The 72,089-nt window shown below is 36.7% G+C and overlaps 1 protein-coding gene across 1 annotated transcript; it reads left to right on the top strand.

Annotated features, from left to right (window-relative positions):
• The first annotated feature begins 7,777 nt into the window (after positions 1-7,777).
• Positions 7,778-53,103, top strand: OLFM3 (olfactomedin 3). The gene is made up of 6 exons (XM_049616714.1): positions 7,778-7,924; positions 18,192-18,338; positions 25,559-25,714; positions 30,944-31,163; positions 50,009-50,115; positions 51,203-53,103. Exons 1-6 carry the CDS (start codon positions 7,796-7,798, stop codon positions 51,878-51,880), a joined length of 1,437 nt encoding a protein of 478 aa, XP_049472671.1. The 5' UTR covers positions 7,778-7,795; the 3' UTR covers positions 51,881-53,103.
• Positions 53,104-72,089: the final 18,986 nt, after the last annotated feature.

Raw genomic sequence — 72,089 nt, forward strand, 5'->3', positions numbered from 1 at the left:
GGAAAAAAAACACGTTTGCCCTGAACATATTCCTCCCCCACACATCCATTTTTTTCTCCTTTGAAGTAGCAACAACAGCTGCCAACCACGATCCCCCGGGCTTATAGAGCATCAGTCGGCTTCACAGATGAAGGCAAAGATGAAAAGACAGAAATCCCTCCTTTAAAGAACTTTGCTAATGTTTTTCACTCTAAATTCATTCTTTCATTAGTGAACACTTTTAAGACAACTCTGAAAGCTCAAGGCAAGAGTAGCAAAACACTGAATTCTAGGAGCTACAGGTGGTCCCTAACTGATTGCCAAGGGCCAGATGAAGGGGAGTTAGGTGAATGGACACTCAGGTCTCCATCTTCTGTAACTCATTTTATTTAAACACATCCTTTCCAAACTTACGATCTCTTCCACCTTCCCTAGGTTATTAAAGACAAACTTCATTAGCCAAAGGCAAGAGGAAGAGAAGACCACTTCCACATTTATTTAGGGTTCCAGTGATTTGAGCCCTTTAGCAAGAGGAGACCTAACAGGAGTTAGAGACTCTATTTCTTGGCTTAGACCCAAAGTGTGTGCATTCTAAATCTGAAATTGGGAAAGAAAAAGCATTCCTAACTATAAGCATAAAGTTTCAGTATTTTACAAAATTGTTTTAGTCACATAGACATCCATCACTCACATAAAAACACATGCAAAATGTGTGTATTACACAGATTTGTTTTGCAATAAAATAGGCTCTATTTTAACTTCACACTGAAAATGATCTTTTAAAACCAAGGGCAAGTCAGGAAGAAAACAGTAACATTTTCATTTAGTCATTCATTTAATAAATACTTATTGAGAACCTACTATATTCTGTACTGTCCTAAGCACTGAGAATGCCCCAGTGAACAAAATGGGCAATGTTCCTTCCTTCCCGAATCTTCATTTCTAGTGGAGAATACAAATAATAAAGAAGATGAATATAAATAAAATATATTGGGAATCTAACTTGTAGTAAGTTCTAACAAGGAAAAAAAAATAATCAAAAGACATTAGAAGTAACCAGATAAAAAGAATAGAAACTTGAGATGGCGTGGTCAGCAAAGACCTTATGAAAAGGTGATCTTTGAAATGAAACAAAAAGGGCTAGAGAGATTGGATTTCACCAGAGAAGAGCAAGTCCAAAGGTCTTGAGTTGGAGGATTATCTTGTATCTCAGAGAAAAACACCCAGAAGAGCAGAGTAGCTCCAGTAAAGTTAACAAAGGGAAGAGTTGTAGAAACAAAATCAGAGATAAGAGGAAACCAGATTATGTACAACCTTACAGTTCAAGCTAAACATTTTGACTTTTACCATGAGCTAGATAGGAATCTATCAAAGAGTTTTAAGCAGAGGGATAACATAATCAGACATATTTTAATAGAATCACTCTGGTTCGGGGAGTTAAAAATGGACTGATGTAGTACAAGGTCAATAACCAGTGGCTTCTATAATCAACTAAATGAGAGATAATGGGGACTTGGAGCAGTATGGTGGCAGTGAGCATGGTGTAAAATGCTGGATATATTTTGAAAGTAGAGCCTAGAAGATTTGTTGATGGAACTGGTAAGAGATGTAGGGGAAAAAAAATAAGGTTAAGTTTGAAACCTTTCTGGTCTGACCAACTGAACCACAGAGTTCAAATGGGAAGACTATAGGAATATCAGCATGCATCTGCTTTGTTTTGCTGTTTTGCTTTGTTTTTTGTTTTTTTTGGCTTTTTTTTTTTTTTTTTGGCTTTGTTTTGTTTGCTGGAGATGGGGAAGGAGCTCATTTTTTAACATGTTCAATTTAAGATGTCTATTAAACATCCCGGTGGAGATGTCAAGTAGATAATTGGATATACAGGTCTGAATTGATAGAAGAGGTCTGCTAGGAAGAAATGAATTTGGGAGTCATTAGCATATAGATGAGGAAGAATCAACAAAGAGATTGAGAAAGATAGGTCAGAGAGTAGGAGGAAAACTAGGCGAGTGTGGTATCCTTGAAACCAAGTGAAGAAATTACTTCAAGGAAGAGAAAGTACGAGTCTAATGAATGCTGCTCATCGGTCAAGAAAGTTGAGGTCTAAGACTTGATGGCTAGATGTGGGATCATTTAGCAATATGGGATTATTGGTAGCCTTGATAAAAGTAGTATCAGTGGAATGCAGAAGTACAGACAAAAATTTGATTAAAATGAAAGAAATTGAATGGTGATTATAGACAACTCTTTCAAGGGGTATGCTGGTAAAGATGTGAGAAACAGGAATAAATGGATAGAAGTAGGATCAAGAAAGTACTGTTTGTATATAAAATAAGGGATATAAGGAAGTGGTCCATTAAAGAGGGAAGACTTCTTGATGTCAGAAAGAATTAAGAAAGCTGTCTTTGAGTAGGCCAGATGAATGTGATCTAGGGCAGTCTACTCAAAGGGTAGTCCAAAAATGGCAGCATGAGCATCAACTGGTAGACCATTAGAAATGCCAATTGTTTGGTCCTATGCTAGAGCCAAATAAGTAAGTATCTCAGAGAAAAACACCCAGGGTCTCAGGTGGGACCTAAGGACCTGTCTTCACAAGCTTTCCAGGTTATTCTCACACATGACAGTATGAAAGGTATTGATCTAGTGCAAAGGGGAGGGATCAATCTTACCTAGGAACACAGACAATTTATCTCTAACAGGAGGAAAGGTGGTGTATGTGGGCATAGGTGAGGTAGCTAAGCAGATATGGTAGTGGGACCTTATGGAAATTCTAATTACTCTGACTTCTCCATGAAGGAGGAAGCAAGATTATTGGTCCCTTTTTTCCTGCTTTGAGTTGGACTATTAGTTCCAGAGACACAGGGTGACTTTGTGTTGCATAGCAGAGTTGTATTAATCTCCTCATACACTCCAAGTCCAAACCAGCTAATCCTTGCAAAGATATGCTTCCCACCTTTTCAGGGCCTGATGTTCCTTAAACTGATCCACACTTTCTGCCCCTGCCTCAATCATGCCGTTTCTCACCAAAAATAAGGTTGCCATTTGCAGAGCATCTGCCATGCTACAGGCACTTTCAAATATATTCTCTCCTTTAGTCTTTCAATATATTCTCATTCTCTCATTCAGTCCTTCCACATAGGTTCATTTATCCATTGTTTTACACATGAGAAGGTGTAGACTCATAAATGAAACTGTTTACTTACCTAAACACTTACTACATACCATGACATCCGGGGCATATAGCATCACCAAAGTTATTTCAACACAAGCACTCTATTTTCCTCAATTTTATGCCACTCTTCCTACTTTTCCTACTTAGGTTGCTAACAGGAATCCATTTTGTTTTTTCCAGAGGTCACTTTGGTTTAAGTGTTCTTTTAACCAACCAATGCATCTTTCAGTATTCTACTCAATTGTTACTCTCTCTTCCCCTCCCTCACCTCCTCCTGCCATTTCCCTTCTCTTTTCCCCTTCCTCCTCCTCCTTCATCAATTTCTTTACTCACTACTGTATCTTTACAACTGCATCTAATATGTCATTTTCCTCTCTTAAACCATCCACAAAGTTTAAATATTTTAAACTACAAAAATAAAGTACAAGTAGTCTATTGTTTCTTAAAGTTTCTACTGTTAAACATGTAATATCAGCCACTTTCTCATTTTGCCTAAAGTCAAACTTTTTGGTTTTCTATCATGTTTTATGTGGCCATCAGGTCTTTTCACATGTTTACTTTTTCAGGTCTGCCTAAGCTGGGTTCCCCAAAAACCCACACACAACCACCAAATAGCCCCCAAAGTAGAAAGCGTGTTGAGCATTAAAGCACTGTTAAACATTTGTGCTCCAAATCAAGGAAAAAAATTCTAATGACAGAATATGCCAATATTATTTAAGCTTACCTATAAATCTTCCTTGGTCAATATTTGCTTTTTAATTATTATGTAAGTTTATCATGAAATATCCTCTAGGTAATAAAAAGACAGGGTAACATAAAAAATCTAATGAATAAATATATTAATCAATATTTAGCAGCAGTCCATGAGCAGTAATGCACTGTTGTAGGTTTTATCATTATTGACCTACACTGAAACTCTGAAAGGAAAGTAGGTGTGTAGTCAGGTCACATTTTCTGTTAGGTTACTAAATTTAGAAATATCTTCACCATTTACTAGTGACAGAACTTTTTTTTTTATTACTTTTCAAGAAAAGTATATAGGATATCATATATAGGTAATTAAATCTAGACATTATCTAAATGTCTAAATAAAATTGTTGGTAGTTTAGGACAACGTGTTCCTAAATTAACCATTTTTATCATCTACGTAGGACACGTTATTTTTACCAGGCCCTTGTGGTCTAGTGAAATTAACTCTTTTCTGAACTCCATGTGTAGGTATATTACCAACCAGGGATTCTCTCTACCATAGGCAACTCATATCCAGTATGTGACAATGAACTCTATCTTCTCCCCAAGTCATACTTCTGCTGTATTTCTTTTTTACATTTATTTGAGAGACAGAGAGAGAGCACAAGCGCAGGAGGGACAGAGAGAAAGGGTGACACAGGATCTGAAGCAGGATCCAGGCTCTGAGCTGTCAGCACAGAGCCCGACGTGAGGCTCAAACTCACAAACCTTGAGATCATGACCTGAGCCAAGGACGCTTAACAGACTGAGCTGCCCAGGCACCCCTACTTGTATTTCTTATCCTGCTGAAGAGTATTCACCGCCTAAACCCCAATTCTGAATGAAATTCCTCCAGGTAAATTCCTCTCCCTCTTCCATCTATTCAATCTCTAAGTGGTGTCAATTCTACCTTGAATCTTTACAAAATCCATCCTTTTGAACTCCACTAAATTTCTTATTCCAGGACCTCATCCTCTTGCCTAAAATATGAGAATATGCCCCTAAGTGACCTTCCTGTCTCTGATATGCTTTGCTGTTCCTGCAACACCCATTTGTCTATCGTGCATCATAAAAATGTCAAAGCAATAATAATTTGAGATGGAAATCTCAATGACTAATGACTTCACTTCTTTGCTTAAAATTCTTGAAGTACAGAGAAGATAACTCACAAACATCTTTGGACGACCCTGAAGGTCTGGGAGCTGGTCACTGCTAACATTTCCAGACTCACTCTTGCTACTTGTTCCATCACCCCTTTCACACTATTCTTATGGAACTTCTGTAACTGTGGAGTCTCTTTCCCTTAAAATAGGTTGTGACATGGAAAAATCACTTCCCCCATCTGCAAACTAGAACTCAACTTCCAAAATGGAAATTATAATGATAATCACTTCACTAGATTATGAGAGCATAGCAAACTATTTAGTTCTTTACAAAGAGTAGCTATTTTTATTTCCCACAACTAATAATCACTGTAACTTAAGCATTTTTATTTCAATGTGTACCATTTAAACCTGTTCTAAAAACAACACATTATAGATTTGATGTTGTCGATTAACACCATTGAATCATAAATTTTCACTATTGTTCTGTTTCCATTCCTTAATTACTTGCATCTATGGGGAATTACAAGAAGCATTCCATTTGTTTTGTGTTTTCTTTATTCCTTTTTGAAAAAAAATGTTTGAGAGAGAGTGCACGTGTGCACTGGTGTGCAAACAGGGAAGAACCAGAGAGAGAGAGAGGGAGAGAGAGAGTCCCGAGCAGGCTCCACTCTGTCAGCGCCTGACACAGGGCACAATCTCATGAACTGTGAGATCATGACCTGAGCAGCAATCAAGAGTCAAATGCTTAACCAACTGAGCTATCCAGGTGCCCCTCTTCCTTTCTTAAAAATTTGCAAATAAGAGCACTGGTTCCCCCAATATTCAATCCTATATTCTCCTAAAGATGCTATTATTTTGTTGGCTCATAGTTCATTAATAACTGTAATTACCATCTGCTATGTTGCATCTTAAGTTACCCAGCAATCGCATGTATTAGTTTTCAATTTTGGAAATTAAGCTCTTGAAAAGACACTTCCTCTCCTAAATCAGGTAGAGTTCCAGGTGTATTTTTCTAATAATTACATTTGTAAGTCCACTTTGCTTTTTGTTATTGCCACATTCTAATACTAATGTAAAATTTCAGTCCTCTGTATGAATACCCTATTCAAGGCTAAGTGTAATATATAAACTAATTTACTTTTATCCTTGTTGATTTCTCATATGATAGGATTTTTGAAAGACACAAGTAACTAATATTTGGTTTTCTAGGCCTGTGGTTAAAATATGAGTCAACTAATATCATTTGGATATATTTTGAAGGAAAAAAAAAAGAGCCTAGATTCCTAGTAATAGAAGCAAGGAAGATTTGAAAAGTGTCTCAGTATTTATCTTAGTTTAAAGCTCTTTTTGAGAATAAAGGGCATACACACCTGTGTAAATATGTATCTCTTTCAATTTTATTAGACATTTTCTTTATTTCTCCTGCCAAAACTGCTTATGAAAAATATATATCTTTGGCTGAGAATTCCAGCTACAAACAATTCCAGAATTCTCCTAAGGAATCAAAATAATATGTTTCCTTCTTATAACAGGTTCCTTTTCATTTAATTTTCATTCATTTTTCCCTTCATGCCTCTCTCTACATTTTTTATTTTAAAACACATACAAGACAAAGGTCTCTGATTTATTCCATTCAGGACCTGAGATTTATATATGGGCAATTCGTAGTATTTGTAAAATAATAATAATAATAATAATAATAATAATAAAACTACCCCTAAGGCCCAAATTTAATATACACATTTGCCAATGGAACTCTAATAAACAGATCATTGAATTTTAAAGCTGGAATGGGCCTTGGAGAGCAAGGAGTCCAAACTCAAAAACTGTAAGCCAAAGAATCTAAGTCACTGGCCAGTCACTCAACTAACCAGAGGAGAATAGGACTAGACCCGCAGACTCTGAATCCATGTTCGGTGATCTTTTTTAATAAGTCACAGGTTCTCTCATGACACAGACTTCTGGTATCTGTCTTTCATTCCTCATAAGGTAAAAATAGAGTTAACTGTGTTTGTCCTGTGTCTGAGCAACTAGGAAGCACCCATTCTTAAAAGCAAAACTGGGAACATATGAAATTTCCATAACAGAAGCTTTCCTCTAAGTCTGCATTTTCTGTCTATTCACAAGTAAGCTGCCTAGGGTAATGTTCTCTATAGGCAGTAGCTATTAATCTTTGACCTTTTTTTTTTAATTAAGAGGCAACAAAGCTAATTTTAGGTTACTGCTAAAAACAAAACCAAAAAAAAACAAAAAACAAAAAAAACAAAACCTCTTACTCTCAATAACTGATCATCTTGGAAATTGCAGACTTTGTTTTCATGCTCTGCCTAAAAGTACTCTGTCTATGCTGGGAGAAATCTGTAGATACCAAGCCTGATATTTGAAATGTGCACTTTGGCAGACCTCCATCTAAAGGTGTATTTTTTATGAAGGATAAAGAGCAGCTGATTATACTCACAAAAACCCCAGAGGAAACAGACTCTGTTGATGGTAACTGCCTACAGTGGAGCAGGAAGAGCTCAAGTTTCCCTCTCCCTCCAACCTTTGCTCTCATAATTACCAACCAAGCCCTACCAACAATATTTCATTTGATGAACCAGCAAAGTGCCCGGAAAGAAAGGAAAAGGAAGCGCAGGGCACTTCCCACGAGGGTGGGGGAAAGAGGTTCTGTGAGCTTTCCCTACTGATTAGAGCTGGGAAAGTTGATCTCTTTTCATGCTGTAGATGAGGCGTGCTGCAGTCACGCCTCCCGCTGCCAGCCCAGCACCAGGATCTTAATCAGTCACTATGAAAACTCATTAGCTCCACAGCAATGAGTCCTCCACTGCTGAAGCTTGGCGCTGTGCTTAGTACCATGGCAATGATCTCAAACTGGATGTCCCAAACTCTCCCATCCTTGGTAGGACTGAACACCACGAAGATGTCGACGCCAGATACCTTAGTAAGTCACTCCAGTGGGTTTGGCCATCTTGGGAAGTAAGTGCATTAAATCAGTGGGCTTGATTCTGTAAACTGCAAAGGCTGAGATTATGCTTCTCTATTTACAGGGCAGCTTCAGTGATACAATATTTATGTGCTAACTTTAGTCATGGATATTTCTTTGTGAACACTTTAAAGTTACACCAAAAAAATAAATGGACTGAGAAATTAGCTGTGAAAGGAAATATTAGACTCATTAAATTCTCAAGAATGATAAGCTTTAATTTAACTATATTAATCTGAAGTTTGGAAGGATTCTTTAAGAAATATGTTTTGTTTTTTATTATTTTACTTCTTTTAATGTCTGTAAAATTCCCCTAATAGAATACATTCTATCTAATCTAATTTTACTATAGCAGTCTCTTTCCTTGGAATTCAATTCTTGTGACTGTTTGCAATGCCTTTAGTCTGAGAAATCAACTTCTTTTAAACACGAATAAAAAACCTCAGCAATTTAAAGCCTGCCAAAAAGACTTTAAGAGAGCTAAGAAACACAAGCAATATATAACTCACTTGATAAGATCATCTCCCTTTTTTTTTTTTTTTTATCAAGACCTCCTATCATAAGTCTAGCTCCTATAGTCTTTGTTTACCTAAAATTAGTGTCTTTTTAACCCTTCCCACAATATAACAAAGTCTTTTCTGGTAATTTGAACCATGGTTTACTTAGCAATACTCTAAAACCTTTCCAACAAAAGGTTTTTCAGACAGAAGTTACAAATTCAAACAGAAGGAATATCCTTGGAAAAAAATTTCCCTGCTATCAAATAAAGGATGCAGAAAATAGTATTTGGAGCTCTTTCTCTTTTTATTTTTATCTATTTTTACTACTGGATTATTAGTCAGTACTAAAAACTCAGATACTAAAATAATGGTAACCCTACATTTTCAAGAGTTATTTGCAATTATTACTAATAACTAATCTATCAATGTGCAATTAACTGAGGAGAGTCAAATCAAATTAATTATATAATTTACTAGATTCACCCAGTGCTTAGGGTACCAGCAGAGCACATATGAGGCACACTTTGACCCACTTTTATGTTTACCTCCCTTAGGTCACTTATGTCACCTCAGCACCTCTATGGTTGAGTTTCCCCTCCTTACCTGTATGATGTATGTATGGCAGGAGGAATGTAAAAAGATTTCTAGTTACAAAGAAAGCATGATAGGTCATCAATAAACAATTATAAAATCAATTTACATTATATAATATATACTGTGCCCAATTTTCTCAATGTTCAAGAACCTTACAGTTCTCAGCACCTTAGTTGAATTAATTCTTTCAGAAAATGAATCTAAGAAATTCATAAATGAGTCCTATTCCAAACTTGGTACCTTGGTTCTGATATGTATATTTTTTTGTGTATAATGGACACTGGTTTTGTTATTTCCTATTGTTGTTAATGGGGGAGAATCAAATTTCTAACAATATACATGATTCTTTTAGGACTTCTAGTTATCATGTAAGGTTACAGTAATTCAGTTTCTTTACTTCCTGATTAGTAATCTGGTGTTTGAAAAATGTAAAGCATTGCTATAGTCTGGTTCTGATACAATCAAATTTTCCTTTGAGTGCCAAAAAAAGAAAAAAAAATCAGAAAAGTTTATACTCTTCACTAAAAATAAGAAACCAGCTTGCAAACTTTTTTTTAAATGCTTTATAGCAGTAGCATACTTTATAGAACAATGGTCTATGACATTTCCTTACCTTAATTATTGAAGATAATTGCTCATACCTTACAATTCCCATGGTGAAAAATGAATGAATCTGTATTTCCTAGATTAAGATCATAAAATGTTAATGCTGGAAAGGATTTCTGAAACCATCCAGGCCAGTTATCATCACATTATTTTTGGCAGCAGTGTCTTTTTTCCCCCCAGAATTAAATGTAATATATGCTGAACAAGTATTTGTTGAGCAAACCTGAAGTGGAAATCCAATTTGTAAAGCAGGTCATGGGTCAAATAATAAAGGATGGGGGGAGGCATTTATTGGGCTTCTACCATCGGCTCCTTCCCCACACTATCAATCCCTTGCCCTAGATGAGATTCCTCCAGAGAAATCTTATAGCATTCAAAAGCTGAACTGGAAGTATAAATGAGCTAATCCAATAGCCTCATGCCGCAAGTAGGAAGAATGACCCAAAATGTGGGACTGAACAGATTTCCCCCAGCTGGTGAATGACAGAGGCATGGGTGGACGCAAGTCACCTGGCCACAGTCCTGTTCAGAGAAATGGTCTCCTTCTTCATGAGTCCCTGCCCCTCCTGGCCCTGGTGTCACAGTAGGCTCTTTCTGCTCTGCTCAGGTGGTTTCCCATAATCCTGGACTCCACCTCCCTTAGACAGAATGGTTAACGGTACCCATCATCGTAGGTTTGGTTAGGATGTCCTGCACCTTTCAACATTCTTGATCTATGTTCTCACTTTATACAGTCTGAATGGGATGAGCCTGCAATTGTGTAAACATAAAAAAAAAAAAGATGTCTTAAAATTTGTTTTGTGGGTGCTTATGGGATGTGGAGATGGTAAAAAGTAGAGATTTACACAAATATCAAATCTTTAGAAGGGTAGTTTCAAAAAAGCTGGAAAAAAAAGTGGGTTTTAATAATTAAATGCAATTAAATCTGTTTATAGCAAGTGTCTCTGAAATAGTGTCCATTTGATGGTCTCAAAAGCTCAGAGGTTTTTAAATTTCCAGGATGTTTTTGTTAATAAGTAGTTAAATACAGCTCCTTATTAAAGGAATATGCTCCCTCTTGTTTTTGTTAGAATCTTGAAACATTTCTTTATTCTCCTCTGTAGCCCCGTTTGCTTTCTTCTTTCCTTTCTTTTTTCCTTCCAATTTATCACTGGGCCCATCAGCCTTTGGAGAAGCTGGTGTCTGCAGAGGTGAAAAAGCTCAGGCTCCCTCTGGCACTTCTCTCTGATGCAGAGAACTGGCCCTTGAGGCTGAGCTTCTGAGAAATCCACCTCCCCCCCACTGCTGTGGACTCCACACCACGAAGAACCTGGAAAAGAGCAATTAGGCCAGCAGAGGACATTCAGCAGACACCAGCTGTCCCCAGTCAGCTGTGCTCCTGTGGTGACAAGAGGCCTCAAAGGGAACCTGTGGGCAGAAGTGATTTGTTTTGCCACAGTTTCAAACATCCAGCTGACTTTTCTTCATAAATAACCACTTTAATGAGTTAGTCAGTTTTAAGTTCTTTAAAATGAGTAGAATACCCTGATGCAAACTCCCTATACTTTTCTAAATATCTTATTCTCAGCTCACTGTCCTTTTTCAGTCTGAAGACACCAGACTTCTGTATTTTACAGACTGCTTTTCTTCCTCAAATCCTTAGGCAATATCCCTTTTGTGAAAGGACAACTAAACAAATTAAAGAGTGGGAGATGGATGAGAGAACAGAACTGCAAATCTTGAGAGCCACAGCGAAAGAGATAATTGCCTTTTTGGACAAGAACTGTGACATGGGCTTATTTATTGAGTAGATTTATTCTTGTTTAAGTACTTAAAGCACAAATAGGGCCAAGAGGGGAAAATTACAAAGATAGACATTTAGGTCAAGCCCCTCGGGTTTCCCCCAGTAGAAGGGGCTGCCTAGAGAGCAGCAAAATTCTTACCATGCAGAGCTCGAATGGAACTACGGTAACAGACAGAAGCATGAGAGTGGAAAGACACAGGACCAGATACAACCTCTGAGTCTTTCCCAGCTCTAAGTCTCTTTATTCCAGAACATGAGGTGTCCAACCAACCTAAACTTTTATCTTTGTTTTTTGTTTGTCGAGTTTTTGTTGTTGTTGCTTTAATGGTTACTTTTCTTAGAGGCTTGAGGTTTCTTTGAGTGAAGAATATGCATTTATTTTTAAGAAAATACCACTTTATTGGGGAGCACTGATACTGTTTCAGATTGAAGTTTGCCTGAAAATAGACCAGTCATGCAGACAAATAATGTTAGCTAAGACTTGGTTTTGCCAATGGGCCAGGCACTATTTCAAGTGATTTACAAGTATTAACGCATTTAATCTTTATAACAGCCCCACCAGATAGTAATAAAACCTATCTTCATTTCCCTAAGGGACGCTGAAGCACAGGAAGTTTGAGTGGTGGAGCCATGAACCGAACTCAGGTAGTCCTGCACCAAACAAAACTGGGCACAGCCCTGGGGACAGCCTCTAGGACAAGCCCCAGAAGGAGGGGCAGCATGCTGAGTGACCTTTCACTGGTCACCACCTCTTAACCAGCTTGTTCTCCAGGATTACCAGACCATTAGTGGTTTTCCAAGGGTTCAGGGAGGAGTCTTCCCATTTTTTATTCTATTTTGTTATACTTCTTGTTATAAAGACAGCTTTTAAAGAGGTGAAAATCACGACTCTCCTACAGAAGAATCTGCATTTCTGATTTCAGTTCCAACTAGTCTCATATGAGAAATAGGAAGAAAACTGCTGCTATGCAGTGACATCTTTATTAACACATCCTCCAGAGCACAGCTTCTTTCAGCGTGGTCTGTCAACATCTCTCATTCCTTTCCTCACATTTCTCCTCTCTTCACAACGAAAGCCATTAGCATGCTAAGCCACATTTCACTCGGAGACCAAACCTATCCTCAGACAAAAATTTATAAGGGGTTTCATCACTTAGGCATCTCCACTCTAAATTGAATAGTGTCTAACAAATGGATTTTTTTGCTGCTTTATTTTCCCTTACCTTACACACCACTCTCAGTAAGTAGATTCCTTATTCTTTTTTTTTTTTTTTGCCTCAGTCTGTACTTTTATGAAATGTCTAGAAACTCAAGATAAAACATAAGACTAGCAATGTTCCACTAGCTGATTTGGTTCTCTTAAAAGGATCAGAATTCTGTCCCTTGCCTGCCTCTCCACCTGGACCCTAAGAAATGATTGCAGGGTCCGCCACAGGAATATCCAGTTGGGTTTTGCTGAGCTGTTACTGCTAACAACTCCTCCAGGTGCTAATTGCTACTTATTTCCATACTGTTTAGATAATGCCCTTCACCTGCCGGGGTGCATTTCCTCCAAAGCAAATTTTCTGGCTATTGGTAAATGGACATAGACTATCTGACTCATTCATCTGTACAGGATGAGAGTAAAGAGCTCTGGGCTGAAAGTGGAAGAAAACTGGTTTGAGTCCTATACATGACATTTACTAAATGGAGGACTTGAAAAAAATTGCTTATGTTGAGTTTCAGCTTCCTCATAAGATAGTGTGTATATCTAAGAGTAGTTGATTGAAAAAAAAAAAAAGTGAGACTAATACAAAGGGAAGGATTTTAAAAACATAAAAACAAGTTGAAATGCAAGATGTTTGTATTTATTTGTACATTTACCTCAGTCCTTAGGATCTTTCTTTTCTGCTACAAAGACCCAGGAGTTTTGGGAGAACTCTCACCCAGTAGCTTTATATTTATAAAGCATGGCTTGGTAATTAAATTATAAGCAAAGAATCCAGACTTGAAATCCAATTGTTAAAATTATCATTTTAATTCTCCTATTTAGAACATTCTTAAATATTTCATGAGTTCTGCAATATTAAAAACTGCTAAATAGTTCATTTAGTTCTTCTAATTAACACAAAAGGTTCAAAGAGAGCTGCATCAGTAACCACTGTGATTAGCAATGCTTTGGATAGCAATAAACCACATGCACCCTCCAGGTCCAAGTACTGGTCTTCATAGCAGTTCAGAAAATGCTTCCAGGGGCGCCTGGGTGGCGCAGTCGGTTAAGCGTCCGACTTCAGCCAGGTCACGATCTCGCGGTCCGTGAGTTCGAGCCCCGCGTCAGGCTCTGGGCTGATGGCTCGGAGCCTGGAGCCTGTTTCCGATTCTGTGTCTCCCTCTCTCTCTGCCCCTCCCCCGTTCATGCTCTGTCTCTCTCTGTCCCAAAAATAAATAAAAAACGTTGAAAAAAAAATTTAAAAAAAAAGAAAATGCTTCCAGGGTTATCTTTATCATTTATAAAAGGGAATTTCAGACCACTGGTGGGCAGGGTGGTGGTTAAACTTTCAGTCTCTGACATCAAAGTACAAATCCCAGCTCTGATTATCCCCTGCATGACCTTGAACAAGTTCCTTACTGTCTCGGTTTCCTCAACTCTAAAACGGGCAGTGTAACATAACCTCATCTGTAAAGTTGTAATATTCAAAGGCAACAGTACATGCAAACTTCCAAGTAATGGCTCGAGCTCCATAAATGTTTGCTATTACTATTACGGGAGTTTTACAGACACTGGTATAATTGCTATTACAAGTTAAAATGGGAGGTCTTTTTCCATTGGTATCCAAAAGCTGTCCAAATATTTCCTTCCACCTGAGGTCTTGGTTGGTTTTATTTTGAGCCTCTTTTCAATGCCAGTATGGATGCCCTAAAAGAGAGCACCAGAGATACTCATAAAACTTCCTTTATTTATCACTGACCCTGACACAGAGGTCTCTATCAAAACCCATAGGACTGTCAGGCACTCATCTTTTATATTAGCTTTTTTCTCTTTTGAGTTACCTTTGTCTTGCCAAAGAGGTAACTTGTTATAGTTGGGATCAAACTAACTCTGTAGTAGATAAGGTCAGGGCTCTTTTCACTGATTCTTACAAGAAGACAATTGGAAGTACAAACAAGGCTGGAGTCCACTTTTATCAAGCTGACACTTCAGGGAGAATGCTAAATGAACATCAAACCCTCTTCACCTTTCCTGTTTCCCTCATTCCAGAAAGCAACTGACACCTTGCCCTGTCATGATAAGCTCCTCACTAGTTAGCCAAACACTTGGCAAGTGAACACCAATATTAATGCTGCCAGGTTTAATAATCAGTGTTTGCACTGCTGTTAAAGAGATAATATTATAATTGGGTGACCCCTAGTCCTTTATCCAAAAGCTAAATTTATCCTGGTAACAAGACTTAATTTTCTTACATGTTGGAGATTTGTGTCCAATGTTAGGTGAAACCTAGGTGAAACTATAGGACCCATGTCTAGATATATTAATCCCATACCATTATGTAGCTTAAACCTTTCATTTTATCACTGAAACTACTCTGCTAAACTATTCCCATCTCCATTCTGTAATCTCTGCATTTTTCTTCCTTAATATGAAAAGGATAATATGATAATCTTTAAGATGCTTTCTGATTCTGATAATAACTCTAGGTACCTATTTCTATCCTAACTGGATATTCAGGCATACATGTTAGAAGGAGTAGGAGAATGAAAAAGAAATGGTCATGAATCCAATGCTTCAGAAATAAAAGGCAGCATAGGACACTTCCATGAATTATATGAAAAGGGAGATTAAAAAGAGCACTGGCACCAACTGCTTCTCATTATAGATCAAGGACAAGGACTATGACACCTTTATGAGTTTCCTGAGTTTATAACATATAGCTTCCCCAGTATTTGTTCATGATTGTTGTTGGAAGGCGTATCAGCACCCTGTAGTGATTATTGCCAAAGCCCTTGAAAAGAAAAAGAGCTGTGTGTTGGTGGATGGTATGCAATGACCTGGGACAGAATAAGTTGGAGATTATATCTGTTCTGGTGTGAACTCCAGAGACAGAAGATCTCACAGACCATAGCAGATCTGTGGAGAGGGAAGTCAGCTTGGTTTAGTCCTTTAAAGGGTTTGCTTTAACCTGGTAAAACACTCCAGTCTATGGGCAAATATCCAAGCCCAGTACACTGAGCATTTTCCAAGACAGTCCTCTGCTGGCCTCCCTTCACCTCTTGGTTCCTAGCCTCATCTCAGCTCCCAGCCCTCAGGCTTTCTCTCACCCTCCTCAGCCTCACACCTCCAACCTGATTCATGAAATACCTTATTTTCTAAACTAAATTCATCTCTTTCTTCTCCTGATCATACAAGAAATACCTATCTGCTGAATCCCTGGAAAACATAGAAGGACAGAGAGAAAGGCTGACAAATTTCAGATCCCAGCTGTAGAAGCAAGCCAGAGCTTAGCTAGGAAAAGGCCCATTGATTTATCTGATTATTTCCACAGGAAAAACAAATTTGGATCAAACTGGATGGTTTGTCTACAACATCTGTTAGGTAGTTTTTTCAATATCCATGATTGACCCTTGAAAACAGTTATCTGGATGTTCAGCATCATACTGATATGGCCATAGCATAATTAAAAGCAAGACTCTAGAGCTGCACCGTCCAATGAAGAGGCTACATGTAGCTATTGAGCATTTAAGATGTGGCTAATTCAAATTGAAGTCATAAGTATAAAATGCACAATTTCGAAGATAGTAATTTTAATTTTTCTAATAGGCTTAAAAAAGTAAAAATTACTTTATTTCCATTGGACAGTCCTTCTCTGGAACATACTGCCTGGCTTCATACAAGCTAACTGTTCCCAAGCATGTTAACCCATTTCCTCTTCTGTGAAATGGAAATAATAATTCCTGCTTCTTAGGGTGCTTCACTGTACTGCTGCATCATCAAGTCAATGCATGTGAGTTGTCCCTTGGAATAGAGCCTGACCTTGAATAAACAACATTCTTCAGCCTAGGCAATCCCCAAAGAGAAACTTAACTGAAAGCCAAGCCACTAATAATCTTAGCAGCTGGAGGAATGAATGAGTGCCTCTCTGGGCAGTACATCATGGCATCCACAATGACTTCTCCTTATACAATGGAGAGTGTATGTTTAGCAGCACCTGGGTGGCTCAATCGGTTAAGCATCTGACTCTTGATTTCAGCTCAGGTCATGATCTCATGGTTCATGACATCAAGCTGACAGCACAGAGTCTGCCTGAAATTCTCTCTCTTCCTCTCTCTCTCTCTCTGTTCCTCCCCATCTCTCTCTCTCAAACACTTAAACTCTTCCTGAAAAGTAACTAGATAAAAAAGAGGAAACTTATCTTTGTATCTGACTTAATATGATAGAAAATATCTAATATGTCTAGCAGATGAATATAAACTAAGCGTTGAAATAAGACATACGAAAGGCAAATAGCAATACTAGACAATACACATGAAATGCCTAATGAATAACACAGAATAGGTAGAAACCATAAGGGTTTAGTAAGCTGAATGTTTATGAAAGAGGTATTCCAATAAGGAGAAACAAAATGAGTAGCATATAAAGAAATGAATCAAGGTAACATACTTTCAGGACACACATGGACCAATTTGTTGGAAAGAAGTTTCCTATATAGGAAGATACAGGAGGTAAAACTAGAAATGTAAATAGGAGGCAGACTTTAAGCCGCCTCATTCCTAGATGGGAAGGTCACTTTAAGCTACAGTTCTAGGGAGGTAGGGTGATAAGTACACAGAAGTAATTTGGGAAGATGGATTTTGCAGACCATGTCAAAATACTCTTTAACCTCTCTGGGACTCTGCATCCTTTGCAAAACCATGCTGATCTAATCATTTTACCCTGTATTCTTACATGCTACTTTTCCAACTTTATTAATAATTGGCTCTTCAACGCATGGGAAGTGCCCTGGGATAGGACTTTGCTTCAGAATATCACAAGTGAATAATCAGAAATGTGTATGTATGTGTATATACATATATATATGTGTATATATATACACACATATATATCTGTATATACAGATATATACATACATACACACACACACACTACTATTATTTACTGTTGAGAAAGACAAGCTAACAGATCTTATGTAGAGAGACTGGTGATATGTGATTAAGTGGTTATCAGATGCTTCTAAATTGCACTGCCATGTCCAAATACGACAAAAAGCATTAGGAAATGTTGTAGGGTCAATAAATAGTTACTAATATAGCCCATTGAAAGAAAAATTGGGGGTGCCTGGGTAGCTCAGTGGGTTAACTCTTGATTTCAGCTCAGGTCATGAACTCATCGTTGTGAGACTGAGCCCTACATCAGGCTCCGTGATGAGTGTGGAGTCTGCTTGGGATAGTCTCATTCTCTCTCTCTCTCTCTCTCTCTCTCTCTCTCTCTCTCTCTCTCTCTCCCCTCTCTTCCTCATGCACACACGCTCTCTCTCAAAAATAAATATTTTAAAGAAAAGAAAAACTATCCTGGGGACAGATAAGGAAGGTGTAACTGAATGAAGTTATGCTGCCTATAGAAGTTGTAGAAGTTGTTTAATCTTTCTTTTTAAAGAATAAAAACAGAAACTTTATCAAAGAGGATCCTTTGTTTAAAATGTTACAAATCCACATTCTCTTTATCCTGTAATGGGGGTCTGTGTTGTGTGTTTGCTATTGGTTTCCTCAGACCCAGATTAGTCCCAAAGAAGGGTGGCAAGTGTACAGTTCAGCACAAGACCCTGATGGACGATGCATTTGCACAGTGGTGGCTCCAGAACAAAACCTGTGTTCCAGGGATGCCAAAAGCAGACAGCTTCGCCAACTTCTGGAAAAGGTACGTGTCCTGTCCTCCATTTTTTTTTTTTTTTAATCTACCGTTCCTTGAAAAGGAAATGCAGGAAAGCAGGCAATAATGAGGAAGGTCCTTCCAATTTTTGTCCCCCTTTCTCAAACTTTTTTTTCCTTCCTTGAAAGGAGTACCTCAAGATTCCTGCTCTACTGTTTATTTTTATTACTTTTTATTTTTCTGTCTTACCTTCTTAAGACTGGATATCTATCATATGCCTTAATATCCAGTTGGTCTCTTCTTAAGGGGAAAAAAAGGCAAAAAGTCTTATTCCTATGCCAGAAATTTATCCTCAATTCCCAGGATCACACTAGGCTGTTTGAGCTCATGCATTTGAATCACATTAACAACCTTGCAAGGAAGTTAAAATAATGGAATGCAATATGCAAGCTATCTGAACAGATAATGAATAATTTCAAGTATTTATCATCATTCTCTAAGTCATTCCTTTGAACATTAAGCTCTTCAATTTCATTCAACAGCAATCTCTCCATATAATTTACTTAAGCCGATCCATAACAATCAAATGCAGAATGCCCTTGATTTATTCTTTTTTACAGATAAAAGTCAGCTCATGAAACATTATTTATGTTTAGTTTGAGGAGGAAAAAAAAACAATGAATGGTTCTTTCAATTATTCTCATTCAGAATTTCAGTGTGTTGGGCTCTGAATATAGTAGGACAGCTGGGTGGCCAGACTGATGGTAAGACGGCAACATGTGGGAATTTTAAGTACCTTCAGGGATAATAAGATAAATTAGGTAGTATGTGCTTTTAGAGAACATCATGCTCAACCATTCACTCACTGCAATATCATTTCTATGATCATTCATACAATGATGGCATTGAATAAAAACTTTTTAAGGAAAGTTAAGAGAAGCCAGAAAAATGAAAGCATCAAATTTGTTAATATAGACATGCCTACTTTATGCAATTTCAAGCTTAGCAACAATAACTTTCTTCTACTACCATATAATGAAAATAAATTTCCTCCATGTACATTATTTGGAAGTCTATTGATGCTCTAAAATTTTAAAAAAGCTTTTTTCTTGTTTTTATAAAATGACTAGTCCTGTTTTCCCTCCCCCTCTCCTCAGAGCTATCATCAATCTATCGATTCTCTCTTCTTATGTCTCTTTTTATAAGATCCTATCTTCCCTGCTCCTTCAATATCTGCCCCCCAGACAAAAGCAAATGTCATTTTCATTCAAGTTAACGACTCTAGCTAATATGCCTCTCAGCTATTAGAAATCATGACAAATGAACTGTGATTTTTCTTGGGTATACCTTACCAATCTTGGTTTTCTTTATTTCTATGAAAAAAACTCCAAATATATAGTTTAATATTGTTTGGTTACTAGGGATATTACATTAGTAAAAAGATTTAATCTTTTAAATCCAATTTTGCTTTTCTATTAAATTTGCTTTTCTATTAAATATTTCCCCTCAAATTATAGACTTTCTGATCCTATATTCTTTTTCTGTGCAAAAGCACCTTTTTTCTATATCAACTATGGTGAGGAACATTCTTAGATACTCTATCCTTATTTTTGTTATTGTTTTTCAATATAGCATTACATATCCATACCTCCCCCCATACAGATTCAGACATCTCTTCTGAACCTGTTGGGAAAAAAAAAAAACAAAACAGATTTCTTCTGAAATCAGCTGAGAAAGTTCAAATAAAGCGTTAGAAGGTGGATAATACCCTCTACAGGTCCAAAGTGAAATGTACTCCAGAACTATGATAAAACCGGGAATTAGTGTAGGATGAAGAAGGCAAAAAAATACAACCAAGGAGGTTGACCACAAGCCATCACTGATATGACCACCCCATCTAATATGCAATGTGTTTAATGATTTAAAGAAATTCTAGAAAAATCACACCTTTAAAAAGTCATTGTATGTAATTAACAAAAAAACCCACAAAATTTATTAACAAAATCTAGGTCTCTACAAGTTATGTTTATTAAACTTACCATTTGAGAGTATTATAGGAGGGAATAGTAAAGGGAATAGTATATAGGAGGGAATAGTAATAGTAAATTATGTACATTACTTGGAGTGGGCTGAAGAAGGGAGTAGCACTGATTTGCTGCAATGACCCAAAAAAAAAAAAAAAAAAAAAAAACCATCTGAAATAAACACTCCTTATTCAGACTGAGCCAGTTTTTCTTATTGACTTCTCTATAGTTTCACAAATATCCAAGGCACCGGATGGAAAACCGGAGCAGGAGTTTAGGCCGCCCACTCACCATTAACCAAAGAACTAATTTAGGCACATAATAAGGAAATGTTTTTAAAGATTTATTTATTTATTTATTTTGAGAGAAAGCATGCACATGAGAGAAAGAGAATCCCAAGCCGACTCTGCACTGTCAGCGCAGAGCCCAATGCAGGGCTTGAACTCACAAACTGAACCGTGAGATCATGACCTGAGCTGAAATCGAGTCGGACACTTAACCAACTGAACCACCCAGGTGCCCCTAAGGAAATGTTTTTAACAATATTGATAACAGTATTTCCCATATCTATATCCACTCCATTCAATCCTCACAGCTGAGGAACCTGCCCTTGTAAGTTTACGTAAAAAGAAACTGCTTTTTGAGGTTAAAGAACCTACCAATGTCACTCAACCAGTGTATTATGGGGCTTTACCAGATCAGTTCTGTGTTTTCTCAACACCATGCTAGTGTCATCCAGACTGTCACAGGTGGTACCCATACTAATTTAAGCAATGTTCTGTCAAATATTTTTAACCATATCTACATTACTTAATATTTAAAGAATTACAATTGTTTTCCCAATATTTCAGGTCTTAATATGCCCAAACTACAACTGTTCATTTAAAAAAATGTTTGTTAGCAGGGCACAGGTGGCTCCATCGGTTAAGCATCTGACTCTCGATTTCTGCTCAGGTCATCTCACATTTCATGATTTCAAGCCCCATGTGTGGCTCTGTGCTGTCAGCTTGGGATTCTTTCTCTGCCCCTCCTTTGTGCTCTCACTCTCTCTCTCTCAAAACAAATTAACATTTTTTTTAAAAGCCTGTTAGTTGGGGCACCTAGGTGGCTCAGTCGGTTAAGCATCCAACTTTGGCTGAGGTCCTGCTCTCGTGGTTCACAGGTTCGAAGCCCGCACTGGGCTCTGTGCTGACAGCTCAGAGCCTGGAGCCTGCTTTGGATTCTGTGTCTCCCTCTCTCTCTGCCCCTCCCCCACTCATGCTGGGTGTGTCTGTCTGTCTGTCTCTCTCTCAAAAATAAATAAAAACGGGGCGCCTGGGTGGCGCAGTCGGTTAAGCGTCCGACTTCGGCCAGGTCACGATCTCGCGATCCGTGAGTTCGAGCCCCGCATCAGGCTCTGGGCTGATGGCTCGGAGCCTGGAGCCTGTTTCCGATTCTGTGTCTCCCTCTCTCTCTGCCCCTCCCCCGTTCATGCTCTGTCTCTCTCTGTCCCAAAAATAAATAAAAAACGTTGAAAAAAAAATTTAAAAAAAAAATAAATAAATAAAAACATTAAATGAATTTTTTTTTAAATAATTAAAAAGTTTGTTAGCTGTGTAGCTTCTCTGTACAGTTGAAGATGTCCTGCATGTCTAGGACAGTATCTCCCAAAGTGTGATTTTTGGAATAGGATACCAGTGACACCCTCCTAGTAAAATGATTTTAAGAAACTCTATTCATGATACTTCACTCTTGAAGATTTCTACCACACAGTTTAATACTAAAGGTTCTGTGAAGACCTACAGCAAAGAATTTCTATTTAGTTTTGTTAACGTCAAGGCTATCCAAACATACTGAACCATAGTCTTTTTTTTTCCCCCCGAGTAACCGCAAACTTAATTATGAATTAGAGTGAAAATTTAAGTTAATTTGTTAAGTTCAGAGAGGCCTCAAACATTTTATTTATACAAAGATCCAAGATAATTAGTTTAAAAAATTATTAATGAAGGGAGACAATGAGCTTGCTGAACGATGTAGAGAAGGGTCTAAGCACAGGGACACATATGAAAAACTAAACTGTAAAACATCAGAGATAAACAGAGTCAAAGAGGAACCACAGCAGATGGGTGTCCTTTCTACAAGTGCAACTATAGGGATCTAGTATCGGGTATCATCAGGAAATTGATCCTGGGGGTGGGAGGGTCTCTGTAAACAGTGGAAAACTAAACATTCCTAGGTATAGTCATCAGACAAAGCAAAAGACAGCCCAGACCCAAATCCTCTCCAATTAGACAGCTCCATCTCTATCCATTATCCCAAATGCAGCTCTTATAATTATGCATATTTCTACAAATATAGAAGGCCACAATTCTCCCAGTGCGTTTGCCACAACACAAATAAGTTGAAAATTAATAGGGCAGAGGCAAGATAAGAGAGGCTGTTTTAATTTTATACAGAATATTTCACTTGCCTATCATTTTCTACTTGTATGGACTCTGCCCAACCCACGGCATTCCTAGGAAAGTTATCAGTCATGCCAGTGATGGGCAGCTTCAGAGATGAATGCCATATTCAAATGTGTAGATGGTTTCTTTAATACAAATGGCTTTTCTTCATTCATACTTAACTGTAATGAAGTTCAAAATTATTTTGAAAGCGTTACATTTATCCAAGATGCAGTTACATCTCCAGGTTTCAATGCTGTCTCAGTAATTTTGTGCTCCACTGAAGATTTAAAAGAATGAAGCTTTCTAAGTACGAATGATAGCAAATTAAGAAATATTTGGGAGTCACATACTGCTACAGTGTCACAGTGACAGAAGGAAGGAACTTTCCTTAAAATACTAGTAACTGGGGTGCCTGGGTGGCTCAGTTGGTTAAGTGTCCAACTCTTGATTTGGGCTCAGGTCATGATCTCATGGATCGTGAGTTCGAGTTCTGGCATCGGGTTCTACACTCAGAGTGTGGTACCTGCGTGGGATTCTCCCTCTCTCTCCACCCCAACCCCCACTCATGAGCTCTCACGCACTGTGCATGCTCTTTCTCTCAAATAAATTTAAAAAATACTAATTACTTATTACAAGTATTGGAAGCATAAGATAATTTTAACCAACAGGTATTTATTGAACAATTATTCTGTGCCTGGTTCTGTGTAGGGTGTTGGGAATAAAAAGTATGAATAAGATGCAGCTTGTAACCTTTGGAGCTCACAGAAGGGCAGTCACTTCTGTGCTCCCACCCAACATATATTACACAATTAATTTTAATATAAGCTAGACTATCATATGTCTTGAGAAGACAGGATTTATAAAGGGCAGGACTATGGATCAAAACAGCAGAAAAAAAAACAGGAAAAGATAACCTTCTTTAAAAAGAAAAATAGAGGAAGTATGCAAGCCACGGCAGCAGAATGCTCTGCCTTCTTGGAATGTTCCAAGCTGAGGAATGTACCAACAATGGGCTCTTCATAGCTAGCTAGTCCACTGAGCTTTGTGACATACCTGATGACAAAAATTTGTGTCTGAATAAATCACTCCTTCCTTATTTTCAACTCACAATTGTTGCAATGAAAAAAATTTTTTACTTATTGCATAATACATATTTAAAAATAAACAGAATAGAATAATGCATAAAAATCTATGAAACAAAGTAAAATTCATCTCAAAGTCCACCACAATTTTTTTTGGTGCTTTCATGTTTCCATTTCATGAAAATAAAACATATAATTCTAGGCAGATTTATGTATATTCTGTTTAACAGGGACTCCTTTCTACAATATTTATTACTTCTCCTCTTACCCACATTTCACAGAAAACTAACAACCCAGGGGTGCCTGGGTGACTCAGTCAGTTAAGCATTCAACTCTTGATTTCAGCGCAGGTCATGATCTCACGGTTCGTGAGATCTAACCCTGCATTGGGCTCTGCACCGTAACAGTGTGGAGATTCTTTCTGTGTGCCTTCCCTGCTCACTCACTCTCTAACTAAATAACATTAAAAAAGGAAAACAACCCAGTATGTATTCTTCTAATCTTTAATACCTTTCTCCACCATGATTTTTTGCTTATATGCCCCATTTTCTTTTTTTTTATTATATGAATTTTTTTGTCAAATTAGTTTCCATACAACACACAGTGCTCATCCCAAAAGATGCCCTCTTCAATACCCATCACTTACCGCCCCATTTTCTTTTATGTGTATGTTACACACACACACACACACACACACACACACACACACACACACAAGCTCTTCTCACTTTTCTCATGGAAATTTCTCCATGTTGAGCAAAATTTAATAAACACAGGAATCACTTGGGGATTCTGATAAAATGCAGATTCTGACTCAGTAGCTGTGGCATAGGCCCCAAAATTGTATATTTTTAAGTTTCCCAAGTGATGTCAAACTTGCTCTGTACACAATACTTTGAGTACCAAGATATAAAAATCTAGCCTATCCTTTAAAATAGCGTATTTATACTCCATTCCACAATTCATCTAACAGCTCTCCAACTATTAGAGGTTTTCACTTTGTTTTGAGGTTTTTGCTGACACAAAAATTAGAGCATGTTTCTTTCCTCATTTTTATAGGTCATCCATTTCCTACTTCTACATAGCCTAGGGCCCAATAAACCTAACAAGGTACCATCAGCTTAATCTGTGTTTACTGCCTACCTACCAACCATTTGACCGAGCTGCTATTTTCCAGGTCTCTTAAACAGTACGCTCTCCAAGCTTGGAGGCGTCCCAGCATTGCCACCATGTTTCTCGGTCAATTCAATCTCACCGTTGGGAGAACTTAGGATGTCAAAGAAACAATACAGGAATGAATGTGTTCTAATTCTGTTGGACATGTCACTATCATCCACAGTTGCTAAACATCCCACATCTTGAAGAAATCAGAGTTAGTACTTATAGAAACAAATTATTATAACATTTAATGGCTTGGGACATCATAAGCTTGCAAAGTCCTAGAATGAAAATTCCGTATTTCAAATTTCCTTTTCTGATTAAATTCTTATTTGATGTTATTTATTTCTCTCTAATCCTAGGATGTCAATTTTATTATTATTTCTTGCCTCAGTTTAATTTTCCCTTGCTGCATTTTTTGAATGTTTATCATAAAGAATTGTCTTGAAAACCTATCGTGTGGGGATACAAATACGGATTTGGCACTTACAGTTCTTTGTCATTTTTGCTACTTCAGTAGTGATTGCATATACTTGTAAATAGACAATAATGTATAGCCAAATGTTCTCGTTTAACAGGTTCAGAACATGTCCCAGTCTATTGAAGTCTTAAACTTGAGAACTCAGAGAGATTTCCAGTATGTTCTAAAAATGGAAACCCAAATGAAAGGGCTGAAGGCCAAGTTTCGGCAGATTGAAGATGATCGGAAGACACTAATGACCAAGCATTTTCAAGTAGGTTTGACTTCTGCAATCTTGTCAATCCAAATCAGACACTGAGTGCAATGGACAGCCAGCATGGCCATCAGCTAGAAATAACTGTGCATCTGCCCATATGTGCAAGGTTAAAGACTCACTGGGGACATCAATCATCTCTCCACTGAAACTGACCATTAGCTGGTAGGAATGCATAGAAGTCTTGTTATAAAAAGAGCATAATCCTCCTAGAGTTTGGTGGAGTTTCTGGATAGATTTACAGGCCATTCAATATCTAAGACAAGGGGAAATCTCAAGGAAAATTAATAACTAAATTTATCAAAGTTTTTTTCTGATGACTTAATGCCCTGCTAATATGAGGAGACAGAGAATATAAATTAACAGAGGCAACAATACCATTATTAATATCATACAAAAATAAAGAGGGCTGTTTCCTAATTTTATACAAAGTCTTCTCTTAGACTTTAATTTTTGGCAATTATCCAGAAACACTGAAAATAGAGGAATAGTGTTTTTAAGCATGCTATGTGGACTTTTCATACCTATGTGTGACAGTGCCATAGATTTTAAGAATCTGACTATGATACTACCATTTGAATCTCTATTAAAACAAATTATCTGCCTACAAAGGGATAGCACATCATTTATAGGACATCCTGTGGTTTTACAAACATAATGGTTTGTTTTCCCTCCCTTCTGTCATGAGTGAGATTCACTGCTGATGGTGAGGGAGTGGGCCTGAGTTTAAGCATCAGAAGTGCTTTTCACACAGAATTGTGAGGGCAGGGAGCTAGGATGTAACAGGATCTCTGCACAGCACATTTTGATACGGCAGATGTTTTCATGGCTGTGTAATTGTCTTCATTGGTGCTCAGGAGACTGAGTAGGGATGTACAGGAAGCAGTTTCTTCACTGAATCAGTTTTAAAGTTATACTAGAGAGGGGTGCCTGGGTGGCTCAGTCAGTTAAGCGTCCAACTTGGGCTCAGGTCATGATCTCGTGGTTCCTGAGTTCGAGCCCTGGTTCAGGCTCTGTGCTGACAGCTCGGACCCTGCAGCCTGCTTCAGATTCTGTGTCTCCCTCTCTCTCTACCCATCACCTGCTCACTCTGTCTCTCAAAAATAAATAATAAACATACATAAATACATAAAGTTTTACCAGAGAGGTACAACAGAAGGAACAAAGGAGTAAGAAAGTTGAGGGTACTGACAGGAGATGAGGCTCAAGTGATGAATCATGAAGTTTAAATTGAAAAACAAAGCTAGTAGGTTAAGAAATTAGAATTAGAGCAAGACTTAGAAGATACAATAAATGTAAACACAATTGGAAATGAGAGAATGAGTGAACTGGATGAGTCCAGAATTTATGGGGGAATGGTAAACAGCAAAAAATAAAAGAAATAAAACAAAAAATAAGGCTGAGGAGCAAATGAGTTAATGCTAACCAGTATTTATTGAGCATGCACTGTGTACAAGGCAGTGCTGGGCCCTCTGCTGGATATATAAGGATCACTCTTCTATAAAAGACAACTAAAACAAGGCACATGAAATTGACAGCAAATAGAAGCATAAATATTATTTAGCAGCACAAAGAGTAATTTTATTTAATTTCATTCAGAGAATATCGGGGAAAAGTTATAAAATTTGGCAATTTTTAAGAAAGCAGTTTGGACCAGTCCCCCACAACACACACACCAAACAAACAACCACCTGAATCACAGAGGATATGAGAAAAATAGAAGATCAGAAGATTCTCAGTGTTCAGGGTTAGGGTGTAGACTGTGGAGGGGTAACATGAGCCCAATGCCAAGGCCATCAACAAAGCAGGAAATGGTAAGCTGGCACTGACAGCATAGGGGGAGCACTCCCAGAAAGGAAGAAGGACACAAAGAGAGGTGCTCAGGGTGTCGGGCGCGGAGTAAAAATTATTCAAGCTCAGATGGACAGTGCCGAACTCTGCGATGCCAAGGGACAGTTTTAGGATGCCAGGCCTGGCAGGGTTGGAAGCAGGATGAAACATGTGCATCTGTGGGAACTCTTGAAAGAACATTGAGGGGCGCCTGGGTGGCTCAGTCGGTTAAGCGTCCGACTTCGACTCAGGTCACGATCTCACGGTCCGTGAGTTCGAGCCCCGCGTCAGGCTCTGGGCTGATGGCTCAGAGCCTGGAGCCTGCTTCCGATTCTGTGTCTCCCTCTCTCTCTGCCCCTCCCCCATTCATGCTCTGTCTCTCTCTGTCTCAAAAATAAATAAAAACGCTAAAAAAAAATTTTTTTTAAAAAAAGAAAGAACATTGAAACAGAAAGATACAAAGCTGAGACAAAGTCAAGGCAATAATTGGCCTTTTCTAGAAGTTTGCCTAGTAGTAGGCAGGCTGCCAGTAAGAAAACTTAATTTTCAGGCAGCACCATATGAAGTAATGATTTTGATTTTACATGTAATCCAAGTAGATACTTGAGTTATATGCAAAAATCCAAATAGCAATCTTATTATTTTTCTGAAGAATTATATTCAACAGTTTTGACAAACCTAAATACATAGTAACTAATTTAATCCTCTCAACAATACTATAAAGTAGGTTCTATATTTATCTCCATCATTCAGATGAAGAAACTGATGTAATTTTTTCAGCCTTGTATATCTAACATGCATCAGAACCACAAAGTCCAGCTCTAGAGGTAAACCTCCTAATGCCAGTGCTGTATTGCATCTGAGTAGATTACAGATGAAATTTAATGATAGTAATGACGTGCTCAGTGTGTTTGCTGAATGTATGTATTCCCTGAGCCTGATGGCTCAGTCAGATTTATATATCCAGTCAGATTTGGCACTATGTGCTGAGGTGCCATATTTGAGAAGAAGAACTAGAACATTCCAAAAGTCACTTTAACATCAAAGAATCCTTTTAGACTGAAGAAAATCTTCCTCTGGTAAACTATTTTCAACTTATCAAAAATACTGAGATTTTGTCTTCTATACTCCTTTGAGAGAGAGCATGAGTGGGGTAGAGATGTGGAAGGAGAATGCATGAGTGAGTGAGTGAGTGAGAGAGAGAGAGAGAGAATGAGAATATCTTAAGCAGGCTCCACAGTCAGCACAGAGCCCAATGCGGGGCTCAATCCCACCACTCTGGAATCATAACCTGAGCTGAGCTTAAATCAAGTGTCTGACACTCAACTGACGAAGCCACCCAGCCACCCTCTTCTACACTGTTTAAGACGGAAATCTTGTTGTAGGTATCATACTTGAGACTATCATTCTTGTATGAAGAGATCACGGTTGGGCAAAATAGTCTAGCTACAACCTTTGCTACTGTAAGAACAACACAGCAGAAGGTGAAATTCTAGAAGAAATTAATAAGTAAAGATCTATGCTATTCTCCTTTAAGCTTTTAAGTATTTGACATGTATATTGGTCAAACTTTCCACTGTTCCCTGACTAGCATCCAGGGTTTCAAAACTCGTTACCAATAATCCAATTATGAATTTTTGAAAAGATCCAAAAAATACAATTACCTAGTTTTATTTTGTTTGTTTTTTTGGTTCAGGGGGAAGAAAAAGTCACCAAAATTGTGACACTGAATTGCTCTCTTTTCAGTATTCCCACAGTGTAACATTAAACTCTTCATAGTAACTGTTGCTATAATATGCAGCAAAGGCTACCAACAGAACTCTTATTAAAATCATAATGAAGCAATTGTGTTTTTCTTTTGGGATGCCACAGAATGCTCAAACTACTAAGTTTATTTCAAAATGAGCCACCAAAATGAGTAAAGCTATGCAATTCCACCTTTTCATTGTGATATTTATGAAATCTTTCTCATTATTAAGACTTTGTCCCTCCCACTCAACAATGGGCATATATACAAATTCAAAAAATTCTGAGCTTACAGAACGAGTGGAAACTTCCCCACAAGAAACCTAAGCCCATAAATCAGGGCAGCAATGGGAGCTCCTGCCATTTTAATGCGTTTATAGTAATAACATCTTCCAAATGTAATTTTAAAATGCAATTTTCAGCTCCTTAAATTAGTTAGTGTGCAACATGGTTCCTGACAGCACGTATGGATTATTCTCAAATGATCCGCACAGTGACAGCTCTTTCCACAAATGAGACCATTGTAAAAAAAACTCACAACTGAATCTCACTCATGAAATATTTTCACTGACCACCACCACCAAATTAAAGGAAAAGAAGAAAAGGTGACACACCTAGAACTTGAAAGTAAAAACTGCAGGTGGGGCTCAGTTCCATGATGCTAGGAATGAGAGACACCATGTTGCCAAATATGCTTCTTGTTCTCCAGATGAAAATCAACTTTGCAGTTTCGAACAACTCTGTACGACTAGGTCCTGTGTTACATAAACTGTGAGCACTTTGGTCCCTGAAAGAGTTAAGAGAGTTAATTCACTCCCTGGGTAAGCAACTCTGCCTTCCTTAAAGAGCTCTAAATTATCTATGCTAAGGCAAATGGAGTCAGAGTGTGGGTAATATTTCAAAATGATAAACAGCAACATGCATTTCTTTGAGATTTGAGAAGCTTTTCATGATTTATTATGCTTGCTGAACTTACCTTCCTAATGATACTGTGGTAAGATGGATATTAAGAAGCGTGAGGAATACCTGAGCACTCTGGAAGGACAGAAATGGAAACATTCTAAGTGTTACAGAAAAGCTGTTGTTCTAGGATCCAAAATTTCTTCTAAGTACCCCCATAACAGAGACAATTAGTCATTGGGTAATTAGAGTTGATATAGGATATTTGACGAAGATGAATCCTGATTTTATTTGCTAAATAAATACTGCATTGTTCGCTTTATAAAATGCTCCTAGAAAGTGAAATAACACAAACTATTAAATGCTACTGTAAGAAGTTTTTGTAATTATGATAAGGATCAATTTAATAGAAAAGCACCTAACCATTTAAAGAGAGGTTCTAGTACTGAGATAAATGGATTTACTACTAATGATCACAGTAGCCACTTACATTTTCACAGTACTTAATTTCAACCAAAACTCAGTACGATTTTGATCTACTTTGATATACAAATATTGAATCATTATGTTGTATACCTGAAACTAATGTAACGTTACATCCTGATTATACATCAGTAAAATTTTTCTTCTAATTTAAAAAAAAAAGGAATTTTAAATCTGTTTTAATAATCCCCTTTAGGTATCATATTAAAAAGAACATAGCTGCTTGATCTGTTTAAATGACTCTCAAAAACAGCTGCCTGCTTTTTGCAGGAGTTGAAAGAGAAGATGGATGAACTCCTGCCCTTGATCCCAGTGCTAGAACAGTACAAAACAGATGCCAAGTTAATCACCCAATTTAAAGAGGAAATCCGGAATCTGTCTGCCGTCCTCACTGGGATTCAAGAGGAAATCGGTGCCTATGACTATGAGGAACTGCACCAGAGGGTGCTTAGCCTAGAGACCAGGCTTCGCGACTGCATGAAAAAGCTGAGTGAGTACAACAACATGTTGTGTTTTTAAGTGGTTTCAATGAAAACTGCATTCCTACACTCTGCAAATAGTCATGAATACCTATTACAGGGAAACCGATGCCTGCTTTCTAAGTGTAAAGTAAGTATTCCTCAATGACTTAAGCATGCCTGTGTAATCAGTATTATTTAAAGGTTGCCTAATTTTCAGAGCACCCTGTTACCATTTGGTGACTTGAAATAACACAATTCTATTGGCTATATGATAATATGGGATGGTCAATCATTGCTTGCCTAGAGGGGAGGAGAGGCAGTTTTGGTAGTGGAGAAAGAGGCTAGGAAAAAAGTTACCCTGGGACCAGATATGAAACAGCAGTGATTAAATCAAACAAACGCAATTCCTCTATTATAGACAGAGGCCATCATTTGGCTGTTCTGATCCACACAAGAAATAAAAGGGAGACACTTACTCAAATACATATTCACTACTTTGCAAAGGGCCAAGCATGTAACATGAGATATGGACTCTAGCTCTTGACTCCTAATGGTTCAACCTGGTCTAAATTCACAAACTCTTCCATTTTATTCATGAGGTAGTAATTTTTCAGAGGAAATCATCCTGGGACTAGTCTTTAACTTAATGCAAAATAAATATGTGGACACAAATTGAATAAAGAGGAATTATTAAATTCATTTAGGAATATTATTTTAGTTGCCGACATGAAGTAACACGACAAAGAGGGCAAGTCAATGACCACAGGAAAGTATTCTCCAAAAGGAAAGACAAACTTTTCTCGAATAGAAAATAAACTAAAAAGAGGAGTAAAGAATTTGGAAAAGATCATCAATTTCTATTAAAGACAACTCCAGAGAATAAATGTAAACATTTGAAATTTGAATGGCTGACAAATATTTTAAAGACTATTTTACAAATGCAATTCAAATGAAAAAAAGAGTGAAGATATAAAAAGTTGCATTCAGTACAGTTAAAAATGTGGGGAATCACCACATTAGAGGCCCCACTACCATTATCCCAGGGTTTCCAAGAGATTCCAACAAAATTACTCAGAAGGCAATTAATGTAAGCCCTAAAGCTTAACACAGGAACCCTCAGATCTTTATTCCTCATCAGTCAAGGCCCACACTTTTTCACCTTAACTAGTCTACTAGCAATCATGACTCCAGTGGATTCCATGACTCCCATTCTTGCACCCCTTCACACATTGTTCACATTATTGCCAAAAGGATTTTTTGAAGCCTCAATCTGAAATTACCTTGCACTGCGGAAAATCTCCTAGACTCCCTTACATCCTGTGATACAGTCCACAGCTTATGCGGCCCTCCCTACTTCTTGCACCTTACGTCCTGCCACTCCTCCCCTCACACGCTACATCCCAGTCATGTGTATTCTCTACTTTCTCATTGCAGGGAGGTGTTGAGATGCTGTCCCTTCTCCTGACAAATTTTATCCCCTGCTTATCCTTTCTGTGTCAACACGCTTGCCATATGAGACAAACTTCCATTCATTCTTCAGGTCTCAGTTTAAATATCATGTCTTGCCACACTCCCTCACTGCTCTCCCGATGTATACTATGTGCCAGCTAGGTGCTCCCAGACCGATAGGTCACCAATGATTGCACTTTTCATGCTTCATTATCATTGCATGTGTAACTGGATGGCTATCTTCCTAGATTTTTGTTCCATGGGAACAAGAACAATGTCTATGATACTCACCTAAATCTCATATTCCCCAATGCCTAGAAAACTGCCTAACAAAGAAAAATTACTCAGTGAGTATTTGCTGAATAAATTCTACAACGAGTCATATAGTAACAATTTATAAATTTCAAAGAATAGATATTAGCTATTTCAAGTCTTATTTGAAAAAAAAAAGCTTTCTTAGCCACATATTTCAATCAGGTGGTATAGGACTTAAGACTAAGCTAAGCAAAAGTTATTTGACATATCACTTAAATATTTCCTTATATGTTCTTCTTTTATAATTGTTATGAAGTTTACTGCTAATATACACTAGGTAAATATTACTGACCTAAGTGAATTCTGTTATATATTTTTTAATGTTTATTTATTTATTTTGGGAAGGGGGAAGGGAAGAAAGAAGGATAGAATCCCAAGCAGGCTCCACACTGTCAGCACAGAGACTGAGGTGGGGCTCAAACTCATAAACCCTGAGATAATTACCTGAGCCAAAATCAAGTCAGACACTTAACCAACTGAGCCACCCAAGCGCCCCAAGTTGTATTTTATTTTTAAATCATGAAATACCTTTGGCTCACTGTACATGTTACATAGTTTGCCAGATGAAGTCTCCACCAAACTAGATAAGAAAATCTCAAGGCAAGACTTGTTTGAGTGCCCTCAATATCTAAGTTACTTTGGGGGTTACAAAAAAAAATATCCAGATGAATTTTTATTAGCTCAGAAAATATTTGATTAAAGATTCTCTGGGGGCACTGGGTGGCTCAGTTGGTTAAGCGTCCGACTTTGGCTCAGGTCATGATCTCACAATTCGTGGGTTGGAACCCCACGCCAGGCTCTATGTTGACAGCTCAGAGCCTGTTTAAGATTCTGTGTCTCCCTCTCTCTCTGCCCCTCCCCTGTTCATGCTGTGTCTCTGTCTTAAAAATAAACATTTTAAAAAAATTTTTTAATTAAAAAAATATATATTTTCTGTAAATGACAGTGCATAGGATTGGTCTGTGTAGGGCTTTGACTTGCTTTGGAAGAGGACTAGTTGTTACAGATGAATCGCTCTAGAGCCTGAGAATCAATTCACTTGGTTGTTCCTAGAATCTCACAATAAACCAAAGCCATCAACTTTGTATACTGACACCAGTTATCTGCTAAGTATACATGCAGTCAACTAAAAGAAGGACAGGTAATAGAATAGTTCTAGCTAGTAAACACCTTGAACCTTAAAGGGTGCCAGTCAGGGTTTTGAGGGACTGGCATGGAATATTCTTGGAATTTATTCAATTTTAGAAATGAATTTCACTTCTAACATACATTCTGAGTTGACTCAGCTGGAAATAATGTCTACCACAGTTAGGAAATGAAATCTACACAACTCTCAGCTCTTTCATAATTCTGCTTGTTTTTTGTCTACACATAACTCCTACACACAGCCTCCTTCAATATTGAAAATGATATTTGGGAAAAATGGTTTTAATTTAAGTGGACACAAATTCATCCTATTCCTCCTTACTGAACCATGGGTAATGTTTCTATGGTGTCCTTAAACCTTAGGACTGCAATCCACAATATATAGATTTTTTTTTTAACAACAAAGGTTCTTTTTATTAGTTTTCCTTCATAAACAACAAAGTTGAAAGAATGTGACTGTCAAATTAACTGCATTAACTAGTTAATATTTTATTTTAACTAGTTAATATTTTTATTTTAACTAATCAAAAACAAAATCTAGCAACTAATACAAATATTAGACACCAGTAAACAGTATTCAACTTTCTTAATGAGATGGTTGCTGTTTGAATTAATTGATATGACCTTACAAGAGACTGGAAGTAATTTTCAGATGTTATAAACTCTTTCCTGGATTATTAGCAGCCCTCAGATCCCTACTTACCTAGTAGAGAGACCAGTGGCTCAAACAATGACTGTAAGTCATTTATGCTTTTTGTCCCAAGAACTGGGTACTTTTCTATGTCACACCATTTTTATGTCCAATAGCAAACCTACCTACTGAGAGTATCCTAAGCAATGAGGATATTTATGATATTTATCAACTGGATCATAATCGTTAATTACAAAGTAAAAAACATGTTCAGGTAGAGACAGACAGCCCTAATGCTATGAGGTATGAAGTCACATGGTCCCTGAAAAATTAAGTAATCTTCATATTGTCCATTTAAAAATTATTCCAGTTTGAAAGGAAGTATCTCATACATATGTTTCCAGAAGAAAAACAAACATGATTGTGAGTGGTGTCTTAAGATCTAGTTTGATTAATACTACTTAGTATTTATACTTGCTGGAAATTAATAAAGATCGGATCAAATGATCTTTTAACACCATGCCTACTATCAACTCATAACTAAATGCCCAATTATCAACATCTCAGATCACATTGACTCAGAAAACAGGTATTAATCAACATCAGGACCATTAACAGGACATGTAAAGAAAAAACAAACACCAGGGGTTCAGTGTTCCAAAAGCACCTAAAATCCAGTTGCTTTTGGATCTGCAGTGGGACATTGGATAATTATAGTATCCTCAATATAGTAAGAAGAGTAGGAAGGCTCAACCATCAGCGGCATCTTCATTCTTCACAAAAGCCTTTCAACACAAACAACCAATTAGCAGAGGGCAGAAATGGATTGGGGAAACAGAATAAAATTTCAACAATGATGAATGCATTTCCGCTCACCTTTTCAATGAATTTGCTTTTAGGGAAAATGTCACACTGTATATCACATAAATTTTAAGATACTAAAAGACAAACTAGCTTCATTGCCTGCAAGGTCTAAGTTACTCTTAAATAGTAAATAAGGTGCTGAAGGAATCACAAGTCATTGAGAGCACTAGGATACCATTCAGCTTATCACTACTAGAGAGTTAAAGTTTTGGAGAAAGTAGAAATTACGGGGGGAGGGGAGGGCTTCAACAGTAATGCACTCTAGGGGCCTGAATGAAGTAATGTTCTTTCTTAAGCGCTTAATTTTCTCCTATGAGAGATTAAGTAAAGTCCCCTGTGCTTAATCTTATAAGTATCCCATTCTTAGACATGCAAAATATAATTATACGCATGTGAGAATCTGATGGAAAAAGCACAGCTAAAGCTCACACACACACCCTGAGATCATCAACAGGTGTTTAATGTGGATTATAATCAGTTCTCTGCCCCCTTACTCCCTCAAGTTAGTTCTACTTTAGGGCAATGGTGTGGTGCCATCTAGTGAAGCACAGGATGCCATCTTTCTATTAACACTAAGTTTTGAGGCTTCACGTTCAACAGAAATATCCATAGCACTCAAAACTTTAGGTCACAAATAATGACATTTGGTTACTGTCTTTGCCATGTTTATGCCAAATTAAATTTTAAAAGGGAAACCAAATTGTCTATGTGTCAACAGTCTTATTTGCTCATTCAGCAAGTATCTATTGACTCTCCGATATGTGCTGCTACTTTGGTAGGTATTTGGTGATATAAAGATGAGAGGCAGACTGTCTCCCTCTACAGTCAAGAAGCCTGCATTTCAGTGGCGACAAGGAGCACAAAAGTAGCTCACTACAGCAGTACTGAGAGATACTGCTTGACTAGCAGTATGGCCAGCTGTTCTAAATGTTTTAAGTCTAACTGCTGCAAGAACTCTGGGTTAGGCAATATTACTGGCAATTTATACTCAGTTTAAATTATTTTACCAAAAGTGCATGTTAGAGGCAACATATTTAAATCCAAGCCCTTCTGAGTTCAAAGGCAGATTTCTTCCCCAGCTTTCTTTCTTGATGTAGAAAGCAAGGAGCCAGAGAGTCCTTTTTCATTCTTCCCTAAACCTCACCTACATACACTCACACATCATTCCTCTCTCCAACCAATCTCTCAAAAACACCTCTTTCCTGCTTCCTCACTTCTACCACCCTAATCCAGACAGGCCTTCCTCATGCTCTCAGTTGCATTGCCACAATGGTGTCCTACCCACTCCCCTTTACCTGAAGTTATTCCCTCTCCACCACAGTAGGTGTTCAGAGTAGTCTTTTCCAAATGCAAATCTCGTCATATTACACCTATGTTTAAATGATTTTCTTTAAAAATTAAATCCAAATAGCTTTTCATGGTCTGTCTTGATGACATGGCTTCTGCCTAACTCTCTAGCCCTTTTCTCCCAAGTTTTCCCCATGTATTCACTGTAAGTTTTAACCATCCCAATCTTTCAGTTCCTCAGTCATGCGTGCTTTCTTATCCGGACACTGACCTTCTTCTCCCCTTTCATGGAATGCTCTTCCACTTTACCTATCAAAATTCTAATGATTTTGCGTTTTACACGAGACACCAACTTTTCTGTGGAGCCCTCTCCGACTGCTCCTTTATGTGGCTGGATTCTCCTGGCATAGTCTTCCACATTCCCCTGTCCCACTTCTCATGAAACTTGGAAATTTTCTGAAAAAATGTGCCATTTTTTTAAATTTTTTAAATCTTTACTGCCTTAAAGACAAGTTGTCCTTTCTCTGACAGGTCAGGGGCCATCTAGGTCTTATTCCAGCTGAATAAAGTATCATAAAACACCCATAACATAATGGGTAAAAATTAGTGTCTACAGAGAGTTTGAGAGCAAATATTTTCAAAGCAAAAAGCTTTATGTTACTTTCGACAAATAAATGAGGATATGTCAAATATATAAAACATCTGTATCTTTTACAAAACCAAAAATCTTTGGGGGAAAAAAAGACAACAAAAGCACATCCTTTTTTCACCTTTGTTTCTGTTGCCATCTGTTCTTTCTTCATGGCAATGCAACATTTCACTATAAAACACATGAAACTGTGTTCTACCTAGCACTTAAAACAAGTGACATTGAAAATCTCAGTGAAAGCAGGAATTAACAGAAAAGTCAAACTGTGAGATTTAACTTGGAAATTTAATAGGGGAAATTAACAAAAATAACCCCATGGATTAAATTGAGATCTTCAAATGAGTCATTCACCAAGGACAGCCCTACACTCCCTAAAATTCTAGATTGTAACACAGAATGCAATTGCTCCTACCCATGTACTTGGTGATGACACATTCTTCCAGAATCCCAGAACCTAGTTATTTTAGCACATTTTTGGGTAATAGGTATATTTTACCATAAACTTATCTATCATTTATCTTCCTTTTTATGTCCTACATTGCCCTAAATTATAACTAGATTATAAGACGTTCAGGGATATAAAAATTGTGCTTTCAGAGGCAAGCATCAACTGCCAATTTATTTGGGATTTCATAATACAATTAGTTCTTCATTCAATCTGGATGTTACATAGGCTTCTCCTTAAACCTATGTTCATAGTATGAGCTCTCTTCCACAAAAAGTTGGCATAATTTTAAAAATATTTCATGAAACAAATCAAGACAAATAAAATGGTCACTTTCCTCAACTACATATTGAGTATATTTATCATTATACAGAATCATACACATGCATAAACATCAATTATAATTAGTTTAAAACTGTTAATTTTGGAAAAGTGAAAGTACTTAGAAATATATTACTCTTGATCTTTTTTACTAGACACCACTGAAAATTCATTCTAGTGCCGTCTCCGATACTACATCGATTATATCCATCATGATCGCCACCTTTCTCTCAGCAGTATAACGGTAGGATTAAATATGCAAATAAAAGTTTAAGTAATACACACAGATTTTACTATACTTTACTGAATTCACTATGTAAAGTAGGGACAAACTTATTTTAAGTAGCTTTAATAGACTTTAAAGATCAAATCATATCTACTACTTGCTAAATGAGTTCCCCAATGGCCTTACGTAAAAAGAAACAACATAATGTCATAAATATATTCACTACTCCATTTAATTTATTTACATGGGCATAGCCTTAGGATTTAAATCCAGAAACTGTTAGTCCAGGATACTAAAAATACAATTATATATTAAAGAAATAAACAAAAGACAGATGGTTTTTATGCTTCGTTGATCCAAACAACAGATCTACTGAATCCCAAATGATAGCTTTCCCCAAGCCACTGATTGATAAATACGGATCGCAATGGATTATAAAAAGTTTAAGATCTACAAGTCATCAGAAAATAAAACAGTCACTTTCCTCAGTTATTTGCACATTTTGTGAACATACATAACCATACACATGCAATATATTACAAAATGCTAATATTTTCATGTGTCTCACAGTAGACGGAGAAGCACAGCAGGATAAAAATCAGTGAAGCAAAACTCTTAACTTCCTTCTTTGCCATCCACTTTTGCAGGAACATTTGTCTTCCAGGCATTTGGGGAAATTATCCTTTCTGTCTGGCTTTGTCCTCATAAAAAAGTGAGAATGAAATAAGAAAGATAATGATTTATTTGAACAAAAACTAGTCTATGGGAGCCAAGAACTAGAAATGACTTCTATTGTTTATTTTACTTTTACAATTTCTGCACTCCATCAGAATCTGAAAATACCTTTGTTTACTTAACACTAAGATCCATAAAATTATATCTAAAAAACCAGCCATTGTTTATAAATTCCTGAACCTTAATTTTTGGATGAATTTTAGCTTGGAATCAAGTAACTATTTGGAAGATAAACTTCAACTGGAAAGAAATCAACAGTGAGAGCCCTGCTTTTTTTGCTTCCCAAGAGTAGATGATGATGGCCAACAACCATGATCACCCTGATGGTGTGTATGTGTTTTACCACAACCACAAATACCACCTTCTTCTCAGCAACATGTAAAAAAACGTCTGTTGATTCCATGTCCAAAGTTCCCTTAATTAGAATAACAAAATGGCAAGCCTCAGAACTTCCATTTTGGAGATGAGGAAACTCCACTCCACAGAGTAAGTGCATTATCCAATTTTACATGAGATTTAACGCTGCAGCTTGGATTAGGAACCAGATTTCCTAACACCCACCTCAGCATTCTAAGCTGAATGGAATATACTACACAAACAACATTTCCTTGGAAATTTTCTGGGAATTTGTGGAAGTAAAAACACAGACACCTCCCCCAACCAAAAAAAAAAAAAAAGTATAGAAGGACAGAGCATGGTTACTCATGGTCCCTAAATAGATTAAACTACCATCCACTCATGGGGTTCATTTGTTTATTCTCTTTTCCATCTCAGTTTCTCCCTCTCTACTAGATTAAGAAAAGTTTGTTTGCCTTTAGGAATAAACAGTAGCACCAGCACAATAAAAAGTCCCCATGGCCCGATATTTCTCCACCCCCATCTCCCTGTTGCTTCTCCTTTGAAAGAATCTTCAATAGTGAAGCTTTGATTTACAGTCTTCAAAACCAAATGTGATCCAGCTTCTGTTCTTAACACTGTCTTCATTTGATTCTTGTGATCACCAGTGACTTCTTGTTACTAACTTCCATGGTCATTTTTGTTATCTTATTTTTATTAGATATCTCAGTGGTATTCCCCCCAAGTCAGAACTTCATCCTTCTTAAAAGGTTGTCTTTTCTTCCCTTAACACGACACTATTTTTAAGTCCCATTTGTAGCTTCTTTGGGGCTCTTTTGCTGGGTTGCAATGCCCCAGACCTCTGTTCTAAATGTTTTTTGTCTTTTCTGTATATACCCTCCCTCTAAGGCAGTATTTAGCCTCTGCCTTTCACTAGACTGTCCAAACTGTGTCTCAAAGGGTGTCTCTGCTCCCTAGATTTTTATATTATCTTCTTTACACCTCCACTGGCATGCATACTAATCATGAACAACTTAATCTGAATTCTTGATCTTCTCTCTCAAACCCATTTCTTCTTTAATCACTTCATGTGAGTAAACGGCACTACAATCTTCCCAGCTGAACAAGCCAAAATTTGGATGTTATCTTGGACTACCTTTTTAATTTAAGGTTTTCTTCAGTTTCTCTTTTCACTTTACATCCTAGCATCTCTTCTGAAGCCAGTCCTATCAACTTTATCCCAAAAAAACCATAACCCAAGCCATCTGCTATTTTCTATCCCCGTCACCACTTCCATCATCTCTCACCTGGACAAATGAGCCAATCTCTTAATTGGTCTTTTCTGCCTATACTGTATTCCCTCTATAATTAATTTCCATCATACTAGCTAGAGTGATCTTTTTAAAATGTAGCTCACATACCCTCACTCCCCCCATCTTCTTACAACTCTGATAGCTTCCCATCATAGCTTGAATGAAATACAAATATTCTGATTTTACAAAAGTTTATTTTTTGGAACACCTCTCCAATCTCTTCTACTTTTCCAAGTGTGCCCTAGACACACTGGCCTTTTTTTTTTTTTTTAATTTCTGCTTCTCTTACTCACCAAGTATGCCCAGATATAGACCCTCTGCAAAAACAGTAAGAATAACATTTTTTAAAGTTGTACACACACACACACACACACACGTATGTATCTTCACGTGTGGTGTGTGTGTGTGTATAATTTAAACTTACCAATGACCCTGTGAAATAGATATTATTACTGTTGTTATCCATTTGACACTAGGATGTTAAAAACTGTAAAAGATCCCTGGAGAGTAAGTGATAGAATCAGGATCCAAATCTAGACAGTCAGACTCCTTAATTCATACCCCCAGCTTTAAGATGCTGCCTTCTCCTAGCTAGCTGATCCACTGTCTGAATGGCCTTTCCTTCAACTTATGGTTTCAGGGCTTCTTGTCAATTAGATCTCAGATTAAGTATCACCCTTTCTGAAAGGTCCTCCCTACTCATCCAATCTAAAACAGCCCCAGAGTCACTATCAAATTATTCTATTTAAATATCTGCACTAAATTTTTTCCTACCTGATATATTCCTTATTTGCTTCTTTCTTTTGTCCCCTCTTTCTTCCCATCAACATGGAAGCTTCACCAGAAAAAAAGGTGTCCTTTCTTTCTTACCATTGAAATTCTAGTACATAGGAACAGTGCTCCATGATCATTAAATCTCAGCTTGATAAATGACTAATGAAATGAATGAGTAAATAAATGACTCATTTAAGCTATTATTTTAAAATGTTTATAACTTTAGGATTTTAATTTTTCGCTTGAAGTGTGCTTTGTAGATTAATGCTATAAAATTTCATTTACTCAAAGAATGTCACTGTGCGATGGGAAGTTACAGTGGACCCAGGTCAAACGCAGGTGGCACCAGGAATATAGAGGCTGGCACTGCACACTGTGAGTCACTGGGCAGATGGGAGATAGCTAATAGGTGACCGACATGGAGGAAAATGATGGAGAGAGGAGTCACATAGAAGAATCAAAGAATGTAAAACACAAAGTTCATAAATGTTCACAGGAATATCTCTGGCCAGAGACTTATATATAAAATATCTTTATTTGGAACCAGAGCCTACATGGTTTCACATGCATATTTTTAAAATGGTTTATATCTGAGAGCACATGGGTGGCTCAGCCAGTTAAGCATCCGGCTTTGGCTCAGGTCATGATCTCACAGTTCATGGATTCGAACCCTGAGTTGGGCTTTGTGCTGACAGCTCAGAGTCTGAAGCCTGCTTTGAATTCTGTGTCTCCCTCTCTCTCTGCCCCTCCCCTGCTTATGTTCTGTCTCTCTCTCTCAAAAACAAACATTAGAACATTAAAAAAAAAAAAAAACAGTTCACCTCTAACTTAAAAACCATTCACTGAAATCTCAAAGTTTACAAAATTGTATTGATTTACTAAATAATAGAGATAAGTTTCCTTCACACAGACAACTACCAATAAGACACATATGTAAGACCAAATAGGTCTAATCAATACAATTGCTAAATGTGTCCTTTTAGACCCTCACATTTTTTTATAGAAAATTAAACATGGGAAACTAACTGAACTTGCTTGTTTCTATGTTTGACAGTTAACAAGTATGTTTTGTAGGGAACTAAAGGTAAATGTGGTTTAAAATGAGGTAAATTTTAAGGAGGATTATCTTAATGGAAACAGTGCCATTATAAATTTTAGTACTCAGGGCTGGCTTTCTAGAATTTTTATTTAATATCAACAGATATTCAGTGCACTTGATGCTACATCCTTTTCCTCTCCATGTAGTTTTAGTCTAAAATAACTTCTTTAACTTTCCTTGTCTGTTGATTCAAAAAAGAAAAAGAATAAAATAAGAAATGGGAAGGATAAGCAATGGTATTTTGAGAAGCTACAACATATGGCCCTATTTTGTCTCCCTATTCCCCATATATCCCCAGCACCTAGTACAGTATTGGTACTTAAGCTCTCAGGAAATGGTTGTTAAATGAATAATTATTTTACATTTAAATATTAAATATTGGGGGTGCCTGCATGGCTCAGTCGTTGAGCCTTTTACTCTTGATTTCAGCTCAGGTCATGATCCCAGGGTTGTGGGATGGAGATTCTATTCGATCTCTCTCTGCCCCTCTCGCCCACTCTTGCTCTATCTCTCAAATAAATAAATAAATATTAAATATTAATTTTATTCTCTAATGTATTTAGATAAAATGTCCATTGCTACAAGAAGAAAGCCAAATCATTTTTAGTTTATGTGTCAGAAGCTTTTAAGTCCTGGTGTAAATTCTATCTTAATTCCTCGTCTAAGTGATCTAGGCTCAGCAGTATCCCTCTGCCATATGGATACAATGCTGGGTAAATCCAGACACCACAGAGGCCAAGACACCCCAAGTGCTGTCAGTTTTGGGAAAGGTTGATTATATCAGATTCTTGGCATGATTCCTAGTCCCAAATATAGTTCTTATACAGGTTTTATCTATCCAACTCAATTCATATTAAAGCTATGTTACATAAACTGAGTCCAGAGGCTCATTCACACCCATAAAATCAATCAGCATATGAAATACACACATATCTGAGGCATATATTGACTGTCCTGCTTTGTCCAAACTGTGCTTCAGTCATCAGGCAGTAGACCTATGTTAGGGGAGGTGACTTTGCTGATAAAGGTTAAAAATCTCACTCTGAGTTTTAATGATATAGTCTGGCCATCTAAAATGTTAAGTCAAACTCCATAACTATAAATTCTCCATTCACTTTCAGTATTAATACAATTTGAGATCAGTATAACTTCTTACTGTGTTTTCACTTGGCCATTTCCTCTGGATATAAGGTGTTATGGAAATGAACATTCCATTATGTTCATGTTTCATACTGAGACATTATACTGATCTATATCCAGATAAGTTTTAACTGACTTCTGAGATTTCAGGTATTTTTTTTTCAAAAGTTCATTCATCTTTAAAAGATACTTTTCACTCTTCCCTTTTGTGGCCATCACTGAATGCCAGTGGCCAAAATGAAATTGAATCCCTTTGTGACTTCTGACTACAGCAGGAACTGTAAAAGGCATTTCAGTGCACCTTCACACATCAGCAGGAAGACGATGTCTTCCCCTCTTTCCAAAAGCTCAGACAGAAGTACAATATTCAACCCATGCCCTTACAAAGAGATGATAAGGTGCAGGTTGTATGAAGACACTACATAAGGTCAGCAAATTGGCAAAGTAGTGCAGATTCACAAGAAGAAATATATAACCTACACTGAATGAGTACAGTGGGAGAGGCAAATGGCACAACTATCCGTGTGGGCACTCACACTAGCAAGGTGCTTATCGGTAGACTAAAAGTGGATAAAGATTCTCGAACATAATAAATCTAAATCTTACCAAGTAAGAAAGGAAGAGGGCAAATATAAGGAAGAAACAATTGAGAGGTACAGGAAAAAGTAATCTTATATACAACTTCCAATAAAAACTGTTAAAAAATAAAACTAAGATATTTTCCAAGAAATTTTAGATGCCTGTGCAAAGTGGGTCATGTTTTTCCTAGGTCATAGTCATTAGTTTGAAATAAAATGCACACCATTTCTCCTTGAATTACATGCATAATACCTCTTAGTACAGCTCCTACACATGTACTAACAAATGTAATCACCTATTAACTTTTAACCTCTCTACGAAATAACTGATGGATGTAATTCCTGGTAAGGATCCTAATTTTTTAGGATTGAAATAATTAGAGGGAAAGGTTGCCATGTCCATTGTGAGAAGGAGATACAAGTTTAAAAAACACAATTTCAATCTGGGTCTTACAGGACTAAAGCCTAATTAAAAATCAGAATAATAACAGGCTTCATTTCTGGAGACTATTTCTATCTTCAATTTCCATCTACTTCCTGAACTTGCATGGAAGCAAGGCATTTAAAAACCTGGAAATTATTTTTCAATAGAACATATATAGATGTGATTTTTACTTTTTTAAATTTAATGACTAATATTAAGTTTTTGCAACTGTTTTAACTTTTAAAATTATAATTTAATTACTGTATGGACATGACTAGAAAATTATATGCTTAGAATAAAAAGCAAGCCTCCTTTCTCCAGGAGCAATCACATTTCAGTTTAACTTTAGGGCTTCAGGTGGTGAAATCCAGACCTCTAATGCTATGTTTATTTTTCCTTTTTTTTTTTTTAATCAATTTTGGACAACATTTACTGACTTTTGCTCTGCAAAATGCAGACTTAAGTCACTTAGCCAAAGCCACTTCCTTGTCTCCTCATTATATGCTTTTAGGACTATTCACAGTTCAACCCTTAGCAACTTTGTAACTTCAAGCCTCCTATTTAAAACTTTATTGTTTTTTCAACAACTACAGGAAAGCTCTTAACACCCTATTTTTAAGTATGATGTGAATTACATCTCCATTCTTTCTTTCATCTCTTTTCCTAATTTTCAGTTCTTTCATAGTGTGAAGTTTATTCTTCTAGGTTATCATGGTTGGAAACATTTTGTCGTTTCTATAATCACAGAATAGATGAAATATTTATTAAGTATTCTGTAATTAGTTCATGGGCTGATTCTACAAGCCAAACATGAGTTTTATTATTTGTTATTTATGTCATTATTATGACCATGCTCATGTTGTTCTTCTGGAGCTCAGTGGGGGACTTTGCTATATTCCTTTTCTCTAAAAGCCCAAGGTCATATCCGTGCCATTCAAAAGTGAAAATTACTACAGTTAAGTTCAAATAAATTTTCTTTTTACGTATGTACTTCAGTAATTGCCTTCACTATACCCACCTTTTCTTAGAGGATCTCACCCAATATTTCTGTATCAATTCCTCTTCTGAGACCTCCTTCCTGCAGATGTTTGTTCTGGACTAATCTCTCTCCAGATCTACTGCACAGTTGTCCTCCTTGGGCAAGAAGTTACTGTTTTCCTGATCTCATGCCTTGCCCTGTCTTGGCTTACTGTTTATTTTGTTACAGTATATCCTCAGGTAACTTCTTAAGAAAAAGTACATTGTAGGTAACTTTTGGAAAGTTTTCATGTGAGACCAGATCCTTATTCTATTTTCCTCTGATTTTTTTGTCCTTGAATATACTGATTATTGTCTTCCAGCATCCAGTATCGCTAAGCCCAATGCCAGTCTAATTCCCATCTGTTTGCACGTGACCAATTCCCATTCTTTCTCTGAAAAAGTTCCAATGTCTTCTCTATTATTAATCTAAAATTTCAGTAATTTTTTTAAGAGTAAATCTTTTTTCATTCATTAGGGCATGACCTTTTTTTAAAAAAATTTTTTAAGGTTTATTTTTAAGAAAGAGACAGACAGAGCATGTGGTGGGGAGGGACAGAGAGAGAGAGAGAGACACCCAGAATCTGAAGCAGGCTCCAGGCTCCAAGGTGTCAGCACAGAGCCCGACTCGGGGCTCGAACCCACAAATATAGGTATCATGACCTGAGCGAAGTCAGATGCTTAACTGACTGAGCCACCCGGGCGCGCCCCTATGGCATGACCTTTTAATCTGAACAAAGGTCTCCCCCACTATCTCAGATTACTACAGAATTCCTATGAAAACTTTCCAAAGCCAAAATGGTAGAAAGTAAAGAAGCAATTACTATTAATGTATATGGAAATTTCTAAGCATTTCCAGACCCAAAAAATAATCTCTCAGGCTTTTCTGATCCCTTAGGGCACATCTGCTAACAGATGCTCAAAATAAATCCAGATAAAGCACGGATGCTCTTAGACATAGTTCAAAGCTATGGCAGCTTGATGGTAAGATGCCAAGTGTGGTTCCCAGGGAACCATATGGTAGTATGAACTCCCAGGGAGTTTGGTGACGCCATTCTCACTTCTAGGGGTAACACAAACTTTTGAAGGGCAGAGGATACCTGTTTTTAGGTTTGGTAACTAGGGAAATACCCTGTATAATTTCTTTGATAATTTACTTTTTCTCTCTCCTTTCATTCTAAAAACTTGGCCTTCAGATGTAGGAGCTTCTGGGTTGATTCTACACGCATCCATATTTTTTCTGTATTGTCTATCTTTTTGATTTGAGACCGATGTTTATCTTCCAACCTATTTTTTAAAATGTACTATTTTTTAATTGCCAGTAGCTCTTTTGTGTTTTCCTTTTACAGTGAACAGTTTACAGTATGCAAAACTCTACAGATACTAGGATCTCTTCTCTCTGTATTATCTCTCTTCTTATGGGGTCTGTTTTCTCTGCACTTTTAGTCATTCTTATTGTAAGCTTTTTGAAAACGCGTGCTTACCTTTGCTTATCCATTCATTTTTAAAGATCTGAACAATAAATCTACTTGGAAACTGTATTTAGGTAGGGCTTGTCACTCTATTCCCTAGTGAGTAAGGTAGGAGACTACCAATGTCAGAATGCAAGAGCCTTCATTCTGGAGCTCCAATGCCTACATCAGTTGCCCTAATCCTTTTCAAGTATTTAACACAGATTTGTAGATTTTTTAAAACTGCCTCCTGGGGTCCTGGATCTAGGGATGAAGACAGGATCAACTGCTCTTCAGGCATGCTTTCAGTGGTGGCCTGCTTTCAGGGCCCTATATCACCAATACCCTCACAGGAACCGTTTCTGAGTCCTTTCTCTTCTTCAAAGCAAAGCAGCTCCCTTCTTAGCACTTGCCTCCTCTGCCTGGACACTAATGCATCTTATCTTATCCTACATCTTTAATTACCACTCTCCCTCACCTTCTGCCTTTTAGAAATTGGTTGAAGTTTCTTCTCCACTGTCTCTTATACCATTCTCTCTGCTTTGGGCTTTCTTCCACCCGTGTGTTTCTCCTTTATTATCATTTTAATTAGATCTTAGACAAGAAAGGAGATGAAAACATTTATTAGTCCATCATATTTAAGCCAGAGTTCCTTTCATATTTTACCTAATTTATCTACTTCTATTTTGTTTAATAAGAATTCATTATTCATGCCTAAGGGAGCAAATATGTTCTGTGGTGTTTTTCAGTAGATGAGATATCTTCCGATTTCAATTCACTTGAGATTTTCATGCACTTATCATCCATGAACTTAGAAATGTTTACATAGGACATCATTAAAGATCATATTACTTTCATTTACTGTGCTTTCAGAGAACATACTCAACAAGATTCATTCAGAATGTATTTGTTTTTGTCTAGTTCAAACTGATACCACTTACCCACATACTGTTCCTATGTTTACATCGAGTTGATAGTCTAAACAGGTTTAACCCAACAATTTGCTATTCAATATAAATAATGTCATTAAATCTGTTTAATTATCTGCCTAGTTTATCAGGTATAAGGAAACTAAATTCATTTATATAAAGTATATAAAAATGCCATCATATCTAATTTCTTTCACAAAAGGAGAAAAAAATGTATTCCATTCAGGTTTCATGAAGTGTTAGAGATTATTAAATTTGCAGTTATCACTGAAATAATACAAAATATAATGTTATCACTCATCATCTTCCTACCTGAACAGCTTAGTATTCTGCCAGTTACTAATTATTCTTACCAGAAGCACATATAGAGAAAAAGAGTCAAAATAAACTCCAAGCTAGAGAGTTAGTTATGTCCTTGATTTGCTTTAGGAATCTTTTTTTTTCCTTGAAGTTTGTTTATTTTTGAGGGAGAAAGAGAGAGAGCTGGGGAGGGGCAGAGAAAGAGAATCCCAGACAGGTCCCACACTGTCAGCACAGAGCCCAACAAGGGGCTGGATCTCATGAATTGTGAGATCAGGACCTGAGTAGAGATCAAGAGTCAGTCATTAACTGACTGAGCCACCTAGGGGCCCCAGGAATCTGTTATCTTCCAAATACATGGGAATAGGAACTAACTAGAAATTTATAAATTCCAAGGATAGGCAGAGAAGGGTGGAAGAAACACTGAACAAACAGAACAACAAAGAAAAAGTAGGTAAAAAAAACAAAGGGGGGAAAAGGGGGTGTAAATGGACAGGATATTCTTTTACACTAAAGATCAACATTGATAGGCATTCATATTGCCCTTCACAATGTGTAAAGGTCACTTTTAATTTTTGCTATTTAAAGTCTTTTAAAATGCCTGGGTTTCTGTTTGGCTTATGTTTTGGCATTTATGAAGTCTGAACCTTTCCTAAAAATCTAACACTTAGAGTGATAAAAACATAATTTTTCAAGAAAGTCATTAATTTTTCATGTGTATTGCATTGATTGATACTCTATATCTTTCACTGCATGTGCCTACAGGTTCTGGAGGGCTTGAGTTTTTTGTGATTTTGTGTTTGTTTGCACCTTCAATGGCTGCTGTATCAGGCCCTGCCATCTGCACAAGGCATACCCTTCAAAACTCTACCTCTACCTCTTTCAGGTAGACTGAATTTTTATTGTATATTCTATAAATGTATCTTTCAAAGGAGCTGCTCATTCATCAACACAAACTTTAAATCAGCTTACAGAGTTCTTTCTGGCCTGCATAAATTGTCCAAAATCTCAAGGCATGGGGTGGAGGAGGGATAGGAGAGCAGGTGATCAGGTAAACAGGCCCGTGGTAAATTTGTTTATTTTTTCTGACTTCTTATTAAGATGAAGCAGCTGCTAAAGTGGTATAAAGACAATGGCTTTCCTCACTATCTCTTTCCAGATTGTACAAATCATTTCCCATTTTAAAACACCCATTCTTGAGATTTAGAGCCCTGAAAAAGCCAAGTACTCATGGTTCAAATTATAGTTAAATGCACAGTACCCTACATGAATGATCATTAATTCAGAATATGTGATATTAATCTCATGGTTTTGCTTTATTTCAGGATCCTTTTCTTACTCTTGAAAATCATATGAGTGTGGTAGGAGTTTGACTGTGGTTTAAATATGTGTGTTGCAATCATTGGTCATGTTCACCCAACATGTTTATGTTTTTCTAATTTCAGCATGTGGCAAATTGATGAAAATCACAGGCCCAATTACAGTCAAGACATCTGGAACCCGATTTGGTGCTTGGATGACAGATCCTTTAGCATCTGAAAAAAATAACCGAGTATGTTGTTTCCACAAATGTCTTTGTTTAGGATTATGTTTTATTTGCACTTTATATCGATTGAACTATTTGTTTTCTTCAGGAATATTAGTTTCAACTTGAAAAGTGTTACACTGTTTGCAAGTATTCTTAGTTTGATAACATTAGCATATCTACAGCAACCTTATTTTGGTAAAATGTTCTATCTTACAATTCACAAGTAAGTCTAATTGCTCTAATAGTCTGTTTTGTGCTAAGAAAAAATGCTTATTACAAGTATACAAAATTTTCTATATACTCCTTCTAAAACCTGTTCCTTAGCGTAAGAAAAAAAAAAAAAAACACTAAATGACAAACTCAAGAGCTAACCAATTTGCTAAACAAGGTGAAGCGTCTCTGGAATCTAAAGGTAATTTTAAAGTAAATAGCACTGAAACTTTTGGGGTGCATTTTCATAAGCTCACAATGCCTGTATTAGGCAAATCAACATACTGGAAACCTACCACAGCTCTACTTACAGTCTATTACAGAATTCAGTTTACATTAACATTCTCAAGGGTTACATCCAAATGAGATTAGTAGCTAAATTAGTAAAATAGTTTCACTGAAGAGTAGTTGTACTTATAAGGCGATCCAGTGAACAAGCCTTACTAGAAGTTTCTATGGTATCAATAAAGGAGAAATAAATTAAATGTGTAAAACTAGGCCATATATTTTTCAGAGCAAAAGATGGAATAAATTTGCTGCAGGTGATATTTTTTGCAGTTATCACATTGCACTGATTGTAAAACTGGACAAAGTGATGTGATTTGCATTGACACGTGTTTAGTTCACTCGGTCATATGCACTGAATGGTCAAATAAATAAAAAGGGCAAAAAGAAAATCAACTTCAAAGCAGTAAAGTCAGTTGTTTACTTTCCACATGGAAAATGCCACTATTTTTGCCTGTAGTACTATCACATTGTAAGAGGTCACCAGTAAGATGATGTGGTTTCCAGATCCTGAGAACAGGGATATTAATATATGCTGACTCTGTCTTTATTTTGGAATTCTCAGAAAATTACAGAGTTTAGTCACTCCTTTTATTTTTTCCCCCCTTTTCCTCAGGTCTGGTACATGGACAGTTATACTAACAATAAAATTGTTCGTGAGTACAAATCAATTGCAGACTTTGTCAGTGGGGCTGAATCAAGGACATACAACCTCCCTTTCAAATGGGCGGGAACTAACCATGTTGTCTACAACGGCTCACTCTATTTTAACAAGTATCAGAGTAACATCATCATCAAATACAGCTTTGATATGGGGAGAGTGCTTGCCCAACGAAGTCTGGAGTATGCTGGTTTTCACAATGTTTACCCCTATACATGGGGTGGATTCTCTGATATCGACCTAATGGCTGATGAAATTGGGTTGTGGGCTGTGTATGCAACTAACCAGAATGCAGGCAATATTGTCATCAGTCAACTTAACCAAGATACCCTGGAGGTGATGAAGAGCTGGAGCACTGGCTATCCTAAAAGAAGTGCAGGGGAATCTTTTATGATTTGTGGGACACTATATGTCACCAACTCCCACTTAACTGGAGCCAAGGTGTATTATTCATATTCCACCAAAACCTCTACATATGAGTACACGGACATTCCTTTTCATAACCAATACTTTCACATATCCATGCTTGACTACAATGCAAGAGATAGAGCTCTTTATGCCTGGAACAACGGTCACCAGGTCCTGTTCAATGTCACACTTTTCCACATCATTAAGACTGAGGATGACACATAAGCAAATGTAATTTGTTTTCATTTATCTAAACAGTGTCATTTGTGATAAACTCTTTAGAATCCCTTCTGTTGTTCCTTTATTAGAACTCCTCATCATTTCTCCAAAGCATTTTTTTATTATCAAGTTGGTTTTTCAAAAATACAGCTGAGCCTGTCTAAATCAGCCTGTTGGAAACACATCTTAACTCCTAAATTTACAGGGCCTATCATGTCCTTGTCATGAAAAGCACTAAAAAGAGTTTAAATGGCTAAAGTCATAGTTTTGCAAAAGATTAATGATCTGCCTTATATTAGAGTCAGAGACTAATGATGGCTTAAATGCATGAATGTCTTTTTTTTTTTTTTTATCGTCATTTTTTTACTGTCTTTTGCTCTACATCAGGAAATATTTTGGTAGGAATTAGGGGAAAAAAAGCACTTTCCTCCCATTTCTAAAAAAGATTTAAGGATTTTATTTATATGGAAAAATTATAGTACTCATTTTGCTGTTCTAGAATTCTCTGATGCGGTGCTGTACAGTCATTTTTAAATCTCTTGCTAACATTTTATTGGCAATATGTATTTCTACCATTGCAACCACCATTGTGCAATTGTATCTCTTCACTTCTGTGAAAGTAAGTAATATTTTTTATAAAATACACTGAAGTTTAATCTCAGTAATTATTATGGGCCAATTTTCAAGTGTGGTCAAGAAGGAAACATCTTCAACTTAACCCTTTATTTAAAACTATAAACCAGAAGAAAAAAAAATCAAACTAAATCCCTTACATAGAATATTTATATTACCCCAGGTTTATCACACTAACACTGAACGCTAAAACTGATTCCGTAAGGATGAGTTACTCTGTTCACTGCACTGAAAGCAACCCTTATTGTCGCTCGCAAAAAATGCAACAGAGTCAGAAAATTTGGATTTGACTGGATTTTACTCATTTATGATTCAACTAAACAAATTTTGTTCTTCCTAATATATAGTGTTGTAACTTAAGTTTTTACACACAACTTGCAACTTGTGTCAGGAATCTGAAAGTACATGAAGCACATAAAAAAGACTCTTAGAAAGAATCTTCCTGTGATGTCATCTAGATTTACATTATGAGCTGTAGAGGGTTACTGGCAATATCAGTGTGAAAGAAAATAGCAAGACTTGGAAGTTGTCTGTGCGGTTTAAATGTACAAAAAAACAATTCAGAAAACAAGATGAGAAAGCAACCCTTTGTTACCCTGATTCGCTATGTGTGCAAAATAATGTAACCAAAAAAGAAAGCTTTAGTAATATTTTATGTTTATAACTCCAAAAACATAATCAGTATTTATCACACATTTCACTGAGTTTGGACGTACTTTTCATATATTAAGAATACTTACCTAAGGCAGTTTTGCAGTAACTAGTGTGGGTTGGTTTCATAACTTAAAAGGTATATTCTATAACAAATAATGTATAACTTAAATTGTGGTAAATGTTTAGTTTCACACATACATACTAACAACTTCCTTTTAAAGTAAGGATATAATAATTCAGATAAAGCATTGTGTAAAAAAAATGCTAACACTTAAGAGTAATTCATTTCAAATGTCACAAGTAAAAACATACTTCTCAAATATCTCACTGTCAGTCATAGGATTAAATAACTCACTCTCGAGACTGTGAAAGTTTAGCAAAGATTTCTTTTCCTTTTTGCCTACAAAAAGTTAGCATGACTTAGTGACCACTCGGGTCCTTTTGCAAGGTTGTCTTCTCTTTCAAAATGTTTTATATGAGTTCTCCTCTGTTTTTGAGAGTTAGAAAATTTAGGGGATTCACTTGCCATTGTATACACATCACAAATATAATCAGCCAGTACTTTGTATATCAAGAGTTTGTATGAAGAAAGTCAATTTCAAAAATGAATGAATTTTTAAGGAGATGGCCTCTGATGGATATCTGGGTCTTCATTACTTGTTTTTTTTTTTTTTTTTTAATGATGTAATATAGTATCACACACATTGGAAACCTGGATGATCACAGCTTTTTTGTGAGATGTGCAGCTTGTAAAGCACTCTATTGTTTTCTATGTAAGGTTTCATCACCATATCCAATTTACAGTGTATGTGCTGCTAGGGCAAGCACAGATTTTATTATTGTCAGAGTTTAAAGTGTGATTTGCATTAAACATTTACAGTTCAAAAGCATTTTTCTTAATAAATTATCAGTTTTGTGCCTGAAATAAGAACTTACTCTAATCACTTTTTTTTAATCTCAAATTTTATGAGGGAAATATTTTTAAATCACCTACATAATCCAATCAGTAAAAAAATCCGAGCTCAGAAAGTCTTAATCCTAATCAACTGTGCAACTGGTATTTTCTGAATTAATCAGATCATTAACAAACTGCCATGTCATTCAAGTAACAACAGAATCATGGTCTGATTGAGTTTACGTGGCATCTGGATTTGTGGCACTTGAATCACAACACTTATTATCTAAACTTACATCTATTAGTTCATAAAATGATAGTGTTTTAGTATATTATCAATATGTAGGATAAAAGAGAAAATAATGGTAGATACCTAAATATAACATTATAATTGGATAAGATTTACCGTAAACTCACAGTCTTTGGATTTTATCACCATACTCAGTCATTTCATTTTTGCAATCCATAGTACTCCTTCTAATGCAACACTGTCTTCAGAAATAATTTATTCCTAACAAAATGGTCTTTATACCGGAAAATATCTACCAAACTTACAAGTATAAATTTTTCCAACAGAAGATTTATTTTTTAATGTAACTATATAAAGTTTTTCTTATGTTCTCCTAAAAATAAAAGGTATTTTCCTACTAAGGTAAGTGTTACATATTATAATCCTTTATTTTCCTTTTTTTCCCCAAAAAACAAATTAAAAATAAAATCCTACTGGTCTCCTTACCACTCAGGATTACCAAATCATTTCTGCAAATGCTAAATTTGAATGTAATTGATAGCAAAATTTAAAGTATCCCTTTGAGTTAGAATCAATATGGAAAATATAGACATTTCAGAGTTTCTAAAAGCTATGCCTTCTAAAAATATATATCAGATACTTTTGTAAGCAGAATTTTAAAATGGCATCTTGCTGACTTGACAAGGAAGGTATGATTATATCCTTTATGTACACCTTGAGTTCCTAAGGCACTATAAAACAATGGGCATTTACAGATAGTTACTTTGCCGTCTTCATCACCACATGGTAAGTCGACCACAAGAACTACTATAAAGTGGTCTACCTCTCACTATAGGCAGGGAGCATTAAATTAAAATTTAGCTGTTATAGGACGACACCAAGCCTTAATCTCTGACTTCTCATAGCTAGAAATAGTCATTTCTCAAAAGGCTCAGAGGCACTAAATATCACTCAATTCAGTAGGCTGTATCCATACTGAAATTAAGATCATGGAATGGTTTCTGGTTCTACAATTAAGCAAGCTCAGCATAAATAAATCTCTTAACTAAAATTTTTTCATAATGAGTGACTCTCCAGAGAAGGTCTGGGGGCTTTATAAAATATATTCTTTTGAATTGAGCTTACACTGGAAAAAATACAATGAAAACATTAGCTTATGGGAGAAAAACTAACTTCAAATTCTTTTAGCTATTTTTCTATAAAATAATGAATTCAACTGATGACAGTCTATTGAATAGAAAATTGTTCTACCCTTTAACCAATCAGAAAGAAAGCCTCCCAAAATGACTTTACCAAGCTGATTTATCTGATTCCCATCTTAAAATTATGTTATACAGTTTATCCCTTTGGGTTGAACAATTCCATTACGCTTAGAGGAATTTTAATCCTGTTTAGAGCCTGCTTTGTCTCCAAAATGTCAAACCAGATGGCAGAAAACTTATCCCCTTTGAAGCTCAGTTTATTGATTGCCATATAAGCTTTACAAGTATAAATTATTATTAAACACAACTTGGAAATGATATAACGACATAGAATTGTACCTTGCCAAAAGTACACAGTACCTTTCATAACTACAACCATCTTAAAACATTAATCCTAGTTACAGATGTGAAACAGCATGGTAAATGTGGAGAAGTTATCAGGAATACCTTAGTGCTGCAAGAAGTTTCTTGATAAACCATACACACAAAAGCAGTTCAATACTAATTTGCATCCCTACCAGTGCCATAGTCTGCCTAGAAGAGCTTGCACCCATTTTCTTAAAGAATATAAACTAAAATATTGCCATAATATATCATTCCCTACTGCAGCCAGACCTGGAAGTATCACATTATCAGCAGACATTTCCAAAAAATGAATATTTATGACAAAGGTCTTGAAGAGATCTCAAGAAACAGACTGACTAAAAGAAACATTAGCCATTTTAAATTTAAGCAGGTCAGAGAAATTTATCATATTGAGCTTGGTAAGACACACCCAGCTAAGTTCTTTGTATCACTCTTTTTTTTTTTTTAAGGTTATTTTCAGAGACAGAGACAGAGCGAGACAGAAATGTGAGCAGGGGAGGGGCAGAGAGAGAGGGACACACAGAATCCCAAGCAGGCTCCAGGCTCTGAGCTGTCAGCACAGAGCCCGACGCTGGGCCCAAACTCACAGATGGCGAGATCATGACCTGAGCCAAAGTCGGATGCCCAACTGACTGAGCCACCCAGGTGCCCCTGTATCACTCTTAACTTCACATGAATTCATATATATTACCAATATAGAGTTTTATGGGCTTTCCAACTAGTTAATACTGCATTATTCATTTATTTGAAAAATAATTCCTGAACAAAACTATGTGCTAGACAATACAGTTGTCAACAAAGTCTTCATGTGCTTAAATTTTTGTTAGAACAGGCTGCAATGAAAAATAAGTTCTGATTGTACTAGTTGTTGTGAAGGAAATAAATACTTTAAGTCATAAAAGTGAGTGGATGTTTACTAGGGCAGAGGTGGGTAGGAAGTGATGTAATGAGGAATAGTGAAGAGATATCTCTCTTAGAAGCAGCCTACCATGGTAAATTCAGTCAAAGAATGGAATGTCACAATCCCATCCCCATACAAAATGTAACCTCTTCCTTATGTTCCTATATATCCGTAGATTAAATATTTCTTAATATTTCTCTATTACAGAAGGTTTTTTTGTTTTTTTTTTTTTAACTCAGAGTTTAAGGATACACTTCTGGGGATGGATGAACCCTGAAAACATGTGTTAAATTTAGTGTTTATATGTGGCTATACATTCTTTCATGTAGAGGATTTACAACTTTCATCATATTCTCAAAGAACCATGACCCAAAAGATCACTATGTCAATGCAATCTAATTTAATCCCAAATTTATTAACGTCTTTATGACAAGCACTGAATGTCTGTTATCTGTCTTGTAATCCAAGAATTTCAGCAGAGAGGAAAACTTGCTTCTATCAACATCCTAATATCAGTATTTTTTTTCCTCAGAACTCAAGATTCAGTTGTTCTCTATAAGAACTCTAAAGGGATTTAATATTTTACAAATCTTACTATTCTTCTACAATCCAGTCTTTAGGGCACCTTCTTGCCAGATTCAGTGACCCAGAGTGTCTATTATAAGGCTCCTGTAACTATTTGAGTCAGGAAAACATTCTTTTTAATTCTAACGCAGCCTCTTGGCAGCCCCATTAGAATCTGACTGAAATTGAGCAGATGTGGTGTGCTTCATCAAATTTAACTGCAAACTCCTCTTCTGAAATTAGCAACTGCGGCAACACAGAAATAGCAAAAAAGAAAGGTTCTAACACTTGCCTTGGTTCAGACGTTATTGTAATTGATATGCATGCAATCTACAGCTATAAAAAATAAAAAGATTTTTTATTAAAAAAAAAAATTCCAGTCACATTTATAAAGTCATGACAAATAGAGTCAGTGCCACTTCTGTCAGTGAAGTTTCTCTTCCCCCCCCCCCACCCAAGAGCTTAAGACATTCATTAGCTTCAACTTCAATGTGAACCAAAATAATAAAAAACTATTTTTATTCTCTCTCCAGTGTCTTTATTAAACTCCATTAGAAACTACTCTTGGAATACGAAGTATGCGCTGAAAAAGAAACCAAACATGTCTCTAGATAAGTAATGAGTTCTTATATTTATATGATATTTCTGCCCTTCAGGTAAAGTTTGGCCCAGCAAAGTGGCTAAAATGTGTAATTAATTTGCAATTAGCTTTTCTTGCCATTCTTTAAAAATGTTCACTAAAAAATTAAAAAATTAATAAAAAACCATAACCAAAAGAACCCTTTCCATTGTCCATTGCTCTGCTTTCTGTTTTTCAAGGCAATTTCATTTCTATTTTTCATGTAAGGCTTTATAACATCCTTATAGAAAAGGGAGGGCTAACGTTATTATCCTTATTTTACAAGTAACAAAGCAGAGCATTTACGTTTCAATGTTTATGTTTCTCCACAGATATTCCACTTTACACTAAATATGTTCCAAACCAAAATACTTAGCTTTCCTTTGCCTGCACCCCCAACTCTGCTTTTCCTTCTTAACCTCAGTTAACAAAAATATCATCCCATCCTCAGCCTCCCTTCTTATATCTTTGGCTCTTTACATGTACCTTCACTCATATAACATTTCCATAAATAAAATACGATAAAACTTAAACATGTTTAAAATCTAAATCAATGCCTATTTCAGTTTTGTTCTCAACGATTACCTCCCAATTTGTTCTGTTCACTCATTGTTTCCTAGCTCTCTTCAATCCACCCTCTCATCTCCATTTCTAGACTCAGAATTGAGTACCCTGTTTGGAAATGCTTCTTTTGAATACTGACCTCTGATTCCTCTCCAGTTTTACTTTTTGCTTTGGCCAAGGGCACTACCAATCAGCTATGGCTTTATGAAATGCTCCATGACCAAGCAAGCCCCTCACCTTCTAACTCAGACTAAAGAGTAAAGTTTATACCTTCTTTCATAATCCACATTCAAGACTGACCTCTTACTCTTTCATTAAATTCTTATTTATCATTCACAATTCACTTAAAATATTACTTTATATCTGAAGTCTATAAAAAAATTCATTCTTTTGTGCTCCCAAAGTATTAATCTTGTATTATTGAAATTATAGCATAACATTATTTGTTTCCTCCAAGTTAGTGTGGTCTTCTCAAGTGTAGGGGCAATTATTTCCCTTATACATCTTCACAGTGTCTAACACCGAATAATCCCACAATAAATGTTAACAACCAAAGAAGATGGAATATCTTCTCATACCTAAAAACACTAACCACTTGGTTCCATTCTAAGAATATCATGAGAAATTAACTTTTCCAAATGTACTGTATTGGAAATAAATTCCCATCTCTTACTAAATTAAGCTTTTAAACACAGGAAGTACAAAAAAGGTAAAAATAGCTTCATTTACTCTCAGGTGAATTGTTCTCTCCATGATATAGAATTTTATTATAGGACAAAATACCTTAAAAGGGCTACCATAGTTATGTGCATTATTTCTCTCCTTCACATTCATTTTTTAAAGGAAAAAGCATTTACATTTTCACCTACCCAACTTTTGATTTATTTTGCCTTTATTTCCTCTGTAAGTAAAGACTTCTCTTAGAAGTATACTTTGTCTTCAGCAAAACAAGATTTTCTCAAAAGAGTAAATGCTACCAGGCCAGGGAAAAGTAAAGGAGACATTCCTCCCTTCTCAATGCTACCCCCCCTCTTCCTTATCCTATGTTTTCAAAGGATGCACCAACAAGAAACCTGATGTGCATTAATGTGCCTGTGATTCTAAGTAACGTTAGTAAAGATGAGTTATTCTCTCTTTGAGAGGCAGAATATTAGTTCTAAAGTAGGTCTAAATGTACGCCTTTGAGAAAATTTTTTGGTTTCTGTACGTGAAAACACTGGGCTCTGTCAGAAGTTTTCAAATGCTGTCCTTTAGAGCTGGAGGTTCCTATGGACTCCTTTGGAGTCTACCACAAAAAAAAAAAAAAAAACAGACAACCTTAATTGAGGTGGGAAAATGAACCACATTCCCTACCACTTCCAATAAAAGCAACTTCACTTTTACCATTTAAAATGTTCCTATGTTATTAGCTTTACTGTAAGAAAATGTTTTCTGATGTTTAAAAAAAAAAAAAAGTATGAAAACCACTTAACTGGATGGTCCCCAAGGTTCCTTTTAGCTCTAACTTTCCCCTAATCTGTTATTCTAAATGATCCATAAAGGCTGTGTAGGAACTGGGACTCAGATCCTTGTATAGCTCAAACTCAAAGGGAAAATACAAGAAGGAAAAGAGATAGAAATGAAAAGTTTACTAACTCAGTTTCCAAAACTAAAATTCGCTACCTATCTAGGGATATCCCCCTTCTACAAATCACTTAAAAACCCATGGTTCTTTCCTCTTTACACTCCTTTTTAGAACTTACCTTCTCACATGGTTTCAGCTATTACTGAATGACTTCCCAATTCATTTCATGTTTCCAAGTTGAGGATCTCAAGCTATCTATGTGATACCCATACACAAATGCTCCATTACCTTAAAGACAACATATCCGGGGCGCCTGGGTGGCTCAGTCGGTTAAGCGTCCGACTTCAGCTCAGGTCACGATCTCGCGGTCCATGAGTTTGAGCCCCGCGTCGGGCTCTGGGCTGATGGCTCAGAGCCTGGAGCCTGCTTCCGATTCTGTGTCTCCCTCTCTCTCTGTCCCTCCCCCGTTCATGCTCTGTCTCTCTCGGTCTCAAAAATTAAAAAAAAAAAGTTAAAAAAATTAAAAAAAAAAAGACAACATATCCATAAGTGAGCTAATCTTTCATACAATAGCTTCCCTGATGGATAAAGTCTACTCTCCTTAACACAACAATACAACTACCTATAATGCTCAACATAGAAACACTTAGGTTTCACTTCTCATCATTCCTCTCCTGCTATTCCTGCTTCTTACAGCACTACCTGTAGTGTCTTTCTAATGTGATTAATTCCTGCCTGTGTTTCAAAGATAAGCTTAAGAGTTTGTTTCTCCTAGAAAGTTTTCCTAATTATTCCCTAAGCTATGCTATCTGATCTCTTTCTATACTGTCATTATTACCTTGTACTTGCCTTGATTATAGCACATTTCCTACAAATAAATTATTCATTTCCTTGTCTGCTTCCCACCCTGGACTGTAAGTTTCTTGAGGTCATACATCACATCTATATTAGCCTACTATTCCCTGGTAAATTTTAGGTTCTCTATGTTGCTGGTTTTACCAATCAAACCATTACATTTCACCAATATATCACTGTTTTAGACATTAATTCTTCCATCACTTTCAGTCCCTATGTTCAAACTCACTAAAATACAAAAATCAGTTGTTTCTTCTTTAAAAAGACTTTTTCCTCCATCTTACTGACTCACCCCAGTGCCACAGTGATACAAGGTCTCATCTTCTATCTATAAAAGGTACTGCAAAATTCTACTGTCAGATAGCTCTATCTCCAACCTGTCCTCACAAAATCTAATCTGCATTCTTCTGTCAGGCTCATCTTGACAAAGTATTATGACACTCCCTGTTCATTAGCACACCACAGTTTTCTGCTTCCCATTACATCAATTTCAGGCTGTTCTGACTGAATACACCCGACATTTCTGACTTTATTTTCTATTGTTACCTAACATACTTCTCTAGTCCAGTCATAAAGCCCCCCTCCTTAACCACATACATAACTTTTCTTTCCTCTAAGCTTATATCCACATTCTGAATTTACTTATGTTTCTCAGCCCAAGATAAAGCCCACTCAGCCCAAATAATTCCATAAGGAGCATCAATATTAGATAGTAGGAGAGAACACACATTTCAAGCCATACTACAAAGCTATAATAATCAAAACAGTATGGCACTGGCACAAAAACAGACACACAGATCAGTGGCATAAGACAGAAAGCCCAGAGATAAAACCACACTTATGCAGTCAATTGATCTACAACAAAGAGACAAGAATATACAATAGAAAAAAGTCTCTTCAATAAATGGTGCTGGGAAAACTAGACAGCTATATGCAAAAGAATGAAACTGGACCACTTTCTTATACCATAAACAAAAATAAACTCAAAATAGATTAAAGACCTAAATATGAGACATGAAACCATAAAACTCCTAGAAGAAAACATAGGCAATAATTTCTTTGTAATTGGCCACAGAAGCACTTTTCTGAGGCAAGGGAAACAAAAGCAAAAATAAACTATTGGGACTGTATCAAAATTAAATGCTTTTCCACAGCAATGGAAACTATCACCAAAATGAAAGGTACTATTTGCAAATGATATATCTGATAAGGGGTTAATGTCCAAAATATATAAAGAACTTACACAACACCAAAAAAAAATTTGTTGAAAAAAAGGGAAAGACCTGAAAAGGCATTTCTCCAAAGAAGACATAGATGGCCAACAGACATGTGAAACGATGCTCAGCATCACTAAACATCAGCAAAAAACAAATTAAAACCACAATGAGATATCACTCTACCTATCAGAATGGATAAAATCAAAAAGATAAGTAGTAACAAGTGGGAAAAAAAAAGGAACCCTCATGTACTCATTGTTTAGGGGAATGTAAATTATTGCACCCACTGTAAAAAAAAAAATAGCATGGGGCGCCTGGGTGGCTCAGTCGGTTAAGCGTCCGACTTCAGCCAGGTCACGATCTCGCGGTCCGTGAGTTCGAGCCCCACGTCAGGCTCTGGGCTGATGGCTCGGAGCCTGGAGCCTGTTTACGATTCTGTGTCTCCCTCTCTCTCTGCCCCTCCCCAGTTCATGCTCTGTCTCTCTCTGTCCCAAAAATAAAATAAAAAATGTTGAAAAAAAAATTTAAAAAAAAAATAGCATGGAGGCTCCTTGAAATATTAAAAATAGAAATACCATATAATCCAGTAATTCCACTACTGGGCATATGGCCAAAGAAAATGAAAACACTAATTCCAAAACATATATGCTCCTCTATGTATACTGCAGCATAATTTACAATAGCCAAGATATGGAAGCAATCAAGTGTCCATTCATAGACTAATAAACAAAGAAGATAGGGGGTGAACATAAACAATGAAACATTACTCAGTAATAAAAAATAAGATCTTGCCATTTGCAATAACATAGATGGACCTAGAGGGTATAATGAAATGCTAAGTGAAATGAGACAGAGAAAGACAGATACCACATGATTTCACTTATATGTAAAATCTAAGAAACAAAAACCAAGAGGAAAAAAAAAAAAACAGCAGAAACAGACCCATAAATACAGAAAGCTGGTAGCTGCCAGAGAATGAGTAGAGGGGCTGGCAAAATTGGTGACGTAAAGTGGGAGCTACATGCTTCCAATTATGGAAAAAGCCACAGTGATAAAAGATACAGCATAGGGAATATAGTCAGTGCTATTATAATAGTGTTGTAGGGTGACAGATGTTAACTACACTTGTGATGAGCACAGCATAACGTATGGACTTGTCAAATCACTATATTGTACACCTGAAAGTAATGTAATATTGTGTACCAACTATACTTAAACTAAAAAAAGAAAAAAAATAGAAAATAGGCATCAAAAATTTGCAAGAAAACATGTGGCTTTTGTCTCTGCAGAAGTATATTGTGGTATTGGTGAAATAAATTTAAGGGAAGGACTAGCTTATATGTTTATAAAACAAACAGACTTAAGACCTTGCCCTTGACCCTACAGTCCAATTAATTACTTTCCCAAATACGTTTGAGCTGTTTTGTTAGACCAAATCTCTGCAGAAGCTGACTAATGATGCTATCAACTCTCCTCCAATAAACCCTATAGTTGAACCAACATGTCACTGAATTAATTCCCACTGGGTATGTTACCCTGGAGGAAGGATATAATTTCTAGTGCTCCTGAGAAATATAAGGAAAGGAAATTTGAGTATTTATTATAGCATAAATTGGTTTGAACTGTGTTGAAATTCCTCTTTGGGAGCCTTAACCTCCCTGGGATGTCGTTTAGACTGATTTTGAAACTTATACCCAATGAAAGCTTCTTGGAACCTGAGTATTTCAACTCCCCCCAAACAAGGGAGTTTAAATCCGAATGTGTAATGAAGGAAGGAAAGAAAGCAGGCAATAGGGTAAGATAAAAAATAAAGCACTTTTTTTAGTGTTTATTTTGAAAGAGAGCGTGCACACACATGCATGAGAGTGGAAGCAGGGCAGAGAAAGAAGGAGAGAGAATCCAAGCAGGCTCCTCACTGTCCACGAGAAACTTGACGCGTGGCTCAATCTCATTAACAGGGAGATCATGACATCAGCCGAAAGCAAGGAGTCAGATGTTTAAACAACTGAGCCACCCAGGCACCCCTAAAAAAAGCTTTTAATAATAAAACAAGAAGTTTAGGTTATACACAAGTTTATTCTCAGCTAACTAGGTAACTAGGTACTACTTACCGTGGATGCAGTAATTAAAGGCCAACTTAGGCCCTATTATGAACTTTGCAGTCCATAGTACTTGGCTAGGTGCGCTCTGAATTTCTTAAGAACAGGAAGTAGACATTCCTCACTTCATTAAATGCTGTTGCTTCTGACTCAGCTGCAAGATTCAATTTCATGCCCTCTATCTGCTTATTTTCTCTAATTTTCATATAGTGTCAAACAGCAAGTAAACTCCATCACGGCTGGGATTATGGTTGTCTTATACCTGTTTTTATCTGCAGTGCTTAAATCAGTACCTGGAATAAAGTGGTTTCCCATTAAGTAACTGTTGAATGAACGAAACAACCAATTGTCTAAAAATATCAACAATTATCTCACTCAGAACTTCAGATTGTATATTTCAACATCTGATAGTAGCTGCTTATTTCCTCAATAACTTGTGAATTGCTTTCAATTTTTTTATATTTATATCCATAAGATCAAATATTTGTTGGTTTAAACACAGTGATTAACTGGTTAAGAGAAATTCCAAGTCTCGAGTCTGCAATAACACAAGCCAAATACCCCATGTTTTTACCTATGAGGTAACAGTAGAACAGTATGCTTATTAGACTTTCTGTAACAACTCCTACTACAACAATTGCTACTACTAATAACACTAGACTAACAACAGCAGGGAAGATCATGTCTGTCTGCACTTCTACAACCAGCCTTTATATTTAGTTTTGTTTTAAATAATAGGGACAAGTATTTTGAATTACGGGTTAAATTTCTACCTCTTTCTTTAATCATGGAGCCGTTCGTGGAGCCATTACCAAATTAATGAACTACTGAGAGAGAAATTTGCTTCCTAATAAGCATTAAGATGTCTTCATTTTTTTTTCCTTGCAGAATTTTAGTGTTCCATTTTTATAGCTAGGCTGTTTAGCCCTTCTGTTCTTACAGCTAGCAGGCCATTGGAAATTCCTCATTTTTTCCTAAGAGAGATAGAGATTCACAATATAAAGTCAGCATTTCCCTAAAAATCAGCAACATCTGTTGCAGTCAAAAGTAACTTGCCTTTAGAGTCTCCCCAGAACCTCCTTCAGAGCTCTGCCTACACCCACTGCTTCAACAAGAAAAGATAAATGCCTTGTGAGAGTGATGTAATGGTCTAAAGGAAGAGAATACAGTCAGGTAAAGAAGGCATAACATTTGCAGTGGTGTATATGACATAGGTTTTGTTCCGATTAAACTAGATATACTGGGACATTTCCTGATTCTCATTCTGTGTAAGTTCTGTTTTCCCTAAATGCCACGAAAGTACTGTAGTGTAAAAAGGAGATAAGAAAATTTAAGTCCCATAAAATTATCCTCTACATATAAATGGTATGTTCACTTTATTGACTTCCCAAATTCTTAAGTCAAACATAGAGAGTCTTCAGTTCATGTAGATGTAGATTTTTCTTTCTGTAACTTACTCTCTCCACCAAGACACAGGAGTCGTAAAGTCTCATTTTACCAGCAACTTACAGATATTCAAGTGGCCAGACTGCAGAAATTAAGCCTCAGAAGAATCCTATTGTTTTAGTCCCCCACAGAGAGGCCTGCTTCTACCTTTCTGTCATTAACAGGCAGGCTGTGTCGAGATGATTTCACTTTTATTGAATGTCATCTATATACTAGCCACTACTGACTCCTCATTCATCAAAGCCTAAGGTACTCACCTGCATGAGACACAGGTTTTCTAAGCATAAAAAATGACCATGCAACAAAAATTCACAATTTTTATAAGGTATATTAATAATGCTAATTTTAAAAAAAAACATAACAAGACTGATATTTGGGTATCAAAACATATTGGAAATAAAGCAAAATCAATAAAAGGGTAGTCTGGACTCTGTTTGTACTCATCACCAGTCCCACTGGCAGCCAAGAGGGCTTTTCTTGCTAAGAACAAAGTTTTTCCCTCCCCTATCCTCCTTGTGTTTAATGGTGAAGAAAGAAAGGGGGGCCAGAGAACTCTACACACCCCTGGGGAGGACTCCCTGCCTACCCCCCACCCCACTATGCAATGTTCACAACTGTGGTCATCAAGTCTAACCTCTATATGGTTCAGAAAACTCAGAATTTTAAGACTTCTCACTCCCACTAAGTGTCCTCTAGCATTCAAAACCCATCTAAGCAAAACCTCCTACCTTTCTAACCTCTGCTCTCAATGTTCCCTTTGCCTTCTTGTTCTAACTGAAACCTGCCTGCAGTCCTAGTTCTTGGGAACTAAGTGCCCAAGTGGGAATTGGTGCCACGACTCAGTTTTAAATCTCTTATCACACCTCACTACTCATTACACCTCTTTATAAAATCATCTGTAGACCCTCAGGTCCCACTCCTTGTTTTCAGAATTTTGCGCCCTGGCTCATCATCACTGTCTCCAACACTACCACTCTAGATAATCTTCCAATACTGGTGCCTCTCAATTCCTTGACTTCTTTTCCATCAGTGAGCCACTTGCCCACATGGCCATACCCCAGACAAGACTATATATACACAAATAGTTTCCTGTTGGAAATTTCCTCTCCTCAAAGAGTTGGCATCCTTTTTTCTTAAACACCACCATTTCTTTGTTTAAACCACGAAGCAAAAATTAATCAATTCACCAGAAAAAGAGCTGGCAAATTCAACCAATCCAAATAGTGGTATGGGAGACACAAACACCACATTTCTAGACTAGACTATAAGCCAGATTCCACTGCTACCACCTCAAAGTGTAAAATTTTTTTACCTATTAAATGATTTTTGAAGTAACTGTTTTGACACAGATTAGATTTTTTATGGTTAAATTAAGAATTAGATTATGATCCAATTTATTATAAAGAAGTATGACCTATTGTCACATGTATTACATGCCATGAGGGAAGGTTCCTTTAGGCAATTAGTCAATTTTCCAATTAAAATAAATGTGTTTCAATCATCATGTTCCACACAAGGGAAAAAAAATGACTTCAATAATTGCACTTTGCATTTCTATAGCAACTTTCATTTAAGAAGCTGAAAGCACTAATTTAATTAAACTTCCGAATACTCCCATGAAGTAGGTGTTATTATTTCCATTTGACAAAGGCACAAATGAAGTCACAGAAAGATTAACTCACTTGCCTGGGGTTATGTGGTGAGTTAGCAGTGGAGGTGGGAACAAACCCCCAATTATTCTGTATAGTCTGGAGCCAGAGTCTCTAAGTCTCTGCACTCTTGCCTAAGTCTTAGCAGCTCAACCCCTACCTGCTGCAGGAGCACTGGGGATTTTAATTCTTCAGGAGTTAGAAGAACCACAGATTACTCAAAAATGCTTCTGGTTGTCATTCCTGCATCACACTTTCTTGAACAGCATTCATTTGGGGCAAAGTTTGGTTATGTTTTCATTTTTACCCAAACACTCCTTTATCAACATATTCCCTCTTTTTTCTTACATAATTTGGTGGTCTAATCCCAGAAAGCAACACTGTTTGCTTTTAATTAAGGAATGAATCATGCAAAGTTTCATGGGAAATTTTCAGAATCTCCACCTAATCTTCTATTAATGAAATGGATCTGATGGCTGCTCTGTTTGCATTAGTCACAGTACATGCCACACATGAATTTAAGAAGCGTATTGAGCAAACAAAGTTAAAATATACCAGGAAGTAATCTGTAGATTTAAATGAATATTTAGACATCTTCAAGGGCAAACAGTCCATCATCGTATTAAATTAGGATATAGAATCACTCCATCTTTGTCACAAGGCATTTTCTGACCATTGCTTTCTAACCTTTCAGACAATGAGCTTATACATCCTTTCAAAAGTAATATTTTAGAACAATCCATTTGGAAAAATGTAACTTCCAGTTTCATCTTGTTACATGATGTATAGATTTTGAGACCAATAAGGTCAAAGGGATAGAATCAAGATATGCGATTTCTTACTGTTAAGTAAGGTATTAGCTCCAGCTGCCATAATAAAATAGCACAGACTGGGTCAATAACAGAAATTTATTTTCCCACAGTTCTGGAGGCCAGACATCCAAGAACAAGGTGACAATAGGGCTGTCTTTTGCTGATGCCTCTCTCCTTGGCTTGCAAATGGCTGCTATCTTGCTGTGTTCTCACGTGGCCTTTTCTCTGTGTGCAGAGATATCTGAGGTCTCTTCCTGTCTTTGCAAGGATACCAGTCTTATCAGATTAGGGCCCAAACCTTAGAACCTCATTTAACCTTCAAGACCCCATCTCCAAATACAGTTACATTGGAGGTGAAGGCTTCAGCTATGAGTTTTGAGGAGATACAATTCAGCCAATAACAAGTAATTTCCATCTTAGTCAATAAAACAGAAAAGACCCTACTGCTATGTCCAGGAAACCACAGACACAGGGATGACTCTTATCAGGAAGGACATAACATATATACACACGTGTAACATATTTTTTAAAATCTTTATTCCCTTAAAAGGAAGTTAATTCTGGGGTTCACTGTTTAACTTAAATTCCACTTTTCCATGTACCCCTACACCCAGACCCACTCACCGACACAATTGCCACTCCAAGCCGAGGAAACTCCTCACCTGAAGCCTACTCCTCCTTCAGTAAGTTCAAAACACAGCTCAATTTCAGCTTTCAAAAGGAAGCAATATCATGTAACAGAAATGTCGCTCATATTAAGAGATCTGAAACGGAGTCCCAGCTCTCACATTCGGTGACACTATAACCTCTTTCTCTTCCAACCTCAATATTTTATTAAATCCAGATTCAAAAATATCTATGATTAAAAGAAAACAAGCACTTTGATATATGTATTTGAGGAACAGTAGTAAAACATAATAGTAAATGATTACCAGCCTCAGGATATCCTTTTACTCATCAGCAAATGATCATTATTTCAAATACAGTGAACCATTTAGAACCATTCAGAATATGTAAGGATGTATGAAAAGATAATAGAGTATGAGTATACTTATTTGGGTCTGAATAATATGTAAAGCAAGAATCTTAGAAATTTCTGGCAGTTTATTTCTACTAATTAGCTCTATTGAAGATATAGTTTTTATGGTTTTAAACAGCTAAACAGTTTTAGAAGCTTCTTTGGTAACTTATGAGGCATTTTTTTTCTAGAAACAGTTTCCCATTCATACTCTATTGTTTACTCCCTTTATCTGTTCTCATACTTTTTTGTATGTATTCCCATTGCAGCAGTTTTCACTTTGTATTTATTATACATAATTAGTTATTTGTAAGTTGTCTTCTTCATACATTGTAAGCTTCTTAAAAACTAGAATCAATTATTCATTTAAGTGTGTTTCCCCAGCAACTGGCATAGTGCCTAGAACATAGCATGACTCAATATGTTTGTTTAAACATGTAGGAATTCTTCCTAATTTGTGAATAATAATTTAATTTCCCAGATGTCTGAAGTGTCTCTTCTTGTTTATGTGACTACATAAAGGATGGAGGAGGAGATTACAAATAACTCAAATCACCATTACGTCTTAATTAATAACATATTTGTCTTCTGGAAATCCATATAATTCAGGTTAGCTACTCTCTCTCAATTAGGGGTCTCCGTGGGTCATTTGTAAAGGGAGCTTATAAGTTACTATATTAGTATAAAACTTAACACTATATAGAGGGATAGCAATTGCTAGTGCTATCTAGAATTCTAGAATTTTGAGAAGTTGAAAATGGATTATCAATAATCTGTGGAAGGGTTATTTCCATATTCTGTCTGTTACAAAAGTGTTTCCCATTTTCTGTCAAAAGTAATCAGGAAGCAAAGGCAAACATAGCCAGAGGTGTGCTATCTTAAAAGGTCTGAGAGCCAATATTCTGTTCCCCCAAAATAAATTTAAATCCATTTTGGGGGGTCCCTGGGTGGCTCAGTGGTTACATGTTGGACTCTTGATTTGGGCTCAGGTCATAACCTCATGATTTGTGAGACAGAGCCCCACGTAAGGCTCTGCACTCACAGCAAGGATCCTGCTTGGGATTCTCCCTCTCAACCTCTGTCTCTGCCCCTCCCCTCCTTGCACACATGCCTCTCTCTCAAAATTAATTAAAACTTTAAAAAATAAAATTACCACTGCTAGGCTTGGTGTGCTAGAATAATCTGATTATGTTCCCACTAAAATAAGTCAAACCAGTGGAATAGTCCTAGATTGCAGCTGAAAGAATTTTATTTTTAATTTATACTTTTAAAAGACTTCCCCACACAGAAATATTGTGGTGGTAGATAGTCTTCAGTCACATTCTATGTGCAAGGAGAACAACGTTTGTGTAGGTCCAATGACGACCTAAGCCCAGGATTGGAAAAGTATGGCCTTCTTGTCATCTGCTTCACAGGAGAGTTGTCATAAAGTCAAATCCTGTGTCATCACCCCAGACCTATTGAATCAGAAACTCTGGGTTGAAGCCTGGTGATCTGTTTATACAAGCCCTCCATATAATTCATGTTAAGCTAAAATCTGAGAACCATTGGTCTAAGTTCATAAAGTTATACGTCATGATGGCAAAGCCTTGGTTTGAACGCTTTGAGTTCCATCTTTGCTTTAACTACCTTGATTTTGGTGTTGATGTAATAAATGTTTTATTGATAATGTTAATAACTCTGGAAATAATAAACCTGTCGAATCATGTTCTGTCACTGCCTACTTTCTTAGTTAAAATCTGTCTTGAGTGTCTTTAGGTTCACAGTGATGCATATAAACAGATCTGATTTTAAAAACGGAAAGCTCTCTCCTTTTAACCAAATTCTTCATATAAATCATTTTCATGCGTTCATTTTCATGGTATCCTCCAACTCTCTCTTCAGCTTCCTCATTCCATGTCTGTTGTTCCCACTTTCTCTCTTTCTCTCTGGCCTCTTTATATGAATCGTGATCATTGCTTACACCTGCTGTAGCCCAGCTTATCATAATGAATGAATTTTAATGCCAAGTTGTTTAGATAGAATTTGAAACTGCAAAGGAGATTTATAGTTCAGGGAGCATCATCTGGAGAAGCCCTAATTTATTTTCACAGTTATGTAAAATTTAGATCTCTTGTGTCTGTACAACCCACCTGGAAGAGGCAGCAATTGTATTTCACAGGTTGGTCTGCACAAATGATTTAGACCAAACTCTAGACAGCGGGCGCTCTTTTCCTTACCTTACTCCCTCCCCCAGGAAAGATTTGAATATTTTGTTCTCTAAGAGAAAGAAAAGGAAATTAGACTACCATAAATACAAACAATCAGAATGTCCTTCCATATCAACAAGCTGGGTCCATCACCAAGAAAACTTAAGTAAGCTATTCTTCCCATCTCTCTAAACAAGACAGACACTTTGTTTCTGGGGATACTCCCAAAGGGGACATTCTGTCTACTTTACTTATACTACAGGGCAACAATCACTGTGGCTATTTTTATTCTTGACCAAGATGACCCTGAGAATGGAAACCTAGCTGAAGAGTTGCTATATGGTCCCTACACCAGAAAGACCCACCTCAGCCAGGTGGCCTTTGAATGCTACTGAACCATGTAAACTCTACCTGCTTCAATTGAATTTACCTTTATGCTGTGTACAATCATTTAAGTCAGAAGGGCATAGGATTCAGTCAAAACCCCTTCCAAGTTCAAATCGTGGCTCTATAGATCACTAGCCAAAGGATACTGCATAAGCCACTTAAACACTAAAATTTAGTTTGCTTAGCTGTACACTAGAAACCTAATAATGATCATCACTCCCATAAGAAAGCTTGAGGATAAAATGACAATCAGTGGTTCTCAAATGAAGGTAATTTTGACCCCCAGAGGAGGTTTCATAAAGTCTGCATTTATTTTTGGTTATCATAGTTG

Source organism: Panthera uncia, assembly GCF_023721935.1.
Source record: "Panthera uncia isolate 11264 chromosome C1 unlocalized genomic scaffold, Puncia_PCG_1.0 HiC_scaffold_4, whole genome shotgun sequence".
In the NCBI taxonomy this organism is placed as follows: domain Eukaryota; kingdom Metazoa; phylum Chordata; class Mammalia; order Carnivora; family Felidae; genus Panthera; species Panthera uncia.

Excerpts from the sequence above, each read along its gene's own strand:
- OLFM3 (XM_049616714.1), top strand. The coding sequence starts at position 7,796 with ATGAGTCCTCCACTGCTGAAGCTTGGCGCTGTGCTTAGTACCATGGCA. Across the intron at positions 7,925-18,191 it reads TGTCGACGCCAGATACCTTA|ACCCAGATTAGTCCCAAAGA; the intron begins GTAAGTCACTCC and ends TGGTTTCCTCAG. Across the intron at positions 50,116-51,202 it reads CATCTGAAAAAAATAACCGA|GTCTGGTACATGGACAGTTA; the intron begins GTATGTTGTTTC and ends CCTTTTCCTCAG.